Raw genomic sequence first — 72,089 nt, 5'->3', positions numbered from 1 at the left:
ATCTTTATGTATATAAAACCATCTGCAAAAGAAAGAGTGACTGTATCCAAAGGTGTAGCTTTGCTGTATACTTCAATTGCCCCTTTACTAAATCCCTTCATCTATACTCTAAGGAACCAGCAGGTGAAAGAAGTCTTCTGGGATGTATTACACAAGATTTTGTGTTTCTCAAAAAACAAAATTTAAGAACCTCATACAAATTAGAACCTTACCTTAAAAACGTGAAAAACAGTTTCATACTTTTGTCATGATCATGTTTTTCTACCTCATCAGTTACCTCATGAAGGAGATTCTCTTGAAAAGTCTTATCACTCTTGGACACCTTTCATTTTATTCTTTCACATAAAATATTCCTCTCTACTATGGTAACTTCCTTCAATCTTTCAATCCAAGTTGTAAAGAACATCTTCTTATAAACTATTAGATTCCCAAAACATGACTTTGAACTTCACATAAGTGTAACTTGATGGATATTATTCTTTAATTAATTCAACATATTGTATAGTTATCTTGTTCCAGACATTGGGTAGAGTAAAATCCTTAGTGTTAAGAAGTTTTCATTACCTAAATGTCACATACATATAAACCAAATATTGCTACAAAGTGTGTAATTAGTGTTATAATAAAAGTTTACAAAAATATTATGGCATAGATAAGATTACTTCTGTGGAATTCAAAAGATAAGGAATCATGTCCAGAAGAAAGTAAAATCTCTGCTGAAAATAAAAATATGTGGAAGGAAAGAAGACTGAGGTATGAGTATGTGTAAATTACACAGGGATTTAGATAACTATATGCATTTGGAGACATTAAGACTAATGGTTAAAATAGAGTTTTGAGATATTTTAAGTTGGTTTAGTAAAAGTTTACCAAACACTCTCTAGAATGCTGCATAAATCATGCAAACTTTTCTTGACTTAGTTTTTCCATATGTAATGTAGGAGAAGTAAAAACCATTACCTCTCAATCAGCAAATACATGCTATTGGAGCTGCTTATCACTCAGTGAAAGATAACACTTTAAGTTTGTGAAGAATTCAAGAATATGCTTTTGATATGCTGATGTAAGTAAAGGCGACAATAATTAAAGAGGTGTAAAGATTACAACATAAAAGGATCTATTAGCCAAAATACTCTTTTGGAATTATATCTAATGAATCATTAATTTACAAATATTTTTATAGTGATTACCTAGATAGATTCAAATTGTAATTTCTTTTTTGTTTTCAAATGATGCATAAAATTTAAATACAATTATGGTGTACTCTCTGATATTCAATACATATACACACAATAATACTCAAATCAGGATGTTTACTAACCCATGTCTTCATACATTTCTCAGTTCTTAATGGTGTATCAGGTTTTTATTCCTAGGGCTACTGGGTAAAAATATCAGCTGTAGTCAATACATCCTTTATTTAATAAGCATTTCATACTATTTTGAAGTCATAGACTTTCTTGAAACTTCCAACTAAACTCATTGAAAGAGTATGTAAGATGGAAATTTCAATATCCACCATTTTTATTTTAGGGAGTTTGCCTTTGGAATTGAAAATGAGCATGGGATGTCTTAGAATCAGGAGACAATTGAGGGACCATTGTTTTAACCTGTTTATAAATTTTGAGATTTAGTGGTGAACCCAACCTAATTCCATTTTAAGATTGAGAGCCATATCATCACAAAGTCATGAAAAGTTAATTTCTGTTTTAGTATAAATTATTGCGATTTCTAAACCTGTTTGGAATTCCTGCCTGTACCTTGAACTCACCCATGCCTGGCTTTCCCTGACCAGATAACAACCCTCTCTGAAACCTCAGGAGCGCCTCATAAATTCTGATGTTGGGATCTGAATTTACTCCCTACCTTGAAATATTATGCCATGTAGATCATTAACCTACTATCTGCCTTTGTATTATGCTTGTCAAAATCCTGTTATCTGTAAGTTCTCAAAACATGCCCCCCCTTTACAACTTTTTGTGCTATAAAACCATGTCCCTGGAAGGCTGGGGACTGATCTCTAGCTTGGGATTTGGGGTGAGACAGTCGCTGGCCAACATTTGTGTACACAAATACAAGTTTGCTTTAATTTGATTTAAAATTGAAGTCATTGGTCTTTTCTCTGCATCAGGAGTTCAACATTAGTATATAAATGGATGGGTCTAGAATACAGGTAATAAAGAGAGAAACAATTATATACATTTGGTTATTTTCACAAATTAAAAGTTTAATTGTCTTTATATTTTTTCCTAAAAAGACTTAATTAAACTTTTAGTGAAAATAATCAAATGGACATAGTTGGATTTAATTCACCATTTCCACCTCTAAAAATGTACACTAAATTATTTTAATAAAGTTGTTTATAATTATCTAATAAATCTTTTCAGGTACACGGAAGTTACCTAAATGAATAGTTATCCAAAGAACTGAAAAACTAGCCTCTACCTCAGAGCAAAGCCTGTCCAAGGAAGGGTGCCGCAGTCTGGCTGGGCACAATTCAGGAGCCACTTGTCAAAAGAAACGAACTTTATTTTTAGAACCACACACGCCAAACAAAACAGCTCCTCAGGAAAAAACCCTCAGAGCCCAACTGCCACCACCGGCTTCCCACAAGCCACACTCCCCAACAACCAACCTCTCCACCTCCCACAATCCTCCTGCTCTTGAGGCCGATTGGCTGGGTCAGTTGGGTGGAGCCAAAAAAGTCCCCCAATGAGCAGCTCCGTGGCCTGAAAGGGCAGGGAAACAGCTCAGTGAGCATCACCGCAGAGCAGCCAATCAGCTAGATGTTGCTGGGGCCGCTGTGAGCCAATCATTAGCTGGTAGTCTGAAAGGGCGGGGAAACAGCTCAATGAGCATCACCGCAGAGGAGCCAATAAGCTAGATGTTGCTGGGGCCGCTGTGAGCCAATCATCAGCTGGCAGTCTGAAAGTTTGCTGGGGCCCCTTTGACTGTGACTCTCAACAAAGGGGGCATGACCCTTGTCCTTGGAAAGACCCACAGAGTACTCCTAGGCACATACCCACCCTGCTGAGTTGTTTATCTACAAATAACAGGAGAGATCTGCTGCTCCAGGTGTCCCTGACTCAGTCAGCCTAGGTAAGGACCCATAGCAACCCCCTAGCAACCACCAATCAGCATGAGATAGGGAAAATACCTGGGATGCCAGATGACCCTCCCAGTAGTTTATGGTGGTTGATAACATGTTGGGAAACCATGTAATTCAGCACATACTCCCCTTGAGGCTTAAACCAATCAGTTCAAATGAATCCCCCTCTTGTACTAACCAATCACCCTTTACCCAACTTGTTCCCACCAGTGAATGTGCTAATCCTGTTTTAGAATTGTTTTATGATTTTTCTGCGGTGTGTGATGATTTGCTAAGAGATGCTATGATGTATGTGAAGTCCCTGCCTTCCCCAAAGAGTGTATAAAACTGCTGCAAACCCTGGGCTCAGGGCCTCTCAGTCTCACTAGTTGCTGTGTGTGTGGAGGACTGACCTCACTCGAAATAAACACACACCTCTTTGCTGCTTACATTGATCTTGGTCTCTGGTGGTCTTTTGGGGTTCCCGAATTTGAGCATAACAGAACCAAATCCTTCAATCAAATAAAGACTCAAGTGAATCACTTGAAAAATGAACCAAGATAAAAAGATAGATATTTTAGTATACTTTACTATTGCTTTAATTATTTTCTGCTGCATTTCTGACTTGATAAATATTAAGTTATAGCATGGGTTCTAATAATTTATTTCTTTCTATTTTTCAGACCTTTAACTTATCCACTTAGCTCAAAGGGAAATGTTGTTAGACTATGTTTTCCCTCAAACTTCCACATTCCTTTTTCTTTCAGGTCTCCCAATCCCTTACTTAAGTAAAAGTTTCCCAGGGTCCTGATTTACTGTAATAAACAACAATGGAAGCCATCCTTTAGAAATATTTGCATAATTTTAAACACATCTATATATTTAAATATTTTCACCTGAATGTAAATGTCTCATAAAGCAAAAAACAAAAACATACCCAACAACTTTTAGCTGAGCTTTAGGAATTATGCTACATGTTTTTAAACATAACTAATTACAAAAGGTCTAGTTTATTTATTTGGAATATTTTATTAACTTATGTATATAATAAAATCACAGAGCTTCCTGTCCTAGTGATACCACTGGTTATCAGTGATGAGTTCTGCTTCCTCACATTTTTAAGTTTGAACATTAGAGAAGCACGCTGAGGCAAGCATATAAGTCAGGGTTTATTTAAAAATGGAAAACATAGTCTTCTCCTGGGAGGAAGCAGGGGATCATAACTGGTATCCTGGTATCTAAAGAAGCAAGGTGTTCTGCCCTTTTATGTGTCCTAGGCTTTCTTTGTTCTCCTGCCCTCTTCCTCTTATTTCTCTTCTTCCTCCACAGGTGACTGGGCCCAGGAATGCTCAGTGGGATGGCCAAAAAAATGGGAAACAGGTGGGCTGAAGGAGGAAGGGCAGGAGGGAGCAGCCAAGGACACATTAACAACCTTAGAGATCCCTGTAGGGAGGGGCAATTCCTGGAACAGGTTACCTTGGCAACAGGTTGGAGCTGGGACAGATTCTTGATAAGGGTGGAGGAAGGGCTCTAAAGGAATTAACATTTCAATCCCTCAGGGGACAAGCTTTGGTTTGGGGGAATTGGACTATTTCATTTAGCAAGAGAGTCTCCGGATCTATCCATTTACACCCAAATTCCCAGAACTTACTCAAAATTGGCCTGACTCATCTGACCTGACTCTATTTACCTATCTCTACTGACTGCCTGTCTAATTCTGGCTTCACTAGTATCCCTACACTTTTGAAGTTTCTCTCTACAGGACAGAATCCTCACTCTCAAATGAATCCTCACACTCAAATGAATGTGCTCACATATCAGGCCCTGGGGCATAACTCACATTCCCTGTAACTGTATCAAGGGATATTTCCAGGTAACTTGACTAGGAGATTTATATATCTGCATCCTTGGTAAATTTACTTCTGAAAGACCCCAGCCCAGAAACCCCAGGCCCCATTGTGAAACTATCAGGGCGTGTTGCTAACCCACGGAAACACCGGAGAGGTCTATCTGTTAATCAGTTAAGGGTAGTCTATTGTGAGAGGACAGGATGGTTGAGAAAGAACAGAAAAGCAGATCCCAAGGCATGCCTGAACAAACAGGAACTGATAATGATAAGCAGGAACAGAAAAACCAGAGTGTTAATATGTAACTGTCATGAGGTTTATCCAGGAACATAAAGTGAAAAACAACTTTGCCCTTTAGGTAATCTATATGTTGGGTTCAAAATAACCAATAAGAAACCTGTTACTTCCCGCGCTCGAAACCTGCCCCATTATCCTATAAAAGACCTGTACCCCAAAGCCAGGTGTGCCAGTTCACCAAAGCTCTGGCTGAGGTTTTGCTGAGCACCCGAAGGCGTCTGTGTATTAATAAATTGCCTCTTGTTTTTGCAGCCAGTGTCTCCTGCGTCTTTCTTGGACAGGGAATCGGATGGTCTTTCACTTCTTATTGTAATTTTCAATTATATCTCCCAGGAGTGCCTTCCCAGTGTGAAAGTAGAAATATATGTGAACTCAGATCAATCACTGTTTTTCTCAGTCACTTTATTCCATAGTATACAGCAATTCTGGCAATGACAATTTCATTTTGAATTATGACAATTTTTATCATGTCATGTCATCTAAAGAATTGATTTGCTTTCAAATTCTAATTTTATGTGAATCTCATCTCCATTTTCTGAAAGTTCAGTTTACATCTTTTTAAAATTGGGTCTTCTTAGTTATAAATGAGAGTAGACTGTATTTTGATAAAATTGTATAAAGATAGAATATATCTTATTCTAATTAAGACCCTATTCTTGTGTATGAGCACAGTGGTGGGATTCACTTAGGTATTTTAATATATGTATTTAGAAAAATTATGTTAGGTGTATTCTACTGTCTTTCCTATTCCTATCCCAACTCCTTCTTTCATTCCTCTTTGTCTAATCTACTGAACTTCTCTGCTTCCTTTCACCCATCTGTATTGTGTGTTAGCTTCCACACATCAGCAAAAACATTCAAGCTTTGACTTGGGGGAATTGGAATATTTCATTTAGCATGATAGTCTCCAGATCCATGCATTTACCAACAAAAGTCATAAAGTCATTCTTTACAACTGAATAATACTCCATTGTGTATGTATGTATGTATATATACCACATTTCCTTTTGAAAAACTGATGTGACTCCATTTTTGAAAACCCAGTTTCTAACTCAAGGCCTGTCCAAAGGGAAGGAGCATGACCCTTGTCCTTGGAAAAACCCACAGAGCACTCCTAGGCACATAGTTACCCTGATGAGTTGTTTGTCAGTAAATAACAGGAGAGATCTGAGGTGCCCGGTGTCCCTGACTGAGTTATGCTAGGTGAGGACCCATAGCAACCCCCTAGTAACCACCAATCAGCATGAGACAGGGAAAATACCTGAAATGCCAGGTGAACCTCCTCAGTAGTCTCAGTGGTTGATAATATTATGCTCAAGTTTGGGACCCCCAAAAGACCACCAGAAACCAAGATTGATGTAAGCAGCAAAGAGGTGTTTATTGGGAGCTAGCTCGGTCCTCCATGCGCAAACAGCAACTGGTGATGCTGAGAGACCCTGAGCCCAGGGTTTGCAACAGTTTTATACACTCTTTGGGGAAGGCAGGGACTTCACATACATCATAGCATCTCTTAGCAAATCATCACACACCGCAGAAAAATCATAAAACAATTCTAAAACAGGATTAGCACATTCACTGGCGGGAACAAGTTGGGTAAAGGGTGATTGGTTAGTACAAGAGGGGGATTCATTTGAACTGATTGGTTTAAGCCTCAAGGGGAGTATGTGCTGAATTACATGGTTTCCCAACATGTTATCAACCACCATAAACTACTGGGAGGGTCATCTGGCATCCCAGGTATTTTCCCTATCTCATGCTGATTGGTGGTTGCTAGGGGGTTGCTATGGGTCCTTACCTAGGCTGACTGAGTCAAGGACACCTGGAGCAGCAGATCTCTCCTGTTATTTGTAGATAAACAACTCAGCAGGGTGGGTATGTGCCTAGGAGTACTCTGTGGGTCTTTCCAAGGACAAGGGTCATGCCCCCTTCCTTGGACAGGCTTTGCTGTGAGGTAGAGGCTGGTTTCTCAAATAACATGTTAGTAAACCATGTAGTTTAGCACTTACACCCCTCATGGATTAAACCGATCAGTTCAAATGAATCCCCCTCTTGAATTAACCAATTACCTTTACCCAACTTGTTCCCACTAGTGAATGTGCTAATCAATGTTAAGAGTTGTTGTTTGACTTTCCCGCCGTATGAAATAATTTGCTGTGTGATATTGTTACACATAGAGTATCCCCAAAAACCTATGAAATTTCACTGAACAAAGGACCGGGGATCACTCCTCGGGACCACTGCATAGGAAATGGTTGTGAGTCAAGGCTGGAACTTACAATAAAGACTCTTATGTGATTGCAGCAGATTCGGCTCCTGGATGTCTATTGGGGTCCCACGAATCTGGCATTACACTTTATTCATTCATCTGTTGATGGGCATCTAGGTTGGTTCCACAGCTTAGCTATTATGAATTGTGCTGCTATAAACACTGATGTGGCTGTGTCATTATAGTAGGTCGATTTTAAATACTTTGGTTATATGCTATGAAGTGGATCAATGGTGGTTCCATTCCTAGTTTTTGGAAGAATCTCCATACTGCTTTCGAGAGGGGTTGCATCAATTTGCTTTCCCAAAAAAATTAATGAGTATTCCCTTGTTCTCACATCCTCACCAACATTTATTGTTACTTGTATCCTTGATAATTGCCATTCTCTCTGGAGTGACATGGAATCTCTGTAGTTTTCCTTTGCATTTTTCTAATTGATAGAGATGTAGATCATTTCTTCTTTGGAAAAGGGTATGCTTAGTTCTTTTGCCCATTTATTGATTGAGTTACTTGGGTTTTTTGTTGTTGTGTTGTTGTTGTTTTAAGTTTTTTGGTGTTGAGCTTTTTGAGTTCTTTGTATATCCTGGGAAATAATTAACTATGTGAGGAGTAGGTGGCAAAGATTTTCTCTCATTCTATAAGCTCTCTCTTCATGCTTTTGATTGTTTCCTTTGTTGTGAAGAGATTTTTTAGTTTGATGCCAATCCATGTATTGATTTTTCATTTATTGTGCTTTAGGACTCTTGTTAAGGAAGTCAGTTCTTGTGCCAATATGTTGAAGTGTTGGGCCTACATTTTCATTTAGTATGTACAGTGCTTCTGGTCTGATTCCTAGGTTCTTGATCCACTTAGAGATTATTTTGGGGTAGATTGAGAAATGGAAGTTAACTTTCATTCTGTGACTTTTGGATTTCCGGTTTTCTCAGCCATTTGTTGATGAGGCTATCTTTTCTCCAGTGTGTGTTTTTGGCACTTTTGTCTGATATGAGGTAACTGTATTTACACATTCCTAGTTTAAATTATAACATCATATGATTTTCAGTATGAAAACATTTTTTCATGTGTGCATCTTTCCTCTGGGTAACTTATGTCCCATGATCTCATACCTTTCTTCAGACCTTATATAAGTGTTAGGTCGCTTTTGAGGTTGGTGAGAAAGCACCAAGCAATCCGCCTGCGAAGAACCACCAATCAGGCACCAACACAACTACCTGTCAATCAGCAGGGTCTCCTGAACAATCCTGAATCTTAGCAAGTTCTCCTGACCAAGCCCAGTAGAACAAGAGGCTCTAAAAACCTCCCTTTCCTGTCCCAAACTCTCCCTTCCTTCCCTAAGCCCAATAAAAATTCCAGTCTGGTCCAGCCCTGAGCGAATCTCCCAGACCACCATGTTGGTCTGGAGAGTCTTCCCCAGGAGTGAAATCTCCTTCCTCAGCAGCCTTTTTAATCTGCCTCCTTTTGGTCCCTGTTGACTGACTTTACAATAAGTGTGCTTGTATTATTAGGGCCATCAACATATCTTCATTTTTATCATCATGTTTATCTTCTTCATTGTCATAATGACATTTGAAAGACGTGCATACAGGAACAAAACTGATCTGAGTTTTTATTGACACTCAAAGGTTTTCATCACCTCTCTATTCATTCTCTAATTTTATGCATTATGGACAATAGCAGAAAAATCCTCTTCTTGTTTACCATAGTACTTTATTAAGTTTGAATTTATGTTTAATGTTTTAATGCTCAGTTTTAATCTAAATTTTTAGCATATTATGAAACAATATTTATGATAAGTAGGCATACACTTGATGGCATTTAATAAATTAATTCTTGTAATTTCTTCTCAGTCATAGATTCAAATATACACCTTGAAAATTAAAGAAACTAGTAAAATTTAGTAGTAAACTTTCTAAAAATTCTGAGCATAATTTTTCTTTTATAACCAAATATTGATTTTGAGAAGAAATGGTCACTGTATAGTCTCATAATTGCTGGTAAGGAAAGAATTGGTGAAATCGGTAGCTCTGCCTTTGTTGATGCTACAGGTAGTTTAGTTTTAGATCAGATCCCTTGTACATGTTCAGACGAAACCTACTAGTTGAAAAAGAACCAAGTATAAAGGGGCTTTATATATATCATAACATTATATAGGTTTGAAAATGCTGTCCACAAGAAATAAAATCTAGTTTTTTATAAAGTTTTTTTTTTAAATCTTGGAACTATTAACATTTACAACATAATAAATTTTTGTTCTTTATGGGTGTCTTTAAACAAATAATAACTGAAAAGAATGGCTATCCACATGATCAATAACTCATACCATATATAAAATTTAAATAAGTCATTACTATAAAAATAGTTATAACTATAGTAAAAAACTTACAGAGAAATACAAAACAGAAAATACATATGATCTTGGGAAAATTGAAGTGTGAGTCATAAAGAAAAATAATTGATAAATATAAATAATCAATATTATGCTCCTCAAAACCCATTGTTTGTGAATGGAAATACAAACCACAACATGGGAAATATATATGAAAATTGCATATTTGAGAAAGAATTTTATCTACAATACATAATGAATGCCAAAATATAATAAGAATGATAAAAAATAAAATGGGCACCTATTTAAGCAATGATTTTATCAAAGGAATTATACAATGGCAGGTGAGCATAAAAAGGAGGATCAGCATCACTGGTCTTTGGAGAATTGAAATTATAATTACAATGAGATACATCTATATCCATTTTGGAATGGTTAAAGATAATATATATATTTGTCAAAACAACAGTTGTTAAGAATGTGGAACCACTGAAACCCTCACACACTGCTGATAGAATATAAAACTATACCACCATTTTAGAAGACAGTCTGGCACTTTATTAAAAAATCAAACATTTACCTAACATATAAACAAGCCATATAGTCCAAGATACTTTCTCTGGAAAAATGAAAGCTTATGACTCCATAAGATTTTGTAGTCAAATGTTCATAGTAGCTTTACTGTAACCAACAATAAGACACAATCCTAACACCCATCAACAGATGTAATGGTAATAAGTTGTGGTACAGCAATGAAATGGAATCCTGGTAAGCAATCAGAAATAAAGTTTTCTATATATGGAGCAGTGTAGATAAATATCAAAATAATTAGACTGTGTGAAAGAAACCTAGTTAAAAAAAATACTGTATTATTTTCTTCATACATTAGTCTAGAAATTGGAAAGCAATTTATAGAGACATAAAGTGGATAAACCATTCCAGAAGAATGCTGAGACATGGTAAGAGGGATTACATTATTGAATTAGGAATCTTTTGGTTTCAATGGCTATCTTCATTACCTTGATGTGGTAATAATTAATCTTTATATAATTCATAGAAAATATGAAATATTTTATACCATGAAGATTACCTTACACTTTAAGCATAAGTGTTTTACTGTGCAGTATACCTTGATAAAGCTTTTAAAAATGTACCAAACAGAATTGAACAATATGGTGAAAAAATACTGCATATAATTCTGTGGGTTTTGCCCATACAATCTAACCTGTTTTCTAAAATTGTATTAACAAAAAAAATCTAATGTTCTTTTGTATCAGGAGAGTTTCAATTAAAACCATTAGCAGATATAAGATTTTTTTCTCAAAAGACAGAGTCTTCTTCTCAGTCCTGGTTCTTTTCTGCCTAAAAAACCCCACTGTGTTAAATAATTCTAACCTGAGGATGTAACACAGAGATTCTTCTCAGGTAGCATGACTATAGGTCTGTACATTGAATATTTCAGCCAGATTCCAACCAGAAAGTATACTTTTTTTTTTTTTTTTTTTTTTTTTTTGGTACAGGTATTTTACCTATTAACTTGGTTTCTAACTTGGCTTTAGGAAGGTGATAAAACCACATAATTTGTTCAATCCACATTCTTTATTTGTTTATAAGGTTAATACTTCTACTTCTTTGATGACTATCTTTAGAATTAGATAAGCTATGCCCTGTATTTTGGACCCCTTTTAACATCTCTTGAGGAACATGAAATTCCGATTTAGTATTCAAATTTGTGATTTTTAATTTATTACTAAAATATGATTCACATTATTAGCAGTGAATGATTCTGGGAATCTCAGATTGCTAAATTTTGAATACCAGCCACCAACTCCTAGAGTTCTATTTAAAATTTCTTCTGAAAGGTTCATCTTTGGGTGTTTTGATTCCCTAAAAAAAAAAAAAAAAAAAAAAAAAAGATTATTGTGAAGATCATTTAAAAATAACACTGAGATGGTTCCATTTCATTCATTTATAAGTGTAAACTATTTAAATTATTGTCACTACAGAAAATATTACAGATGTCTATCTAGAGTTTATGAAGCCATAGAGCAAAGACAAGAATGGAGGAAGTGGGTCCCCTGTTTCCTGTGTCCTGACCAGGCAAGATTAGTAATTTCAGTAATTACTGAAATTCATTGCCATTTCCCATTTAAACTTCCTGTACCTTCTCTGCAGGCTCCAACCTGAAATCTTCGGTACTAATTTTCTCAACATTCTGTCATCAACAGTCACACTTTGGCTTTTGGCTCCCTCGGGTCTTCAAAAGCAAGTTGAGTCTTTGAGTCTATTGAATCTGTAATTCAAGATATCAAGTTTATTTTCAACTGATGGGGGCCCAGAAAGAGAGCAACAAAACATGGAATGTGTTCCTCTACAGATATCCTTCTTCTTTTCCTGGAGGGTTAATTTTTTAAGCTTCCCTGCCTAGATGATGGGAATTGAGGAGTGGAATCAGAAAGACATAAGGAGATAGTCCATTCTTATTAATTCCACTATGATAAATTTTATTTCAAAAAGACATATGGAAGGATAAAAACTTTCAGATTGGCATTTCAATTTACTCACTTTTCACACTAGTCAAAGAAATGATGCACTTTTGTGGATATATTCCTCAGACAATAAAATACCAAAGTATTGGAATAAGGGGGAAAAAACTGGCTATTTCCAAAGAGGAGACATGCTGCTAAATCACATCAGCATAAGGAAGAAGTTATGGATGCATGCAATAGCATAGGTGAATTTTTTATGCTGAACCTAAGAAGTCAGACATGAAATTCGAATGTGAAATTTCAGAATAGGCACTAATCTACACTGACAAAAGATCATCACTGCATCCTTTAATTCAATGGCTTATAGAGGTGTTTTTATATACATGCTTTAAATATATAAATATTTCCTCCAACCAAGATATAAATGAACTGTAGGTTGAATTTCTATCATGAATTAGTGTCACCTATAGTGTTCAGAAACTATCAAGTAAGAACCAAAGCTTGGAGTTAACTTATTTTTACCACAAATGACAACTATTTATATTACATATGACTTATTCTTAATTATTACAATTCCATACAAGCTGAAGTATAGATAGTAGTTAGAACACTAACCTTTAATAGTTTAACACAGATTTGTATACACTTATTTGGGTAAAACTTCTGCACTTTCATATTTAACTCATCATCCTGGTAAGCAGAAAACACTGATGGTCAGTTTTTCTCCCTAAGCACTTAATTCTACATAAAAATATGATCAATTTAAATGTCATTTTAGAAATATTATTTATGACTAATTTATTATCTGTTGTTAGAAAATTTATCAAATTACCTTCTCTTCTAAAATTTACCATACCCACTTCACTGGAGTGTTGGTAACCCTTGCTAAATGTGATGTGCAATAAAATATGAAAATTAACCATCTCTTGATACCACAAAGGATTTATATCTTTTGTCTTACAGGGAAAAAAAATCTAACAAGAACTAAGAATTCTCAGGATAAATGACATCTCAGAATATCATTTCCTAAGGGACTGCCAAATTGAATTATAGAAATTTTTCTACAAACACACACACAAACACACACACACACACACACACACACACACATTTCTACATGTTCTAACTATGCTTCCAAAGAATTCTGTGTATATTGCTCTACTAGTTGATTGCCACCACATACCCAGTCCCAGATACATAGTTAAGGTTTTAAAAGTAGAGAGAAAGAAGAATATTTTTTAGGTTGATAAAAAAATTGAGAATATAGGATGGAAAAATATAGCATCTTTTTTTTTTGCTCTTTCCGCCATTTATTTATTTTTATTTACAGTTTGTGTTCAATGCAAATCAATTCAATAACATGAGAAGTTACTATGAATCAAAGCATAAACACACAAACACAATATACAATCCAAATAGATATATAGCATCCAGGTATGAAGCAAAGAGACATATTCATTCACACACACAGTAGCTTTAGATCTGTTTGATCTGGTTGTTCCATGTAAGTTTCTAAAGATAAGAAAAAAATGATTTGGGTTATCAAGACTATGGTGGCCATGTTAGATACTGGAACGCATAAGCATCAGTGTGTGACCATGTGAACAAAGGATTTCATTGAGTGTGTATTTTTCAAAAGGTTTCTGTGTTTCAAGGCAGTTGTAAAAGATTTAGAGGATCAAGACTGCTTTTAAGCTTAGAATCAGGTTCTAACTACCTAAAAGTATTGACTGATAACAGAAAGTGTTCCAAATGTGGCTATTCTGATCCACAGTTTTTTTTTTTAAAAGTATTTACAGAAAAAATATAAAAGTTTTGTGAATTTAATATGCAAGCTAGCTTCCAGTCTTCACTTCCCAAATGCTGATTTATAAATTTGGCTTCTTCACATAGTTAGTTGCCTTTCTAATTTCAAGATTTGCCATTTTACCTTCAAAGCAGACCATTTTCAATTGTGAAAAGTATTCAACAAATGTAGAAATAAAAAGCAGCATTTTGAAATTGGTTGATGTTAATGCAATTCTACTCTTTGGAATCAGTTTAGCTAAAGGAATCTGGCACTCTTGTTGAATGAAAACATGAGATGGGAGATGCCTACCATTTGACTTTGAGAGGACAAGCAAGATTTACTCAGGATGCCTGGATTTGGGGTGAATTCCAATCTATCATTGCCTTGGCACATGTCAATTACTACATAAAAGTTCAAACATAATGTCAAATCCGAAACCACAGAGGAAAGAGTTCAGTTCCCAAAGAAACAGAAATATCTTAACAATGTGAAACTTTTTCTAGAATATATCAGCATTAAATTAGTATTGCTGAAACAATACATTGAGGATTTTAGAGTAACACCTGGAAGTTCCCTCTAGTGTACATATAAATAGAATCATGGAAGCTTTTTATATTACCTGTTTTATGGCCTTATAGATTTCATGAACCAAATGAAAACTGAAATCTCCATTCCACATTCCATCCTGTATCTCTAGACAAAATCTATTCTTGTTTTCAAACAGAGTTTTAAATGTCCATATTTTTTATGCCTCATTCAAAGAAATCATGTCTCAATTTTGGATGTTTTCTCTTTTTATCTTGTACATGAAACTCCAGCAGATTTAATATTGGCATTCATCACTTGTGAAACCCTTCACATGTCTTTCAAACCAATCAATTTGGAATTCTCAACATTTTCTGTGCCAATAAAATCAGGTGTGGAATTGGTAGATTTGATGCAGACCAGCTTCTTCCTTGACTTTACTGGACTTCTAGTCGCCATTCCGATTGGGGAAGTAGAAGATGGGAAAGTAGAGATGTTTCTTGGCCTGAGTCTCTAACAGTAGAAATGTAGAAGAGAGCGAGATCACAAGGAGACTGGCTGTTGAATGCAGGGCACTGCCACCTGTGCTGGGTGTAGCATTAGTTGAATTGGGAGCAGCAGAGGTACTCTGTGAGGAGTTACTTGAAAGTGTCACAACAGCTGTTTGGTTTGAATAAATCTGCGTGGGTAGGAGCAGTGCCAAAAGCAGCAGCCCCAGCCCCATCCTAGTTATGCAGTGTGTTTCCCTGGATGCTAGGTATGAGGAGATAGGACGTCTCCCGGAGGACACAGGCAAAGTGGAAAATATAGCATCTTATAGGCCAACTGACTTCAGGCTAAATGATTATACTACAAGCACTTTGTTTCCTTTTGATTTACTCACTAAACAACAACATCCTGTCAGAAACACACCACATCAACTCATGAAAATATTTCACATTTGTTAATGGCTGCATAATCCCTCTTTATAAGGATGTGTCATGGTTGATTTAATTGCTCTCATATTTTGGCTAAGAAATTGTTTCCAATTTTGACAATTTGAGTGCACCAATGAATAAAATTGTGCATATGTATATTTGTAAGTTTTTTAATACAATAAAAATTATAGAATATAGTATAAATTCCTGAACTTGAGATTTCTAAATCAATAGCAAACCCACTTTCAATTAGCAATGTTAAATTGTTTTCTATACAGTATTTCAGTTCCCATCAACAGTGTATTATTAGGGTTCTTGTTTCTCATCAACCTTAACAACAGGGTAGATTTTGATAGTTACAAAATGTTGGCTATCGTGAGGACTAGACACGGTAACTGAGAATCATGTTACTTTGAATTTCTGTAATTACATGTGGGATTAAATATTATTTCACAAATCAAGCAGCCATTTCCCATACAATTATAAATTGTCTATATACAGGTTTAGCTAATTTTCTCTATCAAGTTTTTATTTTCTTATACCTCTTAAGAGTTGTTTATATATCATTAATATCATTTTTTTCATCTTTGCTATATTATAAATATTTTCTCCTAGTTTCACCATGACTTGATTTTATTTATGAGGTTGTGTCTATGTAGGTGTACTAAAAAAAAAAAAAAAGTCTTTATTTTTGTGTCTTCAAATTTGTCAATCATATGTATTGTGCTTGTATTTGATTAACATCTAGAAACCTTTTCTTATATCAAAGATGAAAAGAAATTCACAGTATTGACTGTTTCAATGTTGTATAGCTTTTTGTTTAATATAATTCTATTCATTTTTTTTTCTTTTTTGCTTTTGTGTCCTGTGCTTTTGGGGTCTTGTCCAAAAATCCTTGCCTATTTTGATGACTTAAAAATTCCCCATCTATCTTCTTCCAGTAGTTTCATAATTTAACTTTTCACATTTAAGTATTTCCTTCTTTTTGAGCTAGTTTTTGGAATTAGTGGTGCCACATCCGGCTACGGGAGCTGAGTCCCGGCGAGGGACGGTGAGGTTAGGAAATACACAGGACACCAAGGTTCTTCATCCAGGAGGAAGCGTGCGCTTTTTTAATTGCCAAATTTGTTCCCCTTATATATCTTTTGAAACAGCTGGGGAAATGACTCAAAAGCGAGGAGGGAAGAGTAATAACTGCGTCCTTGGGTTACCGTCATGTCCCCTATCAGGAGGCTCCGAACAGGTCAAGATGTTCCCAAAGAGGCACATATGACTGAGGCAGATAAACGGGAAACCGCAAACCTGCGTCATGACCCTGTGAGCTGGCCACTTTGACATGCAGAGCAAGGAACTGGGGGCTGGGCCCCGGGGGCCAGGGCGGGCCTGCTACCAGCAGCATTGGATTCAGAATTTTTGTATTTTGTCAAGAATTTTGAATATGTATTTATCAAGAACATTAGCATATACCTTTCTGTGCTTGCTCTCTCTCTCTCTCTCTCTCTCTCTCTCTCTCTTGCTTGCTCTCTCTCTCTCTCTCTCTCTCTCTCTCTCTCTGACTCTCTCTGTATGTGTGTGTGTGTGTGTGTGTGTGTGTTCTTGTTTAACTTTGATATTAGACTAATAGTGACCTCAGAATCATTTTGTGAGAATATCATTTTCTTTATTTTTTGGAATAATTTAAGAATGATTGGCATTAGTTTTTCTTTAAATGTTTGGTGGAATTCAACAGTGAAACCATCCTGTCCTTGGCTTTTCTTTAATGAGAGATTTTTTCAAAGCTCACATGTGAGGTGGAATTAATATCCAGACTATATAAGGGACTCAAGGATCTCATTAGCCAAAGGAAAAAAAAATAAAGATAAAAACAAGCAAACAGAAAAATCTGATTTAAATATGGGCAATGAACCTAACAAGATATTTATGAAAATAAAAGACCTACACAAATATGAGAAAATCCACAGTGTGACTAGTTATCAGGGAATTGCAAATAAAAAAACACAGTATCACCTCACTCCAATAAAAGTGACTATCATCATAAAGACAAAAGACACCAAGTGGTAGTGCAGATGTGGAGAAAACATTACACTTGCACATGTTGATGGAAATGTGAATTAAAACCAACATGGAAAACGGTATGAAAGTTCCTCAAAAATTAGAAATAGAATTGTCATACCCTCCAGCAATCCCACTATAGTCACATATTCAGAGGAAATGAAATCAGTATATCAAAGGAACATCTGTACTCCTATGTTTATTGCAGACTATTCAAATCAGCCAAGAGATGAAAACAATCTAAGTGTTCATTAACTGATGGATGATAAAGAAAATGTGGTACAACCAGGCCTGGTGGCACATGCCTGTAATCCCAGCGGTTTAGGAGTTTGAGTCAGGAAGATCCAAAGTCCAAAGCCAACCTCAGAAACTTAGAGAGTTCATAAGCAACTCAGTGAGACCTTGTCTCTAAATAAAATACAAAAAGAAAAAAAGGCCTGGGGACATGGTTCAGTGGTTAAGTGCCCCTGAGTTCAATCCCTGGTACAAAAAAGGGAAGGAAAGAGGGAGGAGGGAAGGGGAGATGAGGTACAGTCTCACATCAGAATACTACACAACCTCATGGGGAAAAAATGAAATCTTGTCATTTGAAAAAGCATGGGTGGAATTGGAGATTATTATGTTAAGTGGAAAAAGCTAGGCAAGTACTACATGATATCACTCATACGGAATCTGAAAACGTTTGTTTCATGAAAACTAAGAGTAGAATGATAGTTAACAGAACAAGGCACAAGAAGGAAGAAGGAGAGATGGGGACTGTTTCATCATTGGGAATTAAGATACATTTAGATAGGAGTAAGAAGTTATTTGCTGATTCACAGTATGGTGAATACAGAAGACAAAAATGCACTGTATATTTCAAAAAACTGAAAGAAAGAATATTGAATGTTTTCATCATGAAGAAATGAAAAATATTTGAGGAGATATACGTTTACCCTTACTTAAATAATTCAAAATGTACACACCAAAACTTCACATCATATTCCATAAATATAATCTTAATGTTATATGTATCAGTTAAATATTCAAAAATAAATTCACCCACATTTTCTTTTAATACTGTTTATTTTCAATTTTTATATTTAGATCAATAAGTCATTTGCAGTCAATTTTTAGGTATGATTTAAGAAATGACCTATCTTTTTTATCTTCCAATTATGTAAAAATTTGCCCAGTAATACACATTTAAAAGTTCATATATTTCACATATAATATAGTCTATATCAATCTTTTCATTCTATTCCACTTTATGTAATTATTAATATTTCTACAACTTGATATTTTCATTAACTATTTAATGCCTGATTATTGTAGTTTCTTGTAGGTTTTATTTTCTTAACAAATTCTTTAGGCCATAGTTGCTTTATTATTTCTTCAAAAAAATGTATTCTACCTATATCCATAAGGAAAATCTTGTTGGTATTTTTATTGAACTTTTATTAAACTTTTAGTAAAATAAGTGAGAACCTTCATAATTTTATAAAGAATAATTCTATTGAATCACAAAGATTTGTTGTTTTTTCCCTACCTTCAGAGAATGTGTATAATTTTTTACTTTATCAAACAAGAGTTATTTTCTTCAAAGTACAAAATCACAAATCCTAGCCCAGTCAAATAAAAAATAAAAGGAGAGAAAATTAAAATTAATGAAATCAGAAATGAAAGAAGAAATATTATGACAAATGCTTCAAAAATAATAGAATCATAATAGACTACTATGAAAAATTCATGCCAAAAAAATTGAATAACCCAGAGTAAATGGACACATTCCTAGTAATATATACTTTACCAAGACTGAATAAAAAATAGCCTGAACAGACTAATTACAAATAAAACTGAAGTAGTGATCAAAATTTCCCCCCCCCCCAAAAGAAAGGCCCAAGATAAGACGGTTTTGAAGATAAATTCTACCAAAACTCAAGGAAGAATTAATACCAATTATTTAACTCTTTGAAAAAATAGAAGGACAGGGAATACTTGCAAGTTCATGTTCTCTGAGATATCTATCACTCTAATACAAAAGCCAGAATATTTCAAGTATTTGACCACAATAGAAATATCAATTCAGCTTTGAATAAATAATATTGTGAATGGAATGTAAAATTACCTTAATAAGTAAGTTAGTAAACAGAGAATTTGTTACTAAAAATTTCAAGTAATGGCCAACTTTAGAAAATGAATATAAATTTGTATGAGTATCTGAATATAGGAATTATGACATGTTTGGGAAAGAGAACAGTAAGGGTAAGTAATATAAAATTTAGAAAATTATCTTTTGGATTACCCAGAAAAAAATTTCAAAATTTTGTGTAGAGTTTATTTTATGTGTAAATAATAATGAGTTTTTAAAGGGTCTAATCATAGACCAATGCTAACATAATGTTAAATAACTTATTTATTGACTTAGTAAAATTATTGAAGAAATATTTCCATTAAAAAGTACAAATAAAATTATTTATTTAATGGATAAGGGAATTTGTATTACTATTTAACTGACCCAACTTTTAAGATATTTGTTTTGAGATAATAATGAACATTCTGACACTTTTTTTAGTTATGATATTATATATATGTATGTAAATTTTCTTATAAACTTTTATCTATATTTTCTTTTTTATTCATATATATATAATATATATATTTATTCATATATATAATCTATTCTAGCTATACATGAATACATTTTGACACATTATACTTAAATGGAGTATAACTTCTTGTTTTTCTGGTTGTACATGATACAGAATCACACTGGTCAGTGGTCATATATGCAATAGGGTAATAATATCTGGTTCATTCTACTGTCTTTTCTACCCAGCTACTCCCTCCCCTCCCTTCACTCCTCTATGCCTAATCCAAAGTACCTCTTTTTTACCATTTTCTTTTGAATAACAAATAAAGGTCTTTCACTTTAAATATTTTCTTTCAATTCAGAAAGGTTAGTTTGATGAGTGAATAAAACATGGCTGTATGCATAATCAAAATGGAAGTGTATAACTCTTAGAATCTATTTTGAAAGATGTTAATTCAAATAGTTAATTTTATGGGTAAATCAACTGGTAAATTAGAATGACTTTTGAGGGACAGGTGCCACTGAGATACTAAAAAATTATATATTAAACAAACTATGAATGAAGTAGCACAGAGGACTTAGTGATAACTCTACCTTGAAATGAAAAAACAGGTACTTAAGAAAAGTGATGTTTGAACTGGCTACTTAGAGGGCTCAGAAATGTTATTATATGAAGTATTTCAAAATAAATGACAGCTAGTCAAGCAGTTTAAACAGCATGATATTGCTTTAAGCAAATTGGTCCTCACTGATACATAACAGAATCAAAATTAGTGAATCTATTGATAGTACCTTAGGTTTTACTTTTATTACATTGCCACAAAATATTTACACATACGGGTGTATATACATGTACATATATGTGTGTGCGCACATATATAATTTGTGTGCTGTTAATATTTGTAAACATTAAATAATGCTCAAAGATCATTAGGTGTAAATTGGCAGGTTAGAAAAAAACATGTATACATAAATAAAAAGGAAGACTATAAACAATTTATAATCAATTGTTTAAATATTTTTGTCCTGAAATTATGTTTATAATCTATATATTTTCTACAATTCAACTCATTCTACAAATCTACAGAAACTTCTATAATTGTCTAATTATATATTATGTTTATTTTTCTCCCTGGTTTTTTTTTTTTTATACCATCCCTTTGGGTGCTATTTTCAAATATATTTTGTTCCAACCAATATACACAGTTTTAAAAACTGAAATGAAAAAAAGGACAATCTGATCTAATATACAATATTTTTAATATATGGGAAAAAATCATGAAATTGGATGCATACCTTTGAAAATACTATTATATTTGATTCATTAAAAATTTTGTTTATTGCACAAAATTTAAATTTCACAGACCTAATAAATTCAGCCCTAAACTAGGAATTTTCTAAGCTAGAACTTGAAGCTTCTACCATCTTAGTTTCACTGGCAGGAAGTATGTCTATATCAATCTGCATATCTGTACTATATACACCTAGATCTGACATATACGTCAAACAAATAATATTTGAAAACAAAAAGAATTAGCATTGTTCTTATTTCAAAATTATTCACAAATCATTTAGAATTTCATTTAAGTGTATCCCAACTTAAGCAGAGGAAGTTTGGGGAGTTTGAGAATTTCAAATAAGTGATACATTTCAATATTGATTTTCAAAACCAAATTAGTAAGATTATCACATTTTCTTTGATGAAAATCATTATAAATGTAACATCTTACATCTAAAAACTAAGGATTGTTACTTTACAGTATATGCACATATACATGAATATGTGTGAATATATATATACACAAATATCTAAAACATTTAAATATACACTTCAAAGATAAACAGTGCTCAAAGATGAACATCAAAAACTCTACTACAATTTTCTTTTAATTTATTCAATTACAGTATACATCAATTAATTGGAAGCATAAAAAATAAATATTACTTCTACATTGTTTTTAATAGGTCATATATCAAATGCAATTTCAAATGGAACAAAATTTTATAGTCTACATAACTGGCATTCTTAAAAGACAAAAGAGACATATTGAAAGTAGAAGCTTACTATTTTCACATGTTCATACAAAGAAAGCTAAGAGAACAGGGAAAACAAAGTCAAAAACAAAAGGGAGTTTTAATGGAGATTCAAAGCGAAGCTACCATTTCAGACCAAAGTTTTAAGAAAAAAATATTTTTTGAAAGACATAAAGATGAATATCAAAGCAATGAAATAAATAGAAAAGGGAGAAATGATTTCTTAGAAACTGCTGAAACTACCTGAGCCTCCTTTATTCATATCCTTTGAATAAGGAAGTAGAATATTCATTTCTTTGAAAAAGACACAATCCTATGTATCAAATTTAAAAAGGCTTTTTCACTTGTTGATTCCGTAAGGTATAGATGAAAGGGTTCAAAAGTGGAGCTACTGAGGTATTGAGGACAGCGATTCCCTTGGAAAAAGATATTCTTTGTTTGATTGAAGGTTTAAGATACATGAACATGCAGCTGCCATAGGAAAGGGATATCAGGATCATGTGAGAAGAACATGTGGAAAAAGCCTTTTTCCTCTGACTAGTTGAAGGGATTCTTAGAATGGTCAGGGCGATATAGGTGTAGGATATTATCACCATGACTAATGTAACCAAGAGTGTCACCAAAGCTGAGATGAATCCCATCATCTCCAGGAGCTGTGTGTCTGTGCAGGAGATCTGCATGAGGGGTGTAGTGTCACAGTAGAAATGATCAACAACATTGGAGGCACAGAAGTCAATATTTAGACCTAGGACCAGTGGTGGGAAGATGACAAAAAAGCCAGCAAGCCAACAACTGAGGACAAGCTGAATGCAGATTTTGCTGTTCATGATGGTCATGTAATGAAGGGGCTTACAGATGGCCACATAGCGGTCATAAGACATAGCTGCCAACAAGTAAAATTCTGATGCTCCAAGTAGGAAGGCAAAAAACACTTGAGTAACACAACCGGCATAGGAAATGGTCTTGTCCCCAGTTGCCATAAGAGCCAGCAATTTAGGGATGCATGTAGTAGTATAGGAAATTTCTAAGAAGGAGAAATTCCGAAGGAAAAAGTACATGGGGGTCTTCAGGTCTATATCTACCAGGGTAAGTGTGATGATGGTCAGATTGCCAGTGACGCTCAGCAAGTAGGTAAGAAGAAGGAAGACAAATAACACAACTTTCAATTCTGGGTCATCAGTCAAACCTGCCAGGATGAACACTGTCAGTCTTGTGTGGTTTCGCATTATGGTGCTCTGACATTTACCAGTTCTGGACAGAAAACAAATAATAATAATCTCTACAGAAAAATAACAGCAAAAACTAGTGTGGAGGTGACATTAACAGTGGTTTTTCATGGAGAGCAAAATAATCTTCATTGCTGTATTAAAGATGATTCTGTCAGGAAGAATAATAGTTTGTATTTTCAAATTGCAGGCCAAGAATGAATACATCAATTTGCAATTGTACTGAAGAATAATCCATATAAGGGTAGTAACTGTTCATTCTGTTTATGTGTTCACATAAAGGAAATTTTATAAAACAAAATTAAAAGAATTTAAAGAGAGAAAAATGTTTTTGCTTTCTTGAGAACACACAAGAGTTGGAATGACATCTCATTTTCCTGTTCAATTAAAGAAGTTCAGCTCAATAAAGTTCAAGAATTTTGCATAAAAAAATAAAGTTATGCCTACCAAATGAAATGCAAGAATACTCTTTTACTTAAGACAAACACAGAGACACAGACTCACACAGTCCTGTAGTTCCATCTACAGGACTAGGAGATGTTCACTATTACATTCAACCAAACAATCTTAAGTGCATAATTCTTTTCTCATTTACTTCCACAGTTGAGACCCAGGTTCAAAATGATGCACAGGAAATAATTCCATTTACTCTTAGTATTGGCATTGTCTCATTATCTGTGGTCTCCCCAACCTTCCTGCTCTGTACTCCAATACCAAATCAACAGGAACTCTCTGATAGTGTGTGTAGTAAGCCACTGCAGTTCTCCTCTGGGATTGTGGTTCTGGGAATGGACCAAGGAAAGTGAATAGTGAGACACCTGAATATACAGACAAAGAGCAATACATACATGTGGATTTAGGAAGTTCGGTGAACCAGGAGAAGTAAAAACAAAACTAAACTTAAACCTAGACACATAAGAAGGAGTTTTAGGAATAAGATAATAAGCTTAATTATCCTAAGACAATTAGTAAATATAATGGGGAAAAAATTTAAGATAGACATATATAAATTAGTAAATGAATATCATAAGGGAGACAGGTTCACTAATAAAATTTATCTCCATATGCTTCTAGTTATTTTAGTTACATTTTTGTTCTTTGTCTAAAACAGAGATTGAAAATATGAACAATTTTGAGTTCAGCCCTGGCCTAAAATTAAAGCAATAGTTGATAAATTCCAAAACATAAGGAATCACAAAACAGCACTGACACAAATTATAGGCAGGCATGCAATTTCCTGTCGTGAGAATATTCAAATGTCCAACTAACAGGCAACTAAGGAGATATTAATAAATAGTTATTTTCTACATCTAGCATATATTGAGAGAGTGAAATTAAGAAATAAAATTGTGTTTGTACAGCTAGTACATTGGATATCTAGTATTTAAGTTAATGATATCTCCAGGGAAAAGTTTCTTCCTGCATATCTTCATCATCACATGCATAAAATATTTACAGTTTCATGATAGGCATGGCATTATATGATAGTGCATGCAATTACTTGCAACCTGCAAAGCATACATTATGATTAGGAAAGCATATATACAAATAAAAATAGACATATAAGGGCAAATAAAACTGGTTTGTTATAATATCTAATGAAGTATACAGGAGGAATTTGAATTCTAAAGTAGGTCTTAAAGGGAGAAAAAGAAATGAGACAAAATATTCTTAGCAGAGAGGGTCAGCTGAACAGAAAGTAAAAGACACACTTGAATATATTAGAACAAGGAGTGGAATTCAGCCGCTAAAATTATGCATGTTAGAAAGGTTCACAAACAACTGAAAGAAATGACTGTTATGTTTATTAGAAATTTATTCACATTCATATGATTTTGAAACAATCTATTATAAAATTTTTCTTATTTATGCAGATTAATGACTTAATCAATGTCAAGAGTTGTCAAAATCCATACATCTAAAACACATAAATTAAAATTTCATCATATCAAATCATTTCATTGTTCAACTTCAACACTCATTCACAGATTATCCCTTAACATACACTATAAAGAGAAAATTCATATTCGAAGTCAGGCCTCTGAATGTAATTTTTTTTAGTTGTCTTAACTATCATGATAACAGATGAATTTAAAAACAGAAAGAGCTTTTCAACTAAATTATCATGGTATTCTATGGACTATATCCATTGTTTTTCCTATATCAAAATTTAAAGGATGGGGTTACAAAAAAGATTAATGACAATGATAAATAACTGAACAGAACCAAATGATTTAATGAGAAATACACTTCTAATTGGACATGTCATTTTTAACTCTTACAAATGTTAATTATTTTGATCTTTTGAAATCCTAAAGCAATGCCAAAAAAAAAAAATCTTTAAATGCAAACATCAAAATAAAACACAATTTTTTTTGGTGGTGGTTGGGGTGGGTACTGAAGATTGAACCCCAGGGTGTTTTACCACAGAGCTATATCTCTAGCCCTTTTTACATTTTGAGACAGGATCTCACTATGTTGCTGAAAGTCTCACTAAATTGCAGAGGCTGGTCTCAAATTTATAATCTTTCTGTCTCAGCCTCTGAAACTACTGGGATTACAGGCATGCAGCACCATACCCAGCTGAAACAAATGTATTTTAAGGCCATAAAGACACAAGTTTATTGAGATAAAATCATCTGAGCCTTGATATTTAACAATTTTACCATACTGAACTGAGCTTGCAAACATTCCACTTCTCTCTGCATGTTCTACCTTATCTGGGATAGTTTCTTCTCCTTTATCTGGGATAGTTTCTTCTCACCTGAAAACGGCACTTTTGCAGATGATTTAATTAGTTGTTTTATGGCATTACCACTAGTGTATTAAATCTCCCCTTCTGTGTAATTTATTTATTCGTGTACTGAATCCTTTTCTACACATCACCCATACTGCCATATAAAATAAATCAATCCTGATCCCTTGACTATTTATACTTTCCATGCCCTGAATGAAAATAGCTAGACTGAAGAATTCTCAAGATGATAAGCAATCCAAGAACCATTTCCCTAGAGGTTTTATATTATAAAAGCATTCTCCCCAAGCACTCTACATTTTTAAAAACAAAATTTATATGAAAAAGAGACTAAGATATATCTCCAGAGAATTCAGTATATATCGCTTTAATATGTGTTTGCCTATCTATTTATGGAAAGGAAACATTTATTTTTTTTCAGAAAGCCACCTAAATGCACATAATTATTCAGATTATAGCTTAGCCATGCCTCTGGCATCACTTCTCTAATGACTGGTATGCCTTGAAGTTCCTAATTCAGTATCTTGAATTTGGGGGGCGCTCAGTAAACGCAGTTGATTAAATCTATTTCTTCAAGCCTTTCATCATGTGCCATGGTCATCTCCAATTAATGACTGAGAATAGTATTGGGGAGGATATCTGTGCTGTTTGGCCTGGAGGGTGAGTGGGTTGGGGGAACATGTAGATGCTGGAGTAGCCCACCATTGTCTCTGTTATCCTAATAGAGCCTTCAGACTCAACACTTAAGTCTGACATCAGATTGTCCAACCCAACAATTAAATGTAAGTTTCTTAAAATAGTTTGATAGTTCTGCATGGGAAGTTTTCTTCTAGAGTAAGCCTCTACAAACAGTTCTTTTTTCTTTTCTTTTTCTTTTTTTTTTTTTTTTAACCTTTTCAAAATCCAGGAAAGGCCCTGTGACCTTAGGGGCCCGTGAAAAGAGAGAGAGTCATTGGAATTTGTTGAGAGCCACAACCGAGTCAAGATGGCACCTGGCATTTTGCCAGAAGGACTGGTTGAGAAGTAACACCAGTGAGCCATTAAGATGATGATAATTAAGTTAAGCTGTGTATAATTATTAAGATAATGACTTATTGCTGTAACTGGATGATGCTAAATTCAAGCTGTGCATTCAGTTGTGTATATAAACCTCTGCTGTCCGGCAATAAGGCGACTCCTGCTACCTTGGGTGCCCGCTACTTTTGAGTTCTCTCAGAGTTCCAGTTGAGTTCTGGTTGAGTTCCCGTGGAGTTTGGGCAATAAAGTAGTTCCTATTTGAACCTACAAGTGGCTCGTGACCTCCCGGTTATTTTTGTGCCCAGCCAGACTGCAGCAGGAATTCTTTATTCTTATATAGGGGACACACAAGGGAAGGTTCCATGGAACATTATGTCCCAAAAAGGGCAAAGGGGTAGGATTACAAAGGAACAGGTTAATGTAACTCAATCCCATCGGGTAATGCCAACTCCTGGTGCCACACCTCATTATCTAAGAAGAGGTACAGGGCGCAATAGTTGTTTAGTATCTCTTGCTCAGAACTTGAAGGTGTGTATTTCCAGAGCGGCTCCCTTCTTTCTTTGAAAAAGTAAGTGATGAGTCACTATCACAAGTTCCTGAATTCTTGTTCTGAAGGCATGACATCTGGCAGCTCAACAGAGCTATAAGCATCATAGCTGGAGGTCTTTCTTGCTGCTGGATCATCTGCTCAGCCTGCAGAGAGAGATTCTTCAACAGCTTCCATGAGGGTAGCTTCACCATTGGGTCTCTCTGGGCCATCTTCTTTCCCCTCATCCTTCCAAGGCTCCTCTTCTTGCTGGGAGTCAGGGCTAACATCTCTTGATTGATCCGCAGTTGTTTGAACCTTGGATTTAGATCATTGTCTTTTCAAAATCTGGGGATAGCTCTGAAGAAAAAAAATTGCAAGTACTTCTCCCCAAGACGTCTAATATCTAAATTATTTACTCCTCAAGTAGGAGTGATACCTGTCTTGGAGATGAGGAACACGTCCTTGTTCCCCAGTGTTGAAGATTAAACACTGAAGCAAGCCCAGAAAACAAGTTTAATGAAAAAAATTATAGACACAGACTTCTTTGAGGAAAAGGGGCCCCAAAGCTGGATGTCCATGGGAGGAGGTATATTTTTATAGACTCCTTTATCGTTCCTTTATAGACTCCAGAGCCACCCTTTTAATTATTCCCTTCTTTTTCTTCTCCCTGTATGTGTCTAAGGGCAGGAAGGAGCAGGAGATCAAAATTAATTGCTAGCACCCCAGAGTGCCCAGGAGCATGATGACAGAGGTTGACATCCATTGTCCTCTGTTGGGTAGCAGGTCCTCATTTTCTCTTTACCCCCATCAGTCATTATCTTCACTGACTTCCTGCCTTTGCCCCTGATTAGGCCAAGTGGGGCTGCAGGCAGATTGCTTTTTTGGCATCGCTGGTGGGGGATTGGTACAATTCCATTTTATAGAACTATTCTCTTAACCTCTTGTTTCCACCATCCTCATCTCTCTGTCCCCTTAAAACAGGTTTTACTCTATTTCCACTTCCAAAAAATGTGGGAGGTTGATTCCAGGTGTTAAAGTTATATCTTTTTATTTTGTTTATATGGTTTTTCCTCTGTCATACCTTTGGTAAATCAGAACTTTCATTTGGAAGGTAAATAAATGCCAAGGTCATGTTGATAAAAGTTAGCTAAAATAAAGTGTGAGTCCCTTAGACACTTCTCACAGTCTGGTTTTTTTTTGTTTGTTTGTTTGTTTTGTTTTTTTTTTTTGATGCTGTAACAGAGTATCTGAAGACTGAATAATTTTTAAAGGAAAGAGATTTATTTTGGCTCATGATTCTGGAGTGTAGGATGTCCAAGATCAAATAACTGCCAGAAGCGAGGAACTCATACTCATTAAACTCATGACAGAAAGCAGAAAAGCAAGTGGGCCAATCAGGAGAGAAGAAAGAGAATTAAGTGCCCACAATAAGAAGCCTATTTCTGTGATAAAGGGATTCAGCTATTCATGAGGTCTCTGACAATATGGCTCAAACCCCTCCCATCAGACCCAACCTTTCAACACTGCTAAATTGAGAAATTAAGGTTCCGACACTTGGGCTTTGCGGGAACACACTTAAAACAATAGTATCTACCTTGTGTCAAGATTACAACCTGAGGCTATGCTAACCAAATCCAACTGGGTTTGCTGTTAAGGCAAAGAAAAAAAATGCTTAATTCCCAGGAGTGATCACAGTGGAATCTTGACTTTGCAAAATCAGTCCATTTAACTTCCTACCTCTATTTCTTGACCATTACCCAGGAACTAATTGAGTGGAGATAATTCCTTTCTGGAGAAAGCTCTTTTCATTGACCAGATTGCCTTACCTGAGTGCATGGGTCAGAAAGAGATAACTGAGGTGGAGGCTAGTAGTCCTTTGCTGAGCAGCTTGTAGGCTAAAAGTTGTCAAACTTTAGATGTTCTGAACATGTGACTCAGCTGAATGCATGACTCAGATGACTTTCATTGACAAGTGTGCAGCTCCCCTCACCACGGCCTGGCAAACACTGACCTGTTTATTTTCACTACTACTTTGTCTTCAGATGATCTACTCTATTATAAAGACTTTCAGTTGAACATTTTACTCGATTTATTGTTTTTTATTTCCAAGATTTTTTTTCATCTTCCCACTTCCAATTTTCTTATTCATTTTTTAATTTGTTTTAATTAGTTATACATGACAGTAGAATGCATTTATGCACTTTGATATATCATATATCATATAGATGGGGTATATCTGATTGTACATGTTGTAGAATCACATCAGTCTTGCAGTTATATACGTGCGTAAGGTAATAATGTCTGTTTCATTCTACCTTCCTATTCCCATATCCCCTCGCCTCCTTTCACTTCCCTCTACCTAATCTAAGGTAACTCTATTCTTCCCTAGTGCCCCCAACCTTATTGTGAATTAGCACCCACACATCAGAGAATACATTCAGCCTTTCTGGGGGGAGGTTTGTCTTATTTTGCTTAGCATGATATTCTCCAACTTCAGCCATTTACTGGCAAATGCTTTTTGTTTGATTCTTTTTCAGTATCTCTATTTCCTTCTTTTTGAAAAAAAAATATTGTTAAGTGTTGACAGACCTTTATTTTATTCATTTATTTATATGCAGCACTGAGAATTGAAGCCAGTGCCTCACACATGTGAGGCAAGCACTCTACCATTGAGCCACAACCACAGTCCCATCTATCTCCTTCTTGATGTCTCATAAATATCCTGTACTGATTTCCTTAATTTGTTCAGTTGTTTTTCTGTGTTCTCTTGGAATTCATTGTTCATTTTTATAACCTTTATTTTGAATTCCTTATCTAATATTTAATTTACTTTAACATCTTTTGCTAGTGAATTATAAACTTTAGAAGGTGTTTGTTTTAACTTTTTTTCATATTCTCATTTCCTTGTGTTAGATTTTATGCATTTGTTTGCATGAATTTCTCTTCCATTGTGACCTTTTTAGGTCACAGCTTTCTCTTGCCAAAGACTCCTAGAGTGATCTAGAGTGATATCCCCTGTATGTGTGGCATTCACAGTCTTTATGTTAATTCTCTCTATTTATTTATTCATTTATTTATTGCTGTGGGAAATACCTAGACTGATTCTATAGTTGGCTATTGTAAGTTGTGCTGCTGCAAACATGGGTATGCATGTATCACTTCAGTATAATTTTGGAGGCCATCATCGAACGAGATTTGAGTTACCTCCCTGGCTGGGCGAGAGGCGCTTAGACACATCCTTGTGTCCAGAACTTTCCCCACCCTTCTCAGGTCCAAGGGCTTGTCCATGTGGAGGCATGTCTGGCCACTACCCGAAGAAGACTCAATCGTCACACCTGACCTTGGGACACTGCCCCCCTTAATCTTCATTGGATGGGATTTTTCCCAGAATTTTTTGTTCCCCAATAAAAGTCCACTCCCTGTTCTCTCTCTCTCTCTCTCTCTCTCTCTCTCTCTCTCTCTCTCTCTCTCTCTCTCTCTCTCTCCCCTCTTCAGTAAACCTCGCTACTCTAATAGGTAGCTGGAGGCTGGAGCTAGGAGAAGCTGTCCTGGAGCTGGTTTAAAGGTAATTAGAGCCTGTCTCTTTAATTCAAAACTCCCTTCGGGTTTCTCACGTAGATGAACCTTCATTTATGAAGCTTGTGCTGGCCGTGGTCTAAATATAATGACTTTAATTGAGGGAAATGAAAGTCAAAACCACCCTTGAGATTTTATGTCACCCCAGTTAAAATGGCACCCATGCATAATATCAATAATAATAAATGCTTGGTGAGGATATGGGTACAAAGGAACTATTTTAGTCAACTTTTACTCAGCTGTGACCAAAAGACCCGACCACAACAATTTTATAGGAGGAAATGTTTATTTTGCTCATAGTTTCATGTCTGACCGTAGACCTCCAAGTTCATTGCACTGTGCTCAAAGTGAGGCAGATCATGGTAGTAGGGTAAGGTGAAGGAAAGCAGCTCAGGACATGGCCATCAGGAAAAAGTGTGGGCCACATAACAATGGCAAGCTCCCAGTTACTCAAGTAGTCTCACCACACCTTACCTGCCCTTGTTTACCCAGTTAATCTGTTTAAGTGGATTAATGCACTGATTAGGCTAAGGCTCTCATAACACAATCATTTCACCCCAAAATTTTCTCACCTCATATGTAAATCATAACAGGAACATTTATACATTGTTGGTCGGACTGCAAATTAGAAAGTTTTTTATATAGAAATGAGGTAAATGAGTTAGAGACCAAAGCAAACAAGCTATTTAAGAGACAATTGATATACTTTGAGTATAGCTCTTCTTAACACTTATTCAATATATACAACTGGAAAACAAATGTTAGCTATAGCTTTCTCTTTCAGAAATGAGAGACAGTGTGCACAATAAGGATGTTAATATTTTTTAAAGTCTAGGATAGTTTGCACATCACAGTCTAAAATAACTCAGACTTATCTCTGGTGCTTATACAAATATTTATTCACAAATTCATAAGTTATTTAAAATTAAGTGGGGATTTTCTTCCACTAATCTTTTCTCATTGTAGATTAGGCCTATGATTTTTTTTTCTTTTGTATTCCAATTATCTCCTTACAGATAGTCTAGAAATGGAAAAAAAAAAAAACTTATGCATTCTAAGTAGTTATATACAGTAAATATATTCCTCAATTTCACAGTTATTGATAATTCTTTTCAGTATAAAGAAAAGGGGGAGAAATTACATTCTTTGATCTCTATGAAATTATTTCTGAATTTATTTTATATTAGACTTTTAGAAGAGCTAAGCATACTTAAAGCTTAAATATAAAAAATAAGTTTAATAAATAAGCAATATAATATTTTAGAATATAAAATAAATACTTGACATGATTACATTTGACAAAAAAATTAAGACACACACAAGAGTGTTCACAGGAAAATCTGAGATATTCTAGCATCAGAATTTTTGTCAGATGTGAAAGATTTTGAATAAAATTTTTTTTTGAATATAGATGTTATCTATAAGGTAGAAAATTTGGGGCACTTAAAATTCAGTTACTGATTGCAAACAAAGAGAAATAGTGACAACTGAAGGGTATTTCTTTAATAAATCATCTTCTATTTCAAATGAAATATCCTTAAAGCACTACAGTTTTATGGAAACCACCTGAACAAGCATGGCCTCTATTTTAAAAGTATACTTGAATATTCCCAATGCCCCCATGAATATTTATCTAGCTACAAAGATTTAAAAACTTTCAGTATTTTTTTTAAAATTCAGGTTCATTTACTTGCATGGAGATCTGACAAGTTACATTTCCTTTTAAATATTTTGGGACAGAATCTATTTAGCAATTTGTTAAGTCAAAAAAATCCAACCATTAAGAAATTTTCTGTAAGATCACTATTATCTTCTGTGAAAACTAAGACATAGACAAATATTTATAGAGCAAACTTATAAAACTCTTTTAGGGAAAATTCTTTTAATCAAACTGATATATGATAACACTCAAAGGAAAAGAGTAAAAACATTCGGTTTTACATGAATGTCTCTGGTCATTGTATTTAATTTTAATGTTCAATTCACTAGTTTGAAAAATAATATACTCTATTAGAGTCTTATGGACTTAATTTTATGTATGACATATTTTAAATCTATGGAGTATCTGAAAGGAGGTTACTGTTATTTTGCATACTAAGTGACATAAAGCCAGAGCGATTTCAATTTTATTTTGCTAACAATGCATGAGGTTTGTGAATAGTAAGAGACCATTTTTTGAATCAGTGTGTTTCTATTCATATACATTTTTTATTTTTTGTCATTTGCAGATTATCTAAGCCTTACATGCTATATATATTTTATGGATTCACATGCAAGACAATATCTGTCATACAAAGTCTGGAGATGAAACTTCTACATTTCAAAAAACATGAAAAACTATAAGTAATCCATAAGTGCTGTCTATAATTTTTATTGGATAACTGCCATAGCAGCGATGTTTTAATCTTTATAACAATTCTTTATCTGTTTCTGAAAATAAATAACCTCTTTAGGGATAGCTAAAATTTTGAACTGTTAAACTATGTAGCTAAAGAAATATTATTAATTGATTTCCTTCCAGTTTCTACTAAAACTGAATTTTAAAAAATTATATTTCATGTTCTATATCTACTATATATAGATCACTGGGTGATCAAATCTAGAAAGTGTATTAGACTCTATATAAAATATATAACAAATTAAATCCCTGAGTTCCAGCATATTGAGAAGAAATATGAAAAAAATGAATTCCTACTTGTCTCCCTCTGACAGAATTTTGAGAGGAAATAAATACAGCAACAAAATAAATAAAGGCAAATGATTTTAACCAAAAGCAAAAAGTATCTTTCTTATGTGATCTCAGCATGAAAAAAAAAATAGAAATAAGTGTTAGGCTTTGGAGATTAGGCAGACCACAACAAAAATTATCAGTCAAGAAAAAGTTCATGGGGTTTTGAATGTAGATATTGAACAGTTCTGTGACACACTCCACTCTTCTTAGTTTACTCATAACCTTAGGAAATCATTAAAATGGTTCACTTTAGTGAGAAAGCTTTAATGTTTTTGATCATGTGCTTAAAAGCATCTTTCACTTGTTTGTTTCTCAGTGTATAGATGAAGGGATTCAACATGGGGGCAATGGAAGTACTGAGCAGAGCTATACCTTTATTTAAGGACACTCTTTCCTTTGCAGAGGGTTTCACATACATGAAGATGCAGCTGCCATAAGAAATGGACACGACAACCATGTGAGAAGAACACGTAGAGAAGGCTTTCTTCCTCTGTTGAGAAGAAGGGATTCTCAGAATAGTCCTGATGATGTTTGTGTAGGAGAAAATTACCAACATCAGTGTAACCAGGAGTGTCAGAATGGCTGAGAAAAGCATCATTAATTCTATTTGATCTGTGTCTGTGCAAGAGAGCTGAAGTATAGGGGAGACATCACAGAAGAAATGATCTACAGCATTGGTTGCACAGAAATCAATCTGGAGACCCATGATGACTGGTGGAAAAATGATGAGGAAACCAGCTACCCACGAAGCAAATACCAGCAGGTTGCAGACTGAGCTTCTCATGATGGTCATGTAGTGCAGAGGCTTGCAGATAGCCACATAGCGGTCATAGGACATGGCAGCCAGAAGAAAAAATTCAGTCGCCCCCAAGAGAATAGTGAAAAACAGCTGTGCTGCACAGTCATTGTAAGAAATGGTCTTATCACCTGTTGCCATACTAACAAGAAATTTGGGGATACAGACAGTTGTGAACGAAATTTCTAAAAATGAGAAATTCCGGAGGAAGAAGTACATGGGTGTCTTGAGATGAGAATCCAATAGGGTGAGGGCAATGATGGTCAGGTTCCCTGTAACACTCAACATGTAAGTGAAAAAAAGGAGAAGAAAAACCACCACCTGTAATTGTGGATCGTCTGTTAGTCCAAGAAGAATAAAGGCTGTGACCATTGTGTGGTTTCTCATAGCTGATCTCTACCTTAAAAAACACATAAAGAATAAAAAAGTATAAATGATGAAGAGAATTCTGCATGAGATACATTTTTTCTTGAGATCTTTCATAAACATTTTGCTCCCCACACCCAACCTCCTTCAATATTATATCAGCTGTAGTAACCTAGAATATTTTGCTCATATAATTTTTACTCAAAATTTCACTAAATAAATGCAAGGTTCTGAGTTTGTTTTATTTTCTCAAAGTCCATAAATACAAACATTCCAAAGGGATAATATGTTGCATTATTAAAGTTATTTAAATGTAAAAACAAAGTAAATCAGAATATTATCACAGTATTTAAGCTTTTATCTTCTATACTATATTTCAAATTTTTTCCTGAACATATTTACTTTGCATTAAATTATTTTAATTCATCTGGCATCATGCTTCTTTGCTAAATGTTTTATAAGCAACATACAGTTGACTTCAACATCTCTAGCTCATAAACAATGAAGATTTAATATCGTTAACAAACTTGTGGAAACTCTCCAAGATTTACATCCTCATGAACACTTTTAGGTCTGCTTTCCTGTTTTTACTAAAGACTTGAATTTATTTTCTTTCTCTTTCTGAGTCTTCCTTGCATTTTTCCCATTTTTTCACCTTATAAATATTATCTTTTTTTGGTTTACTTTGATATTATTTTTGATTGACAAATCACAATTGTATACCTATCACTTACCCATACATCTCACTTACCCTGGTGGTTGTTCTCTTTCCTCTGTTACACACCTAAGCAGTTATAAAGCATATCCTCACATATGATGCTTGTGTTAATGATATAAGATAATTTACTGAATATTTACAGTGACAGAGGAAGGGTATACAAAACAAAATACAATGTTACATATAAAATATTAACTATGCATCCCTGATAGTTTTCCTAAGTGTCATTGTTCTGTGGGTTTCTCCATGTTGCCATTGCAACCTCTTCTGGATTTTAATGTTCCTGTTCAATTTTTTTTTTCTGGTTGAACATATAACAATTAAGAATTAGGCTAACATTTAATTTTTTTCTTTTTTTTCTTTTTCTAGATCATGCTTAGTTCCACATGTTTATCACCTGAAAAATCTATTACCATTATTAAAAATATTTTTTAGTTGTTGATGGACCTTTATTTAATTAATTTATTTATATGTGGTGTTGAGAATCGAACACAGTGCCTCACACGTGCTAGGTAAGCACTCTCCCACTGAACCACAACCTCTATTACTAATTTTCAATAAAAAATGACAATACTTTCCCTAAGAGGAACATTGGATCATAAATTTATTTAAACCTTATTGTGTGTTGTATATTCCACCTCTGATTTTAAAAATGTAAAGAAATTTCCAGCAAGTATAAATTATTATAAAATAACTAAGTTTTTGTCATAACCCCTCTTCATTACTTTTTCACTGTTTCCTTTCCTTTCTCATTGTTTTCAATTGGTAATTTTTCTAAAAATTTCAATGTATCTATATTCTGGTTATTTAAGCACAATTCATATGCAGTATTATTTTTTTTTTCAAATTCAAACTTACAGTCATTAGATTCATGATCTAAATTTAATAAGATTAAATTATATACTTTTTCCAAACCTTAATTTCTTCAGGAATTTCACTCTCAATTGTCTTCTTTTTATGTAAGTCCAGAACAGAGGCAATTTCTGAATGTTTCACAGCCAATGTGTCTTTATGTTACTTTAACCCATATTTCTATATCGATGTTGTCTCCAAAACTACATTAGTACCAACAAAATTCATTCTGAAAGTGTAAGTTTTAAGATTTTGTCACTTCTCATTTTTTATTAAAAGAGGCAATATTCTCCAACTTATGCTATATTAAATTTGAAGAATATTTTCTTGGGTGACACATTTTTTTTTTAAGTCCAGAAAGGTGGAGAACAGAGATTTAGGGCTTGTTGACTTTGAGATGTTTCTACCCTGTATGAGCTTGTTTTGTAGTTTTTAGAATGACAAAAATTGTGATCCTTTTGTACACAGGGCCACTTCTCTCAAGAGGATTAACTACCTTAAATTTTTTTTTTAAAGAAGAAATCAATTCCCTGAAGACTATAGTACTAGGATGTTAAGAACAGACTAAAATTATTATATTAACTGGAGAAAATGCTACAATCTATAAGCTTAATTTTAAAAACAAATTAAAAACTACTTTTTGTGGAGGCTATATACTATAAATCATACAGGGGTGGTGGTGGTAACAAAACCTAATTCAGCTCACAAATGCATAACAAATGCTCATTTCAAACAAGAAAATATAAAAATAACATCTATAGTGTAGAAATACTGAAGGGCATTATCCAAAATTTTAAATTTCAATTAATTCAATAAAGGGCTTATACTGCACTTCCCTCATAAAACCTCTGAAGCCACCCTCTTGAGTGCAAAATTTAACAGATTTAATCAGATTCAGGATCTGGAAAGAAAACAGGAAGTGCAATGACATTAACATTTAAGAGAATAACAGAGATTTGGATTCAAGGAAAATAGGACAACATTGTTTCTGAGGACAGGCACATGGAAGTCACCTGCATTTGCTCTGTCCTTTGCCTGTCCACATCCAATCCGTAGACAAACTTTGTTGGTTGTACATAATAATTATATTTCAAACACATTTGCCCATCTTCATTTCCACTGATAAGTACTTAACCACAAGGTGCTATAATAGATAAGTTTGAACATCACTGTGGCAATACACTTGAGACATTTAAAAAACAGTTTAATGAGGTATAGCACACAACAAAAAATGCAATTATCATAATTATGCATCTTGGTCTCTTTTCACAAACTGAATATACTTCAATGATCAGCAAACGAATAAACAGAAATTTGCCAGTAATCCAGAATCTTGCTCCTACTTTCTTCTGGTCATTAGCCCTTCAAGATTGACTACCATCCTTAAGTTCAATGAAACAAGTTATTTTTGCCAATTTTAACAAATTTGAATATATAAATCAATAGTTGGCAAATGAAGGAAAATAATGCAGAATCACCTGGGAGGTTTTTATTGCTAGATCTGGATATAATTCTCAAAATTTCCATTGACAAGAGCTCAGTTATATAGACAAACTAATGCAAAACGGTCAGCATATTTTGTCCAAATGGGTCCAGCAGGAAAGGTTCTGGGAATAAATTTCTGTGTCTAATATAATTAAATTCATTATAATGCAATCTATCTTAACCTACAACCTCAATTTAATAACCTGTCCTAGCCTTACTTTACTTTCTTCACAGATCCAATCCATTGTCTATAGAGAATTTAAAATTGTATTTTTAAAAATCTAATACATATTAGGCTACTTTTTTCCTGGTATTAGGTCATGAAACCTACTTGAAATGTGGGTTATTTGGTCAGCAAAACATTCCAACTGTTCCAACTACATGTCAGTATGTCTATAAACTCTTTATTTACTATGTTATCCCTTGTAGCAATGGCTTTCCACTGCTCCAACTCTTTGTTAGCTCTCTCCCTATCTTCATCCTCACTTTACCTTCAAATACCAGGTCTCAGATGATATAGCATTTCCACACAAAAAGAAATGTTTTATGGGGGAGAATACATTTGAGAACACACTCCTCTTCCTTAGATCTTTTATCTCAGAATTTTGTTTCTCTTTACACAATCAGTATTTATTTTACATGTCATTTTTTCACATTAAAAAAATCTGAATCTCCTACAAAATTCTCAGGACAGAGGCTATGCCTGTTTCATTATTCATCCCTACATTCTTAAGATCTGGAATAATCTCTGCATCAAGTGGGAAGTGAATGTGTATGTGTTTAAAGACAAAAAAAGAATTATTTGGATATTAGAAGAGTTGAAGGTAATTCTGAAATTCTGGACAAAATGAAACATAAATTAAAACAATGCCACTGACTATGAAAGCATAATAATAAGAAGCCTGGGAGTAATCATGGAGAACAATTGGAGAAGGTAGTAATGATGGGCTAATTTTTAAACATCCAATTCAGAATGTCATCTACATTAAAAAAGTCTTCCAATAAAGCTCTTCCAAATTTTCAAATAAAATAGCAAATACAAAAGGAGTATATCTAAGCGGTAGAGTGCTTGCCTGGTATGCTTGAAGTCTTGGATTTGATTAGAAATGCAAAACAAGATATAAAAATTACTAAATCAAACAGGAAACTCTATAAGCATTTGAAAATAACATTAAGGTAAAGTGTTTTAAAATAAGAATAATGGTTCAAATTTTATGTCAGAAATGCACTAATCTCGTCACCATTGAAAAAAATGATCCTCAATTGCTCCCTAGATTCTTTGCCCATCTTAGAGAAACTGAATGCATATTAACTAGGAAACTCCTCATTGTAACTCTAAAGAATTGTGTGTGAGCAAAGTGACTTAATTATTCCTTCCTAAATTATGATTTTACTGTTTATTATTATGTCAATAAGGCTTATTGTCATATTATGTTATTATGTTATTGAAGCTATAATGTATTCCAAGTTCAAATGTCAAAAATTCCTGAACTATTAATGAAAATTAGTGACTTTCTGCTCTGGACCTCCTCCATCATAAATTCTGCCACTCAGAGAATTAAACTGTTAATGGGTTTCTCCCCCTCTCAAATTTTCCACTTACAGATTAATTATTGGCATTTGAAAATGGAAGATGAGCATTTGATTTTATTATACCTCCAAGCCCTCCTATATACATTGTCTCTGTATTTTATTTTCTTTTTCATAATAATTTTTATTAAAATTATTAATAAAATTTGTACTCTATATTATTTTGACCGTACAAGTATTTCTAGCTGGGTTATATGTTTGCCTACATTGTTTTTTCATTTAAAATTTTTTGATATCATTAGACTTAATTTTCTCATCAAAATGATTCTACAGTTCTTTATATATTCTTCAGTTTTTCCCTCCCCCAAGCTAACCCCCAAAAGTACAGATATGTCCTCATTACATTCAAAGACATTAGATAAACTCTCACTTTCATTTTTTTAAAATTTGCCAGCACTGTCACAACTTGAATAATTTTTTCTCCAAGTCATCAGAATTAGTTGATTTCTACTCCTGGTACAAGAAATTTATGTTTCCTATAATTGTGGCGATTATGTTTCAAATAAAATAGCAAAAACAAAAGGAGCGTAGCTAAGTGGTAGAGTGTTTGCCTGGTATGCTTGATGCTGATTCAGGTGCTGTAGTGTACTTATATTTTCCAATATTAGATTATATTCTTTTCAAAAAGCAACTAAAACTTATCAATGCAAAAATTTTAAATACTAAATTAGTAAGAAAAATAAATTTTACTGAGAATAAAAATAATACAAATTGCAAATTTAGTTATTATAGTCATAAAAGAAATAAATTTTATGTACTGCCTATTATAATTTTATCTAACGTTTTTCCTTAAATTTGGACTGTATTGTTTGATGATTTGATGATGTTCTCATATTTTCTTCTTTTTAAATGACCACTTTAAATTGTACATTCTGCAGCATAGAGCACATTCCCAATGTTTGCAATCATGACCTACATTAAGTTCTCTCCTTCCATCAACCCCTGGAAAACACCAGTTATTCCAGCACCATTCTTGAAGACTGTTGTTGCTCCATTGTATTGCCTTTGCTCCTTTCTCAAAGATAAGTTGACTATTTTTATAGGGGCTTATTTCAGCTCTCTGTTCTGTTCCATTGCTCTGTGTCTCTATTCTGTCTCTGATACCTCACCAACTTGATTACTGTAGTTTTATAATAAGTCTTAGAGTAAAGTGAGTCTTCCAAATTAATTTTTCTCTTTTAAGATTTTGTTGGCTATTCTGGGTCCTTTGCCTCTCCATATAAATGTTATGATTAGTTTGTCAATGTCCTAGAAATAACTTGATGGGATTTTCTTGAGATCACGTAGACTCCATAGATCAATTTGGGAAGGACTAACACTCTAAAAATATTAAATGTACTCTATGTGTGTGAGAGAGTCCTCTCCATTTATTTGTTCTTTGATTTGTTCACCAGAGTTTTGTAGTTTTTCTCAGATCATTCTTGATAATTTCATCATTTATACCTAAATTGGTAGTTAAAAAAAAATACTGTTTATTCCTATTCAACCTTGCTTTTCAAGAATCCTCTGGTGATCTCAAATCTACAGCCATAATTAGATGGTCATTATCATTAAGTTTGCATATTTCCCAAACACCAAGTTATACAAGGTGGGTTCTGCTTGAAACATAAGTCATTTGAAACTTCACTCAGATGGAAGCTCCTACAGTGGTCACAGGTTCCTCAACTCAGAAGGCATCCAAGTGGAGAACTATAAATCATTTTCACCTTTTTACAACCATGAAAATTTTCAAAAATAATTCTCCTCGATGACCTCTCAATAGTTTTTTGTACTTATAACATCCCCATCTCCTTCTCATCCCTTTGTGGAAATGGGACATCTGCAAGTACCACAGTTCTGCCTGCTCTATGCCCTCCTCCCCTGTCTTCCTTGTCTAGAAGTAGTTTTATGTAAGTGACTGGAATTTTTCTACCTTTTTACTAAACTTAATTGTTCGTAGTTCATTTTTAGACTTATTTATAAGTTTTTCCTTTTTAAACATTTTCTAAACCAGTACATAACATTTTTTAAACTAGTACATATTTATGGGGTACAATGTGATGTTTTCATTCATGAATACATTGTATAATGGTTCAGTGAGTGTAAACTATCTGTCTCCTAAAATTTCTATATGGTGAAAATATCAAAATATTTTCTCACAACACATAGAACCTTGTTGTTATCTATGGTCACCCTGCTGTGCAGTGACACACCAGAACCTCATATTCTTATCTGTCTATAACTTAGTACTCACTAACCATCCTCTCCCTGACTATCTCCTTGATTCTTTCTAGCCCCTGTTATGATCACTGAAATGCTTCTTTTCTTAACCTTTGCCCCAGCTTAATTTGCTTAATAAGTGAAAAGCTTCACTCCACACCTATCACATATTTTAAACAACAGTTTCAGTGACCATAACATGAATTTCTATGATTTTTAAAGTAATACTTTAATATCTTATGAAAACATGCAAAAATTACAATAGGTTTTGTAATTTTTGAGATTTGTGGAAGTTCTAACAACTGGAGATTTCTGTTCTTAAAATTAATTTGGTTTTGGAAATGGTTATATCAAGTCATCTTAACTTGGAGAAACTGAATTCTGGGCACCTCTCAAAGAAATAGGTGCATATTTGGAAAACATCTGATTGGTGTCCATACTTCTTTGTTTTTTAAATTCCACATATACATACATCTTTTTCCTTCCATATGTTTTACAATAGGATATTTTTTGTGGGTTTTTTTTAGAACTTCCTTACATTCTTATAAGCCAATAGCCAGTATTGATTTACTTCTCATGATATGTGTAGAAATTATTCTTTAAACTTGTAAGTTAGTGTAAAACTGATTTGAAGTGAAAGTAATAAAATCTAACTCAAGTTTGGCAAAGAGATCTCTTTCAATTCTGTTCCTGGGAATTCAGTACCATTCTGGAATGCCAGAGGATTGAGGTTTGAGAAAATCCAGAAACTGTTTCTGGCCTGAGTATTGATTTCTTAATAATTTAATGGGAAATCAGCAAAGTTTCTGTAAATGGTTTGGCAGAACAATAATTATTTAAAAGTGAGAGCAACAATATAAGACATCAGATGCCCCAAATGACTGGCAGCTATTGGCCTGGTTGTGTGAGTGTGTGTGTGTGTGGGGTGTACCTGTATGGTACTCACTATGTATCTCAATAATAACTAGGAAAGAGCTTTGGAGATGATGAGGTTTTGCTATTATATAGGAAAAAACCAACAGAGCCTTCATTCATCCTTCACCCTAGGTAAGGACTATCCCATGTGCAATCATAAACACTCACATCATCCCAATAGGAGAGAGCACACATTCAAATTATTTAGTCAACACAGAAATAAATTTATATGCTCAGCTTCTCACTTAAGGGTTGTTTGGTCTCTGAGTTTAAAATCTACAAGTATATCCTTTCTAGTTGCAATTCCATTGATTTAAACTCCAGGTTCTGATAATCACTATCCTGAAAGTAAGGACCCAAGTGATAATTTGATTGAAATAATTTTAACAAGGCAATAACTCTGCATTCAGTACAGAAACAAAAAATAAAATGGAGAAAAATCTACCTTAATTTGAAAATAGATTAATAAGGAAAAACTTATAAATAGTACTATATTTTATCATAGACCTAAAAATACATTTGCATATACACATACCCCTATGTCTTTTTTTTTTAGAACTAGTGAATTATGTCTGCAAATGAAAGCAGCATGAAGCAAGCAGAGTCACACCAAAAAAAAGAGGCCATGTGGGATACCACCAACAAGGCCATAGAAATGGGGATGCCTAAGCCCTTTGAAGAACATATCTCACCATGATACCTCACCATGATATCTCACCATGGACATGTTTTCCCAGCTGGGTTTCAGTTCTATTTTGATCTCATTCCTTTTTTCCTCTGGCCCTATTCTCCCTTTTGGAAAGGGAATATTTAGTCTGTGTCAATGTCTATTGGATGTATATAACTCACTTTTGTTCTTTATAGGAGTTCACAGCCATGTGTTTTCCTTGAGTCTCAGATGAGACTTTGCACTTGTACTTCTGTGCAATAATGGAACAGTTAAGACTAGGGACTCCTGGAGATGCATTAAGTGCATTTTGCTTTGTGAGATAGACATGAGCTTTGGAAGGACAGGACAGAATGCTGTGGTTTGCATATGAGGTGTCTCCTGAAAAGCTTACATGTTAAGCAAGGCAGGAATATTCAGAGGTAATATTATTAGATTATGAGAGCTGTAACCTAATCAGTGGATTAATTCATTTGATGGATTGGTAATTTGAATGGATTATTGGGTGGCAACTAGGCAGGTAGGCCAGGGATGTAGGAAGTAGGTCATGGGAGTGTGGCTTTGAGGAATCATATGTTGTCCCTAGCTCCTCTCTCTGTCTGCTTTCCAGTTGCCATGAGCTGAGCAGCTTGCCTCTACCATACCATTCACCATGATGTTCCTCCTCACCTCAGACACAGAGCAATGAGTCAGTCAACCATGGACTGAGTCTCTGAAACCATGTGCCCAAAATAAACTTTTTCTCATCTAAGTTGTTCTTCTCAGCATTTTTTTTGTCATAACAACAAAAAGTTGATTAACACACTACTCAAGTCCTTCTAAGCAATAAAACTACACAGCCCAAAACAATAGGAGTAGGAAAAAACAAGAGGGGTTTGAATGTAATGTTACATGTGAGATACACACACACACACACACACACACACACATGCACACATATATACATACATACACAAAAATTATACATACATATTAAAAACAAATATATATATATATGTGTGTGTGTGTGTGTGTGTGTGTGTGTGTATAAGACAATTAGAATATTTAATCCTAAAAGCAAGATAAGTAGCTCTTATAAAGTACCAAAATATTCATAGTGGTGACTTTTCTAATGAAAAAATACTTTAAAATATCATTGTATATTTCATTACTTAGTCACAGCATTAAGTTGATACAATAGAGAAATAAATGAGTGACATTGACTAATCTATTCAGTTTAGTTAATGGGTCATGAGGGATTTTCACTCATAAATTTGAAAAATCAGCCACATTTAAACATGTTCTATGTGAATATGTTCTTACGACTTTGATTGACAGTCTTTCATCCATTGTTTAATTTTAAAAAATTACATTTGTATTTCAGAAGACCACTCAGAGCAAAATTATAGTTTTAGAAATCTAAAATAATTGTTGAAGATAAACTTGGGGTATAGTAAGATGGGATCAATACAAATGATTTATAATTTTCTCCTATAAAATTCCAGTGTGATATATAGTGCTAGGTCTGAATTTGGAAATTAAACTTCTATCCCCAGAGGCAGGAAAAGAAGTACAAAGATAAAATTTTATCCTATCCAATTATTTCTCACATACACCTATACTTCGTCCTTTTTTGACATCACACCTACAAGTAGACCAAATGCCTCTATAAACTTATAACATTTATTGACATAATCTTATATCCCTCAAACATTCTTATAATTTCAAGGTTCAATACTAGATCCTTTCCAGCTTTCACATGTCTGAATCTGTCCATGAAGGCATGGAAAGATGTTTGCTGCAGTCAGCCACAGAGCATTAATGTCAGGGCCAACACTCCTCAGGTTCAAAGTTTCAGCAATGATTCATGAGAATAGGTATATAGATTCCCCTACCCTCTAACCTTAGAAGTCAATAAGCTGTAGGATTCTGTTTTATATCATTTCCCCCACAAAATTAAATTCAGGGGCCATTTATAATACCTGACATCATAGTGGACACTTATTGGTTGTCTTCCCATTCTGATATCATTTTTCCACTTCTGAACCATTTCCAATGAAATTAATTGCACTTCCATGAAGGTTTTCATGTCAAAGGTTAGCTCTTGTGTTCATAAAATGTCACTGAACATTCAATATTTTTGTCACTTCTCTAAAGTTACCATAAGAAAGAAACATTTGTTTAAAAGTTATTTGTTTTAGTTTCTTTAAAAGTCTATTTCTTCATTAAGAGTCAAAAGAGGGGTAGCTAATGTGCTGAAATAGATGGACAGTGCCAAAAGAAAATTATATTCAAACCAATACATCTAAACAGGGTTCACAATATGGTACCATGAATGAATGTCACACAGATTGAAGTTTATCTAAAACATTATTCATATGAACAACAAAAAATAGATAGGTGAGTTCAAAGAAAAAAAAACTAGGTTTGAAAAAATAATAAATGTCTCTTCCTGGATATACTAGTTAAATATTTAAAGTCATGTATAGTCTATATCACTCAGTAGTATTTACCAACAGGTGATTATTTAAGATGTATTATTGTGAATATATGTGAAAAGCAGAGTAATTAAGGAAGCATACTCCATTTATGAACTTAAAGTCTATCAGTCTATTGTTTTGGTCAATTTTTTCATTGCTGTCACCAAAAGACCCAACTAAAACAATTTTTGGTGAAGGAAAACTTTGGGACTCACAGTTTCAGAGGTCTCAGTCGATAGACAGTCAACTCCATTGTTCTGTGCCCAAGGTATGACAAAACATCAGGGTGGGAGAGTGTGGTCAATGAAAATTTCTCAGAAAATGGCCACCAGGAAACAGAAAAAAAATATACTCACCAGGTATAAAATGTTGATATACCTCCTCCAGAAATCCTACCTGCATAGTTAGTTAGTTCCTATCAGAGGATTAATGCACTGATTACATCAAGGATCTCAGATCCCAATCATTTCACCTCTAAACTTTCTTCCTTTGTCTCACACATGAGCCTTTTGGCTCATATCTAAACCATAACACCTACATTCAATACTAAAAATGCATTAACTTGTGTTCATTTTTTTAAAAAATTTTCCTTGAATATGACATTTCATTTTCCTCTGTAAAATACTGTGAAACGTACTGACCTTCATCCTATACCCACAAGAGAAGAAGATGATAGCTACTACATAGGAGATACCCAGTAAATATAGGTGGATAAAGGCATGATTAAACAATTGAATGATTGCATTGCATTGAAAAGTATAAATCAAATTCAAGCATTGTATGGATATCAGATTAACAATGCCAAGATGCCAATATACGATGGCAGAGGAGTCACAAAGTATTAGGTAACTTCCTTGCACAGTAGTAAAAGATTCAGCCATGAAAGCTAGATTAGTCCACTTGCCTAAGAGGGTTCCTGTGTGTCACCCTTTGAAAGGCTTCCTTCACTTCCTTGTTTCTCAAAGTGTAGATAACAGGATTCAGAGCAGGTGTGACCACCGTGTACATGAGGGCAGTTGTCTTGTCTGTGTCTGGAGTGTGCGCACTCTTGGGTTGGAGATAAGTGAACAAGGCAGTGCCATAAAACAGAGAAACAACCAGAATGTGAGAGGAACACGTGGAGAAAGCTTTGCGTCTGCCAGTTGCTGAAGGGATTCTCAAGATGGTCCTAATAATGCGCAGATAGGAGCACAGAATGAGGAGACAAGGACTCATAATAAAGAGCACAGAAATTGCAAATATCACAATCTCATTGTGGGAGGTATCAACACAAGCCAGCTTCACAACAGGCATGATGTCACAAAAAAAGTGCTGAATCTCTCCTGTTCCACAGAAGGGCAGAGTGAAGATCCAGGTGATCTGAGCTGACTCCACCACCACCCCAGTGATCCAAGACACTGCAGCCAATTTCAAACAGACAGGAGGGCTCATCAGGAGAGTGTAATGTAGTGGGTGACAAATAGCCACAAAGCGGTCATAAGCCATGGCTGCTAGCAGACAGCATTCTGTCAGTCCCAAGATGGCAAATACATACATCTGGGCTGCGCAGCCTCCCACACTTATGGTCTTGGTCTCCACCAGCAGGTGCACCAGCATCTGAGGCACCACGCTGGTGATATAGCACATCTCCAAAATGGAGAGATTCACCAGGAAGAAATACATGGGGGTGTGCAGGAAAGGGGTGACCCAGATCAGGCAGATGATGAGGAGGTTTCCACACATGGTAAATAAGTAGACAACTAGGAACACAACAAAGAGGACAGGTTGTAACTCTGCTAGAGAGGAAAAAGCCACAAATGTGAATTTAGTGCAGAGAGACTGGTTTCCACTCATTGTGGGCTCAGAGCCAGACATCTGTGAAAACAAAGAAGGCAGATAGTACTTAGGACTCCAATCATGTAACAGTCATCTACCAAACCTCAGCAAAGAGCTCTCTGGAATCAGTGGCCTGAGAACATACACACCTGGGTTCCCTTTGGTAAATCTATCTAAATTACTGACCTATTGAAAGGGATGCATATTCCCTCCAAATATGAATCAGAAAATTATGCTATTTCACAGAAATTTAGAGGAAAAAAACACCTTTAAGTTGTATATTCTGATTTTTTGTGTTTATCTTATTAATATCTTAATTATATTTAAAACTGTTTTGTAATTAAACATGGAGACATAATGGTAAAACAGTCCAATAAATCATACATGTGAAAGAAAATATCAAAGTGTTATATTCTCATCTGAATTCTACAAACTTCCTCAAAGCTAAACTTAAAAGCTTGAAAGAGAGTATATTTTCAGTCACTTATTTATACTTTCACGTACCTATTTTCACTTTCTTGATTTGAACTGAATAAGCCAAACCTAGGTATCTACGGTCAAAATAAAACCAAAACCACAGAATCTGTTTCTCAAAAGCTTAATATTCTTTTACAGGAAATTTTGAGTAGGAGGACATACCTAGAACCACAGGTAATCTTTCCTCTCCTTGTTGGATTTCTAGATCCTCTGTGATTCCAAGTCATAGCATGATAATGACATAGGCAGTATTTTTATTCTTACTAGAGACCTTAGGGATTATATGTACTGATTGGCTTAATTATGTTAGTCTCAAGGGGAATATGTTTAAAACAATTAATGCTCAATGTCAATTTTGTTTTCTCTTTGAAACTATTTCTTTTATTACTGACAGTTATATAAGCTGCTTTTTTTTTTTTTTTGGTTTTTGTTGCTGTTGTTTGTTAAGCAACTATTTTCCCCCATTTATTCATGTTTTAATTGGCGCCTCATAAATATAAATAATGGTGGGATTTTTGTTACATATGTATACATGCACACATTAGAACAATGTAATTTGGTCAAAAAAAATCCGCAGTACTTCTCATTTCCCTCCCCTTCTCTCTCTCTCTGGTCAATGTCCTCTAATCTACTCATCCTCCAACCTTTCTTTTCCTTTTTCCTCTCTAGCTTCCACATGTGACAAAAAATATGACTCTTGACCATTGACTTTGGCTTAGTTTGCTTAACATAAAGGATTCAGGGGCTGGGGATGTGGCTCAAGTGGTAGCACGCTCTCCTGGCATGTGTGTGGCCCGGGTTCGATTCTCAGCACCACATACAAACAAAGATGTTGTGTCCGCCGATAACTAAAAAATAAATATTAAAAAAATTCTATCTCTCTCTCTCCTCTCTCACTCTCTCTTTAAAAAAAAAAAAAAAAAGGATTCAGATTCTGTTCATTTTCCTGCAAATGACATCATTTCATTTTTCTTTATGATGGAATGAAACTCCATTGTGTATATAAATACTATGCTTTCTTTATCCACTTATTTATTAATGGACACTCAGGCTGGTGCCATAGTTTGGCTATTGTTAATGTGCTGCTAAAAAAAAAAAAAAACGGGTATGCATGTTCCACTAGAGTATGATGACTTCAGTTCTTCAGAATAAATATCAAGGAATAGTCTAAGTGGGTCATAGGATGGATCTATATCTAGCCTTGGGAGGAGACCTCCTACTGATTGCCATAGTGGCTGTACTAATTTACAATCCTGCCAGCAGTATAAAATGTTCATTTTTCTCCACATTCTTGCCAGAATTTACACTTATTTGTATTCTATCTTGATAGCTGCCATTCTAACTGGAATTAGATGAAATTTCACAGTAGTTTTGATATTCGTTTCCCTAATTGTTAATGATGTTGTTCATGTTTTCATTTATCTGTTGACCATTTGTATTTATTCTTTTGAGAACTGTTCAGTTCATCTCTGCTCATTTGGTGATTGGTTGGTTTATTTGTATTTTTTTTTTTGGTTGTTGTTGTTTTTTGGGGTTGTTGAGGGCCACAACTAAGTTAAGATGGCGCCTGGCAGTGTGCCAGGAGGAGTGGTTTGTGAGCCAACACCAGCGAGCCATTAAGATGATAAGGATTCCTTAATGACTGACTGCTGTATCTAGATGATGTTAATTAAGTTAAGCTGTGTGTAATTAGTTGGGTATATATAACTCTACTGTCCAGTAATAAAGGGCTCCCGCTGTTTCAACCTTCACAAGTTGCTTGTCACCCCCGGGGTTATTTTGCCCAGCCAGACTGTGGCAGATTCTTGATGTTCATCTTCTCTCAGAGGCAGCCACTGCACAGTGATAAGGTCCATGACATTCTCACTCCCCTTTACACTTTCTCCTAGTTTCATGTTTAATGAATTGTATATTCTCAAGATTCTTATTTTCATATCTTCTATTTCTCACTTGTTGGAATTAACCTTGTGTATTCTCCTCCACAAAGACAAGGTTTCTGAAGTTCTCATGATGCCTCAGGCATGAGGCATGTGTTTGTTGGAGCACTGTTCTCTAGTTGACATGAAAACTCTGCACCAATGAATGTGTCAAACTCAGAATGTAAAGAAGAAGGAAAGGCACCCTGCCCCATGGCCCAGCAGCTCAGAAACATGGCAACAAAAGAAAACATCATGCATAATCAGTGACATTTTACAAAACTTACCTGTTAAAATTGTGATCTTAAATGTCCACCAAAAGATCAAGTGTTAAAGACTTGGTCACCAGCTAATGGCACTAGAAGGATGTGGTGGAAACTTAGGGGTAGGGCCTCAATGGAGGAACTAGGTCATTAGGAAGCATTCCCTTAAGGGTTACATTGGAACCCTAGCCCCTTCCTTTTTCTCCCTTTGCTTCCCAACTGCCATGAAGAAAGCAGCTTTGCTCTACCACCTATCCCCTGCCTTGCTATAGGCCCAAAGCCATGGGGCCAACCAACTATGGACTGGAACAGCTGAAACTGGGAGCCAAAATAAACTTTTTCTCCTTTGGTTTTTCTCAGGTATTTTGTCCCAGCAATGGAAGGCTGACCAACACACCTCCTCCTAAAGATCTTGGACCTTTAAAGCTTTATTTCTTTGATATATTTTTATAGCAAAATATTGAGAAAATTAAAAAAGATATGAGATTGTTCTGCCTGATCCCCACCTGAATCCTATGTTGTGTTTATTTCTTAATGTGGTTCTGAAATCAAAGGAGTACAGTATGTTAAGAAAAAATAATATGGAATATGATGGGATAGGAGAGAAAAGAGATATGAGAGAAAAGTCAAAAGTTCTTTCATGGTGCTTCAGATCTTTTTTGAGCTGAGTAACTGGATAAGAGACAATTATGCATTATACTCAGAATTTTCTTGTGAGATGAGAAAATTCATAATTTTGCTGAAAAGAAATAAAATGGTAATTATCTTGCTTAATATCATATAACAAGGGAGTGAATATTAGTGTATCAATGGATATTATAGGCATTTGTATTTGTACTTTCTCTTGTATTCCTTTAATTACCTTTCCTGCCTGCTGATAGTTAAATCCTGATGTTAAATTTTATTGATTTGCTAAGAATCAGCATTATTGAATAAAAGTCCACTCATGATTTTAAAAGAAGGAAAGCATTTATTTTATGTTAATCTGTTTAAGTGGATTAATGCACTGATTAGGCTAAGGCTCTCATAACACAATCATTTCACCCCCAAATTTTCTCAGCTTATATGTAAATCATAACAGGAACATTTATACATTGTTGGTGGGACTGCAAATTAGAAAGTTTTTTTTAATAGAAATGAGGTAAATGAGTTGGAGATCAAAGCAAACAAGCTATTTGATATACTTTGAGTATAGCTCTTGTTAACACTTATTCAATATATACAACTGGAAAATAAATTTTAGCTATAGCTTTCTCTTTCATTTCCAGAGAGAAAGGAATATCAGAAATGGGAGACATTGTGCACAAAAAGGATTTTAATATTTTTAAAAGTCTAGGATAATTTGCACATCACAGTCTCAACCCAGTCTCATCTCTGGTGCTTATACAAATTCATAATTTACAATTCATAAATTCATACAATTCACAAATTTACAATTCATAAATTCATACAATTCATAAAATTCATAAATTCATAATTTATTTAAAATTAAGTGGGGATTTTCTTCCACTAATTATTTCTCATTGTAGCTTAGGCCTATAATTTTTTTTCCTTTGGATTCCAATTATCTCCTTACAGATAGTCTAGAAATGGAAAAAAAACTTATGCATTCTAAGTAGTTAAATATAGTAAATATATTCCTGAATTTCACAGTTATTGATAATTCTTTTCAGTATGAAGAAAAAGGGGAAAAATTACATTCTTTGATCTCTATGAAATGATTCCTGAATTTACTTTTATATCAGACTTTAAGAAGAGCTAAACATACTTAAAGCTTAAATATAAAAAATAAGTTTAGTAAATAAGCAATATAGGATTTCAGAATATAAAATGAATATTCGACATTATTACATTTGACAAAAAAATTAAGACAGGCAAGAGTATTCACAGGAAAATCTGAGATATTATAGCATCAGAATTTTTGTCAGATGTCAAAGATTTTGAATAAAATTTCTTTTGAATATAGATGTTATCTATAAGGTAGAAAATTTGGGGCATTTAAAATTTAGTTCCTGATTGCAAACAAAGCCAAATAGTAACAACTGAATGGTATTTCTTTAATAAATCATCTTCTATTTCAAATGAAATATTCTTAAAGCTCTACAGTTTTATAAAAACCACTTGAACAAGCATGGCCTCTATTTTAAAAGTATATTTGAATATTCCCAATGCCTCCATGAATATTTATCTAGATACATAGATTTAAATTTTTTCACTATTTTTTTTAATTCAGGTTCATTTACTTGCATGGAGATCTGACAAGTTTCATTTTCTTTTAATTATTTGGGACAAAACCTACTTAGCAATGTGTTAAGTCAAATAAATCCAACCATTAAGAAATTTTCTGTAAGATCACCAGTTATCTTCTGTGAAAACTAAGACATAGGCAAATATTCATAGAGCAAACTTATAAAACTCTTTTAGGGAAAATTTTTTTTCATCAAACTGACATATGATACCACTCAAAGGAAAAGAGTCAAAACATTCGGTTTTACATGAATGTCTCTGGTCATTGTATCTAATTTTAATGTTCAATTCACTTAGTTTGAAAAATAATATACTCTATTAGAGCCATATGGACTTACTTTTATATATGACATCTTTTAAATCTATGGAGTACTCTGAAAGGATGTTACTGCAATTTTGCATCATAAGTGACATAAAGCCAGAGAGATTTCAACTTTATTTTGTTAACAATGCATGAGGTTTGTGAATAGTAACAGACCATTTTTTGAATCAGTGTGTTTCTATACATATACATTTTTTTTAATTTTTTGTCATTTGTGTATTATCTAAGCCTTACATGCTGTATATATTTTATGGATTCACATGCATGACAATATCTGTCATACAAAGTCTTGAGGATGAAACTACTGCATTTCACAAAACATGACCGACTATAAGTAATCCATAAGTGTTGGCTATAATTTTTATCCGATAACTGCCATAGAAGCGTTGTTTTAATCTTTATAACATTTCTTAATCTGTTTCTGAAAATAAATAATCCCTCTAGGGATGGTTAAAAATTTGAAATTGTCAAACTATGTAGTTAAAGAAACATTGTTAAATTGATTTCTTCAAGTTTGTACTAAACACTGAATTTTTAAAAATTAGATTTCACTTTCTACATCTACTAATTATAAGCGCATTGGGTGATCAAATCTAGAAAGTGTATTAGACTCCATATAAAATATATAACAAATTCAATCCCTGAGTTCCAGCATATTGAGAATAAATATGGAATAACTGAATTCTTACTGTCTCCCTCTGACAGAATTTTGAGAGGAAATAAATACAGCAACAAAATAAATAAAGGCAAATGATTTTAACCAAAACCAAAAGGTATCTTTCTTATGTGCTCTCAGCATGAAGAAAAAAATAGAAATAAGTGTTAGGTTTTGGAGATTAGGCAGACCACAACAAAAATTATCAGTCAAGAAAAAGGTCATGAGGTTTTGAATGTAGATATTGAACAGTTCTGTGACACACTCCACTCTTCTTAGTTTACTCATAACCTTAGGAAATCATTAAAATGGTTCACTTCAGTAAGAAAGCTTTATGTTTTTGATCATGTGCTTAAAAGCATCTTTCACTTGTTTGTTTCTCAGTGTATAGATGAAGGGATTCAACATGGGGGCAACGGAAGTACTGAGCAGAGCTATACCTTTATTTAAGGACACTCTTTCCTTTGCAGAGGGTTTCACATACATAAAGATGCAGCTGCCATAAGAGATGGACACGACAACCATGTGAGAAGAACACGTAGAGAAGGCTTTCTTCCTCTGTTGAGAAGAAGGGATTCTCAGAATAGTCCTGATGATGTTTGTGTAGGAGAGAATTACCAACATCAGTGTAACCAGGAGTGTCAGAATGGCTGAGAAAAGCATCATTAATTCTATTTGATCTGTGTCTGTGCAAGAGAGCTGAAGTATAGGGGAGACATCACAGAAAAAATGATCTACAGCATTGGTTGCACAGAAATCAAGCTGGAGACCCATGATGAGTGGTGGAAAAATGATGAGGAAACCAGCCACCCACGAAGCAAACACCAGCAGGTTGCAGACTGAGCTTCTCATGATGGTCATGTAGTGCAGAGGCTTGCAGATAGCCACATAGCGGTCATAGGACATGGCAGCCAGAAGAAAAAATTCAGTCGCCCCCAAGAGAATAGTGAAAAACAGCTGTGCTGCACAGTCATTGTAAGAAATGGTCTTATCACCTGTTGCCATACTAACAAGAAATTTGGGGATACAGACAGTTGTGAACGAAATTTCTAAAAATGAGAAATTCCGGAGGAAGAAGTACATGGGTGTCTTGAGATGAGAATCCAATAGGGTGAGGGCAATGATGGTCAGGTTCCCTGTAACACTCAACATGTAAGTGAAAAAAAGGAGAAGAAAAACCACCACCTGTAATTGTGGATCGTCTGTTAGTCCAAGAAGAATAAAGGCTGTGACCATTGTGTGGTTTCTCATAGCTGATCTCTACCTTAAAAAATACATAAAGAATAAAAAAATATATAAATGAAGAAGAGAATTCTACATGAGATACATTTTTTTCTTGAGATCCTTCATAAACATGTTGCTCCCCACACCCAACCTCCTTCAATATTATATCAGCTGTAGTAACCTAGAATATTTTGCTCATATAATTTTTACTCAAAATTTCACTAAATAAATGCAAGGTTCTGAGTTTGTTTTATTTTCTCAAAGTCCATAAATACAAACATTCCAAAGGGATAATATGTTGCATTATTAAAGTTATTTAAATGTAAAAACAAAGTAAATCAGAATATTATCACAGTATTTAAGCTTTTATCTTCTATACTATATTTCAAATTTTTTCCTGAACATATTTACTTTGCATTAAATTATTTTAATTCATCTGGCATCATGCTTCTTTGCTAAATGTTTTATAAGCAAAATACAGTTGACTTCAACATCTCTAGCTCATAAACAATGAAGATTTAATATTGTTAACAAACTTGTGGAAACTCTCCAAGATTTACATCCTCATGAACACTTTTAGGTCTGCTTTCCTGTTTTTACTGAAGACTTGAATTTATTTTCTTTCTCTTTCTGATTCTTCCTTGCATTTTCCCCATATTTTCACCTTATAAATATTATCTTTTGTTGGTTTACTTTGATATTATTTTTGATTGACAAATCACAATTGTATACCTATAACTTACCCATACATCTCACTTACCCTGATGGTTGTTCTCTTTCCTCTGTTACACACCTAAGCAGATATAAAGCATAACCTCACATATGATGCTTGTGTTAATGATATAAGATATTTTACTGAATACTTGCAGTGACAGAGGAGGGGTCTACCAAACAAAATACAATGTTACATATAAAATGTTAACTATGCATCCCTGATAATTTTCCCAAGTGTCATTGTTCTGTGGGTTTCTCCATGTTGCCATTGCAACTTCTTCTGGATCTTAACATTCCTGTTCAATTTTATTTCTGGTTGAACATAAAACAATTAAGAATTATTCTAACATTTACATTTTTTCCTTTTTTTTTCTTCTTCTAGATCATGTTTAGTTGCATATGCTTATCACTTGAAAAGTCTATTACCATTTATTAAAAATATGTCTTAGTTGTTGATGGACCTTTATTTAATAATTTAATTTATTTATATGCAGTGTTGAGAATCGAACAAGTGCCTCACACATACTAGGCAAGTGCTCTACCACTAAACCACAAGCTCTATCACCAATTTTCAACAAAAAATGACAATACTTTTCCTAAGAGGAACATTGGATCATAAATTTATTTAAACCTTATTGTGTGTTGTATATTCCAGATTTGATTTTAAAAAATGTTCAGAAATTTCCAGCAAATATAAATGATTATAAGATAACTAAGTTTTTGTCATAACCCATCTTCATTTCTTTTTCACTGTTTCCTTTCCTGTCTCTTGATTTCAACTGGTAATTTTTTCTAAAAATTTCCACATATCTGTATTCTGGTTATTTATACACAATTCATAGGCAGTATGATTTTTTTTTCAAATTCAAATTTAAAGTCATGGAAGGGGAAAAGAAATAATAAAACCTCAATTAACAGAAGGTGAATTATAGAGGATGCAAAAGTATAAAGTTAGAAGTAGATTCATATATGAATATTTTTAATCTAAGTTTAAATTACAGATTATATAAAACTATTTTTAAAAAAATTCTTGACCTGATTAGCTTGCTACTTAATCACATAATAAAATGTTCTCTAGATGATAGTAAAAGAGTCATGCATTTCTAATTATCATTATAATCCCAGAGCTAATTAGATAATTTATTAATGAGATAAGAGATTCCTTCAGATATGCAAGCAGAATCTTATGTAAAATTTTAAAATTATATTGAATTAAATATAACTTCTTAATAAATATGGGAGAAAGTCTTTCAACTGCAGGACAAATCCATCTTTTCAGTGTCAGATTAATAACTTCCAGATGTACAAGAGGCATAAGCAGTTATAAATATCAGGAGGAAAATTGCATTTATCTAATCAAGGCTCTATCATAACTGTATATCTGTTCAAAACTTCATTCTTACAAAATTAGTTTTCCAGATTTTCTTTTAGCACAATTGACTCCTTCTGTCTAGCTTCCAAAATGGTCAGCTTAATGTGTGCCTTATAAAAAAATTAGTTCTAAATTCATGCCATACTACTACAATGATTTCAAAAAAGAATAATTTTCTTTCTTTAGAATCATGCTATCTATTGAATAAGATTAAAATATATAATTTTTCCAAACCTTAATTTCTTCAGGAATTTCACTCTCAATTGTCTTCTTTTTATGTAAGTCCAGAACAGAGGCAATTTCTGAATGTTTCACAGCCAATGTATCTCTATGTTACTTTAACCCATATCTCTATCTTGATGTTGTCTCCAAAACTACATTAGTACCAACAATATTCACTCTGAATGTGTAAGTTTTAAGATTTTGTCACTTCTCATTTTTTATTAAAAGAGTCAATATTCTCCAACTTATGCTATATTAAATTTGAAGAATATTTTCTTGGGTTTCACATATTTTTTTAAGTCCAGAAAGGTGGAGAACAGAGATTTAGGGCTTGTTGACTTTGAGATGTTTCTACCCTGTATGAGCTTGCTTTGTGGTTTATAGGCTGGCAAAAATTGTGATCCTTTTGTACACAGGGCCACTTCTCTCAAGAGGATTAACTGACTTAAAAAAATTTTTTTAAAGAATAAATCAATTCCCTGAAGACTATAGTACTAGGATGTTAAGAACAGACTAAAATTATTTTACTGACTGAAGAAAATGCTACAATCTATAAGCTCAATTTTAAAAACAAAATAAAAACTACTTTTTGTGGTGGCTATATGCTATGAATCATACAGGTAACAAAACCTAATGCAGCTTACATATGCATAACAACTGCTCACTTCAAACAAGAAAAAATAAAAATAACATCTATAGTGTAAAAATACTGAAGGGCATTATCCAAAATTTTAAATTTCAATTAATTCCATAAAGGGTTTATATTGCACTTCCCTCATAAAGCCTCTGAAGCCACCCTCTTGAGTGCAAAATTTAACAGATTTAATCAGATTCAGGATCTGGAAAGAAAACAGGAAGTGCAATGATATTAACATTTAAGAGTTAGAATCACAGAGATTTGGATTCAAGGAAAATTAGGACAACATTGTTTCTTAGGTCAGGCACATGGAAGTCACCTGCATTTGCTCTGTCCTTTGCCTGTCCACATCCAATCCGTAGACAAACTTTGTTGGTTGTACATAATAATTATATTTCAAATACATTTGCCCATCTTCATTTCCACTGATAAGTACTTAACCACAAGGTGCTATAATAGATAGTTTGAAAATCACTGTGGCAATACACATGAGACATTTAAAAAACAGTTTAATGAGGTATAACACGCAACAGAAAATGCAATTATCATAATTATGCATCTTGGTCTTTTTTCACAAACTGAATATACCTCAATGATCAGCAAACGAATAAACAGAAATTTGCCAGTAATCCAGAATCTTCCTCCTACTTTCTTCTGGTCATTAGCCCTTCAAGATTGACTACCATCCTTAAGTTCAATGAAACAAGTTATTTTTGCCAATTTTAACAAATTTGAATATATCCATCAACAGTTGGCAAAAGAAGGAAAATAATGCAGAATCACCTGGGAGGTTTTTATTGCTAGACCTGGATATAATTCTCAAACTTTCCATTGACAAGAGCTCAGTTATAGACAAACTAATGCAAAATGGTCAGCATATTTTGTCCAAATGGGTCCAGCAGGAAAGGTTCTGGGAATAAATTTCTGTGTCTAATATAATTAAATTCATTATAATGCAATCTATCTTAACCTACAACCTCAATTTAATAACCTGTCGTAGCCTTACTTTACTTTCTTCACAGATCCAATCCATTGTCTATAGAGAATTTAAAATTATATTTTTAAAAATCTAATACATATTAGGCTACTTTTTTTTCTGGTATTAGGTCATGAAACCTACTTGAAATGTGGGTTATTTGGTCAGCAAAACATTCCAACTGTTCCAACTACATGTCAGCATGTCTATCAACTCTTCAGTTACTATGTTATCCCTTGTAGCAATGGCTTTCCACTGCTCCAACTCTTTGTTAGCTCTCTCCCTATCTTCATCCTCACTCTACCTTCAAATACCAGGTCTCAGATGATATAGCATTTCCACACAAAAAGAAATGTTTTATGGGGGAGAATACATTTGAGAATACACTCCTCTTCCTTAGATCTTTTATCTCAGAATTTTGTTTCTCTTTACACAATCAATATTTATTTACATGTCATTTTTTCACATTAAAAAATATGAATCTCCTACAAAATTCTCAGGACAGAGGCTATGCCTGTTTCATTATTCATCCCTACATACTTAAGATCTGGAATAATCTCTGCATCAAGTGGGAAGTGAATAAGTATGTTTTTAAAGACAAAAAAAGAATATTTGGATATGAGAACAGGTGAAGGTAATTCTGAAATTCTGGACAAAATGAAAATATTGTCCTAAAAACAATGCCACGGACTAACAAAGCGTAACAAGAAGAAGCCTGGGTCTGCAATGAGACCAGCGCTGGCTTCATGAAAGAAGGTTCGATTCATAAGTGAATACTAGGGAGTTTTAATTTAAACAGTCAAGACTCTTATTACCTTTAATACTAGCTCCAGGATGACTTCTCCTAGCTCCCGCCTCCAGCCACCTAATGTGGTGGGGAGGTTCACTGAAGAGACTAGGGAGAGAGCCAGAGAGGGAAAAGGAGAGAGAACACGCCAGGGAGTGGGCTTTTATTGGGGACAAAAAATTCCAGGGAAAATCCCATCCAATGAAGGTTAAGGAGGGCAGCATCCCAAGGTCAGGGGTGATGATTGAGTCTTCGAGGGCAGTGGCCAGGCACACCTCTGCACAGATAAGCCTTTGGACCTGGGAAAGGGTGGGGAAGGCTCTAACACTGTGTCTAAGCGCCTCTCACCCAGCCAGGGAGGTAACTCAAATCACGTGCGAGGATGGCCTCCCACATCTGGGAGTAATCATGGAGAACAATTGGAGGAGGTAGTAATGATGAGCTAATTTTGAAACATTCAGAAAGTCATCTATATAAAAAAAAGTCTTCCAATAAAGCTCTTCCAAATTTTCAAATAAGCAAATACAAAAGGAGTGTAGCTAAGTGGTAGAGTGCTTGCCTGGTATGCTATAAGTCCTGGATTTGATTAGAAATGCAAAACAAGATATAAAAATTCACCAGCACTAAAAATTACTAAATCAAACAGGCAACTCTAGAATCATTTGAAAATAACATTAAGGTGAAGTGTTTTAAAATAAGAATAATGCATCAAATTTTATGTTAGAAATGCACTAATCACTTCACCATTGAACAAAATGATCCTCAATTGCTCCCTAGTTTCTTTCCCCATCTTAGAGAAACTGAGTGCATATTAACCATAAAACTCCTCATTATAACTCTAAAGAACTGCGTGTGAGCAAAGTGACTTAATTACTCCTTCCTAAATTATGATTTTACTGTTTATTACTATGTCATTAAGATTTATTGTCATATTATGTTATGTTATTAAAGCTATAATATACTCCAAGTTCAATAAGTCAAAAATTCCTGAACTATTAATGAAAATTAGTGACTTTCTTGGGCTGAGGATGTGGCTCAAGCGGTAGCATACTCACCTGGCTATGCGTGCGGCCCAGGTTCGATTCTCAGCGCCACATACAAACAAAGATGTTGTGTCCGCCGAAAACTAAAAAACAAATATCAAAAATTCTCTCTCTCTCTCTCTCTCTTAAAAAAAAGAAAAGAAAATTAGTGACTTTCTGCTCTGGACCTCTCCCATCATAAATTCTACCACTCAGGGAATTTCACTGTTAATGGGTTTCTTCCCCTCTTAAGTTTTCCATTTACAGATTAGTTATTGCCTTTTGAATATGGAAGATGAGCATTTGATTTTGTTATATCTCCAAGCCCTCCTATATACATTGTCTCTGTATTTTATTTTCTTTTTCATAATAATTCTATAGAAATTATCAATAAAATTTGTACACAATTTTATTTTTACAGCACAAATATTCCTACCTGGGTTATATGCTTGCCTACATTGTTTTTTCATTTAACATTTTTTGTTACCATTAGACTTAATATTCTTATCAAAATGATTGTACAGTTCTTTATATACTCTTCAGTTTTTCCCTCCTCAAGCTAACCCCCAAAAATATAGATATGTCCTCATTACATTCAAAGACATTAGATAAATTCTCACTTTCATTTTTATTTTATTTCTCAGCACTATCACAACTGGGACAATTTTTCCTCCCAGCAATCAGAATTAGTTGATTTCTACTCCTGGTACAAGGAACTTATGTTTCTTATAATTGTGGGGATTATGTTTAGCTTTTCCTGTTTCATAATGTTGACTCAGGTACTGTAGTATACTTAAATTTTTCAATATTAGATTACATTATTTTCAAAAAGCAACTAAAACTTATCAATGCAAAAAATTTTAAATACTAAATTAGGAAGAAAAATAAATTTTACTGAGAAAAAAATGATAGTAAATTGCAAACTTAGTTATTATAGTTATAAAAGAAATAAATTTTATGTACTGCCTATTATAATTTTATCTAACATTTTTCCTTAAATTTTGGGCTATATTGTTTTAATGATGTTCTCATAGTTTCTTCTTTTTAACTGACCACTTTAAATTGTACATTCTGCAGCATAGTGTACATTCCCAGTGTTTGCAATCATGACATACATTAAGTTCTCTCCTTCCATCAACCCCTGGAAAACACCAGTTATTCCAGCACCATTCTTGAAGACTGTTGTTGCTCCATTGTATTGCCTTTGCTCCCTTCTCAAAGATGAGTTGACTATTTTTATAGGGGCTTATTTCAGGCCTCTGTTCTGTTGCATTGATCTGTGTCTCTATTCTTTCTCTGATACGTCACCAACTTGATTACTGTAGTTTTATAATAAGTCTTAGAATAAAATGAGTATTCCAAATTAATTTTTCTCTTTTAAGATTTTGTTGGCTATTCTGGGTCCTTTGCCTCTCCATATAAATGTTATGATTAGTTTGTCAATATCCTAGAAATAACTTGATGGGATTTTCTTGAGATCTCGTAGACTCCATAGATCAATTTGGGAAGGACTAACACTCTAAAAATATTAAATGTACTCTATGTGTGTGAGAGATTCCTCTCCATTTATTTGTTCTTTGATTTGTCCACCAGAGTTTTGTAGTTTTTCTCAGATCATTCTTGATAATTTCATCACATATACGTAAGTTGGTAGTTTAAAAAAAAAATACTGTCTACTTTATTCCAATCCAACCCTGCTTTTCAAGAATCCTCTGGTTCTTTCAAACTTACAGCCATAATTAGATGGTCATTATCATTAAGTTTGCATATTTCCCCAAATACCAAGGTATACAAGATGGGTTCTGCTTGAAACATTTGAAACTTCACTCAGATGGAAGCGCCTACAGTGGTCACAGGTTCCTTATCTCAGACAAAATCCAAGTGGAGAACTATAAATCATTTTCACCTTTTTACAACCATAAAAATCTTCAAAAATGATTCTCCTCGATGACCTCTCAATAGTTTTGTGTATTTATAACATTCCCATCTCCTTCTCATCCCTTTGTGGAAATGTGACATCTGCAAGTACCACAGTTCTGCCTGCTATGCCCTCCCCTGTCTTCCTTGTCTAGAAGTTTTATGTAGGTCACTAGAATTTTTCTAACTTTTTACTAAAATTAATTGTTAGTGGTTCATTTTCAGACTTGTTTAAAGTTTTTCCTTTTTAAACATTTTCTAAACCAGTACATAACATTTTTTAAACTAGTACATATTTATGGAGTGCCATGTGATGTTTTGATACATGAATACATTGTATACTGTTTCAGTGAGTTTAAACTATCCGTCTCCTAAAATTTCTCCATGGTGAAAATATTCAAAATATTTTCTCATAACACACAGAACCTTGTTGTTATCTATGGTCACACTGCTGTGCAGTGACACACCAGAACCTCATACTCTTATCTGACTACAACTTAGTACTGACTGACCATCCTCTCCCTGACTACTTCCTTGATTCGTTCTCGCCCCTGTTATGATCACTGAAATGTTTCTTTTCTTAACCTTTCCCCAGCTTAATTTGCTTAATAAGTGAAAAGCTTCACACCACACTTATCACATATTTTAAACAACAGTTTCAGTGAATATAACATGAATTTCTATGATTTTTAAAGTAATGCTTTAATATCTTATGAAAACATGCAAAAATTACAATAGGTTTTTGTAATTTTTGAGATTTGTGGAAGTTCTAACAACTGGAGATTTCTGTTCTTAAAATTAATTTGGTTTTGTAAATGGTTATATCAAGTCATCTTAACTTGGAGAAACTGAGTTCTGGGTACCTCTCAAAGAAATAGGTGAATATTTGGAAAACATCTCATTGGTGTCCATAACTTCTTTTTTTTAATTCCACATATGCATACATCTTTTTCCCCCCATATGTTTTACAATAGGATATTTATAAAAATGTAACTCAAGTTTGTCAAAGAGATCTCTTTCCAATTCTGTTCCTGGGAATTCAGTACTATTCTGGAATGCCAGAGGATTGAGGTTTGAGAAAATCCAGTGACTGTTTCTGGCATGATTATTGACTTCTTAATAATTTAATGGGAAATCAGCAAAGTTTCTGTAAATGGTTTTGCAAAGCAATAAGTATTTAAAAGTGAAAGCAAAACAATATAAGACATCAGATGCCCCAAATGACTGGCAGCTGTTGGCCTGGTTGTGTATGTGTGTAGGGGGAGTGCCTGTATGGTACTTACTATGTGTCTCAATAGCAACTATGAAAGAGCATTGGTTTGCTACAGAGCCTTCATTCATTTGACTACTCTGAACATTTCCTTCTCCCTAGGTAAGGACTATCCCATGTGCAATCATAAACACTCACATCATCCCAATAGGAGAGAGCACACATTCAAATTGTTTATTCAATCACAGAAAATACATTTATTTTTTCATCTTCTCACTTAAGGGTTGTTTGGTTTAAAATCTACAGGTATATCTTTTCTAGTTGTAATACCATTGATTAAAATTCTAGGTTCTGATTATCACTATCCTGAAAGCAAGGACCCAAGTGATACTTTGATTGAAATAACTTTAACAAGACTATATACTCTGAATTTAGTACAGAAGCAGAAAATAAAATGGAGAAAAAAATCAACCATAATTTGAAAATAGATTAATAAGGAAAAACTTATAAATAGTACTATATTTTATCATAGACTTAAAATTATGTTTATATATACCCCTATGTCTTTTTTTTTTTTTTTTGAGAATCAGTGAATGATGTCTCCAAGAAAGCAGCATGAAGCAAGCAGAGTCCTGCCAAAAAAGAGGCCATGTGGGATGCAACCAACAAGGCCATAGGAATGGGGTGCCTAAGCCCTTTGTAGGACACATCTCACCATGACATGCCCTGAATGCCAGGCACAGAACTACTGAACATGTTTGCCCAGTTGAGTTTCAGTTTTATTTTGATCTCATTCCTTTTATCTCTGGCCCTATTCTCCCTTTTGGAAAGGGAACATTTATTCTGTGTCAATGTCTGTTGGATATATGTAACTCACTTTTGTTCTTTACAGGGGCTCACAGCCATGTGTTTTCCTTGAGTCTCACATGAGATTTTGGACTTGAACTTCTGTGCAATAATGGAATAGCTAAGACTATAGGAATCCTGGAGATGGATTAAGTGCATTTTGCTTTGTGAGATAGACATGAGCTTTGTCATAACAACAAAAAGTTGATTAACACACTACTCAAGTCCTTCTAAGCAATAAAACTACACAGCCCAAAACAATAGGAGTAGAAGAAAACAAGAGGGGTTTGAATGTAATGTTACATTTGAGATACACACACACACACACACACACACACACACACACACACACATATACATACATACACAAAAATTATATATACATATTAAAAACAAAATATATGTGTGTGTGTGTGTATGTATGTGTGTGTATAAGACAATTAGAATATTTAATCCTAAAAGCAAAATAAGTAGCTCTTATAAAACACCAAAATATTTATAGTGGTGACTTTTCTAGCGAAAAAATACTTTAACATACCATTATATATTTCATTACTCAGTCACAGCACTGAGTTGATACAATAGAGAATAAATGAGTGACATTGACTAGTCTATTCAGTTTAGTTAATGGGTCATGAGGGATGTTTCACTCATAAGTTTGAAAAATTAGCCACGTTTAAACATGTTCTATGTGAATATGTTCTTATGACTTTCTTTGAGAGTCTTTCATCCATTGTTTATTTTTAAAATATTAGATTTGTATTTATGAAGGCTACTCAGAGCAAAATTATAGTTTTAGACATCTAAAATAATTTTTGAAGATAAACTTGGGGTATAATAAGATGGGATCGATATAGATGATTTATAATTTTCTCCTATAAAATGCCCGTGTGATATATAGTGCTCGGTCTAAACTTTTGAAATTAAACTTCTATCCCCAGAGGCAGGAAAAGAACTACAGATATATAATTGTATCCTACCAATTATTTATCATATATACCTATACTTCATCCTTTTTCAACATCACACATAAAAGTAGATCAAATACCTCTATAAACTCATAACATTTATTGACATAATTTTATATCCCTCAAACATTCTTATGATTTCAAGGTCCAATACTAAATCCTTTCCAGATTTCACATCTGAATCTGTCTATGAGGGCACTGCTGCAGTTAGCCACAGAGCGTTAGTGTTAGGGCCAACACTCCTCAGGATCAAAGTTTCAGCAATGATTCATGAGAATAGGTATATAGATTCCTCAACCCACTAACTTTAGAGGTCAATAAGCTGTAGGGTTGTGTTTTGTATCATTTCCCCCACAAAATTAAATTTAGGGGCCATTTATAATACCTGACACCACAGTGGACACTTATTGGTTGTCTTCCCATTCTGATATCATTTTTCCACTTCTGAACCCTTTCCAATGAAATTAATTGCACTTCCATGAAGGTTTTCATGTCAAAGGTTAGCTCTTATGTTTATAAAATGTCACTGAACATTCAATATTTTTGTCACTTCTCTAAAGTTACCATAAGAAGGAAATATTTGTTTAAAATTCTTTATTTTAGCTTGTTTTGAAAGTCTGTTTCTTCATTATTCTAAGAGTCAAAAATGGGGTAGTCAATGTGCTGGAATAGATTGACAATGCCACAAGAAAATTATATTTAACCCAATACAACTAAACAGGGTTCACAATATGGTACCATGAGTTAATGTCACACAGATTTAAGTTTATCTAAAATGTTATTCATATGAACAACAAAAAATAGATGGGTAAGTGCAAAGAAAAACACACTAGGTTTGGAAAAATAATAAATGTCTCTTCCTGGATATACTAGTTAAATATTTAAAGTCATGTATAGACTATACACAATTAAAATATTTAATCCTAAAAGCAAAATACGTAGCTTCTTTAAAACACCAAAATATTTATAGTGGTGACTTTTATAATGAAAAAAAAACTTAAAAATATCATAATATTTCATTACTCAGTCACAACACTAATTTTTGGTGAAGGAAAGTTTGTTTGGGACTCACAGTTTCAGAGGTCTCAGTTCATAGACGGACAAATCCATTGCTCTGTGCCCAAGATATGGCAGAACATCAATGTGGGAGAGAGTGGTCAATGAAAGTTTCTCAGAACATGGCCACCAGGAAGCAGAAAGAAACTGTACTCATCAGGTATAAAACATTGACGTACCGCCTTCAGACACATCCTACCTGCATAGTTAGTTAGTCCCTATCAGAGGGTTAATAGACTGATTACATCAAGGCTCTCAGAACCCAATCATTTCACATCTAAACTTTCTTCCTTTGTCTCACATGTGAGCCTTTTGGCTCATATCTAAACCATAACACCTACATTCAATACTAAAAATGCATTAATTTGTATTCATTTTTTAAAAAACTTTTCCTTGAATATGACATTTCATTTTCCTCTGTAAAATACTGTGAAATGTACTGACCTTCATCCTATACCCACCAGAGAAGAAAAAGATGATAGCTACTACATAGGAGATACCAGTAAATATAGTTGGGTAGAGGCATGATTAAACAATTGAATGATTGCACTGCATTGAAAAGTGTAAACCAAATTCAAGCATTGTATGGATATCAGATTAACAATGCCAAGATGCCAATGTACGATGGCAGAGGAGTCACAAAGTGTTGGGTAACTTCCTTGCACAGTAGTAAAAGATTCAGCCATGAAAGCTAGATTAGTCCACTTGCCTAAGAGGGTTCCTGTGTGTCACCCTTTGAAAGGCTTCCTTCACTTCCTTGTTTCTCAAAGTGTAGATAACAGGATTCAGAGCAGGTGTGACCACCGTGTACATGAGGGCAGTTGTCTTGTCTGTGTCTGGAGTGTGCGCACTCTTGGGCTGGAGATAAGTGAACAAGGCAGTGCCATAAAACAGAGAAACAACCAGGATGTGAGAGGAACACGTGGAGAAAGCTTTGCGTCTGCCAGTTGCTGAAGGGATTCTCAAGATAGTTCCAAGAATGCGCAGATAGGAGCACAGAATGAGGAGACAAGGACTCATAATAAAGAGCACAGAAATAGCAAACAACACAATTTCATTGTGGGAGGTATCAACACAAGCCAGCTTCACAACAGGCATGATGTCACAAAAAAAGTGCTGAATCTCTCCTGTTCCACAGAAGGGCAGAGTGAAGATCCAGGTGATCTGAGCTGACTCCACCACCACCCCAGTGATCCAAGACACTGCAGCCAATTTCAAACAGACAGGAGGGCTCATCAGGAGAGTGTAATGTAGTGGGTAACAAATAGCCACAAAGCGGTCATAAGCCATGGCTGCTAGCAGACAGCATTCTGTCAGTCCCAAGATGGCAAATACATACATCTGGGCTGCGCAGCCTCCCACACTTATGGTCTTGGTCTCCACCAGCAGGTGCACCAGCATCTGAGGCACCACACTGGTGATATAGCACATCTCCAAAATGGAGAGATTCACCAGGAAGAAATACATGGGGGTGTGCAGGAAAGGGGTGACCCAGATCAGGCAGATGATGAGGAGGTTTCCACACATGGTAAATAAGTAGACAACTAGGAACACAACAAAGAGGACAGGTTGTAACTCTGCTAGAGAGGAAAAAGCCACAAATGTGAATTCAGTGCAGAGAGACTGGTTTCCACTCATTGTGGGCTCAGAGCCAGACATCTGTGAAAACAAAGAAGGCAGATAGTACTTAGGACTCCAATCATGTAACAGTCATCTACCAAACCTCAGCAAAGAGCTCCGTGGAATCAGTGGCCTGAGAACATACACACCTGGGTTCCCTTTGGTAAATCTATCTAAATTACTGACCTATTAAAAGGGATGCATATTTCCTCCACATTTGAATGGGGAAGTTATGCTATTTTCACAGAAATTTAGAGGAAAAAAACACCTTTAAGTTGTATATTCTGATTTTTTGTGTTTATCTTATCAATATCTTAATTATATTTAAAACTGTTTTGTAATTAAACATGGAGACGTAATGGTAAAAGAGTCCAATAAAACGTACATGTGAAAGAAAATATCAAAGTGTTATATTCTCATCTGAATTCTACAAACTTCCTCAAAGCTAAACTTAAAAGCTTGAAAGGGAGTATATTTTCTGTCACTTATTTATACTTTCACGTACCTATTTTCACTTTCTTGATTTGAACTGAATAAGCCAAACCTAGGTATCTACGGTCAAAATAAAACCAAAACCACAGAATCTGTTTCTCAAAAGCTTAATATTCTTTTACAGGAAATTTTGAGTAGGAGGACATACCTAGAACCACAGGTAATCTTTCCTCTCCTTGTTGGATTTCTAGATCCTCTGTGATTCAAAGTCATAGCATGATAATGACATAGGCAGTATTTTTATTCTTACTAGAGACCTTAGGGATTATATGTTGAATAGCTTAATTATGTTAGTCTCAAGGGGAATATGTTTAAAACAATTAATGCTCAATGTCATTTTGTTTTCTCTTTGAGATTATTTCTTTTATTACTGACAGTTATATAAGTTGCTTCTTTGGTTTTTGTTGCTGTTGTTTTTTAAGAAACTATTTTCCCTCATTTTTTCATGTTTTAATTGGTGCCTATAGATATGAATAATGGTGGTATTTTTGTTACATATGCATACATGCACACATTAGAACAATATAATTTGGTCAATATAAATCCGCAGTACTTCTCATTTCCTTCCCCTTCTCTCTCTCTGGTCAATGTCCTCTAATCTACTCATCCTCCTACCTTTCTTTACTTTTTTCTCTCTAGCTTCCACATGAGACAAAATATATGACTCTTGACCTTTGACCTTGGCTTATTTTGCTTAACATAAAGGATTCAGATTCTGTTCATTTTCCTGCAAATGACATCATTTCATTTTTCTTTATGATGAAATGAAACTCCATTGTGTATATAAATACCATGTTTTCTTTATCCACTTATTTATTAATGGACACTCAGGCTGGTGCCATAGTTTGGCTATTGTGAATGTACTGCTAAAAAAATGGGTATGCATGTTCCACTTAGAGTATGATGACTTCAATTCTTCAGGCTAAATATCAAGGAATGGTCTAAGTGAGTCATAGGGTGGATCTATATCTAGCCTTGGGAGAGACCTACTTCTGATTGCCATAGTGGCTATACTAATTTACAATCCTGCCAACAGTATAAAGTGTTCATTTTTCTCCAGATTCTCACCAGTATTTACACTTATTTGTATTCTATCTTGATAGCTGCCATTCTAACTGGAATTAGATAAAATTTCATAGTAGCTTTGATTTTCTTTTCCCTAATTGCTAATGATGTTGTACATGTTTTCATATATTAGTTTTGACCACTAGTATTTATTCTTTTGAGAAGTGTTTGTTTAGTCCATCTCTGTCCATTTAGTAATTGGTTTGTTTTTTCGGTGTTGTTTTGAGTTCTTTAAATGTTTTAGATGTTAATCCTCTGAAAGAAGAATAGTTAGCAAAGATTTTATCCCAGTCTATAAGTTCTCTTTTTACCCTCTTCCTCTCTCTTGCCTTTGCTGTAAAAAAAGTTTCTTTTCTTTTCTTTTCTTTTTTTTTTTTAATTTGAGGCCATCCCATTTGTTAGTTCTTGACCTTATTTCCTGAGTTTCAGGGGTCCTATTGAGAAAGTCATTGCCTATGGCTCTATGTCGAAATGTTGGCCCTCTATTTTCTAGGAGGTGTATAGTTTCTTGTCTAATTCTGAGATCTGTGATTCATTTTGAGTTGATTTTTGAGAAGGGTGGGAGATCTAGTTAATTATTCTACATATGGCTGACCAGTTTTCCCAACACCATTTGTTTAAAATGGTGTCTTATCTCCAATGTATATTTTTAGCATCTTTCTCAAGTTTCAGATGACTGTATCTATGTGTGTCTTCTGTTCTATATCATTCTATATCTGTTTTATGCCAGTAGCACACAGATCTTGTTACTATATTCTGTAGAATAATTTGAAGTCAGGCATTGTGAAGCATTTAGCATTACTTTTTTGGCTTTTAATTGCTTTGGCTTTTCTAGGTCTTTTATTCTTCCACATGAATTTTAGAACTTTTTGTCCAGTCTCTGAAGAATGTCACTGGCATTTTGGGAGGATTGTATTGAATCTATATATTGCTTTTGGTAGCATGACAATTCTCACAATATTAATTCTGCCTGTCTGTTTTGCTTTACATATTGGGTTTCCCCCCAGAAAGACCATGTGTGAGAAAATGTAAGAACATTCAGAGGTGAAATGATTATGTTATGAGAGCCTTAATCTAGTCAGTGAATTAAACCCCTGATGGGTATTAACTGGGTGGTAACTAAAGATAGGTGAGGTGTGGCTGGAGGATGTGGGTGTGGTGGAGGGGTGCCTTTGGGGTATATATATTTTTTTAATGTGGTGAGTTTCTCTCTGCTTCTTGGTGTGATGTCTTGAGCTGTTTCCTCCACCAAACTCTTCTGCCATAATGTTCTGCCTCACCTCAAGCCTTGAGTAATGAAGCTGGCTGTCTATGGACTGAGGCCTTTGAAACTGTGAGCCCCCAAATACACGTTTCTTCATTAAAATTGTTTTCCAGGTCTTTTAGTCACAGCATATAAAAGCTGACTAAAATGCTGTTCATGAACATGGGATATGTTCTAGTGTCTTTTTTAGTTTCTTTCTTCAGTGTTCTATAATTTTCATTGTAAAGAACTTTCACCTCCTCAGCGAGATTTATTTCTACGTATTTTATTTTAATTTCAAAGCTATTGAGAATAGAATTGCGTTTTTGATTTATATCTTAATGGATTCACTTATAGAAAAACTATTGATTTTTGTATATTGATTGTATAAATTGCTACTTTACTTTTGTTTATTACTTTTAACAGTTTTTAGTGGAACTGTTTGGATCTTCTAGATATAGGATCATATCATTTGCAAACAGTAATAGATTGACTTCTTCTTTTGTGATTTTTATCCCTTTCCTTTCCTTCTCTTGCCTGATTGCTCTGGCTAGAATTTCTAGTACTATATTAAATAGCAGTGGTAAGAGTGGACAGCCTTGTCTTGGTCCAGATTTTAAAGAAAATGCTATCAGATTTTTCTTATTCATCATGATGCTGACTTTAGTTTTTTTAAACTAAAATTACCTAATCAAAATTTAAAAATAATAACTGACTAAGTTTAAATGCACTGATTTATTCTAAAAATAAAAAAGAAATTACTATTTTTTGAGTTGAGGATAGTACCAAAGATAATATCTGTAATTTCCCAAAAGTCTATCCAAATTCTCTTTCTTTTCCAAACTGCATATCTATGGGAGACATACTATATATTTCAACCAAAGTGGAATAGCAGGAACATTACAGAAGATTGAATAAGGAAACAGAATTGAATTTAAGA

The 72,089-nt window shown here is 34.2% G+C and overlaps 6 protein-coding genes across 6 annotated transcripts in view; 1 reads left to right on the top strand and 5 right to left on the bottom strand.

Moving 5' to 3' along the window:
- Positions 1-186, top strand: part of LOC143396939 (olfactory receptor 6C6-like) — a 948-nt gene extending 762 nt beyond the window's left edge. Inside the window, exon 1 of the mRNA XM_076852948.1 lies at positions 1-186. This exon is cut by the window's left edge and continues 762 nt beyond it. Coding sequence (XP_076709063.1) covers positions 1-186 — 186 coding nt within the window.
- Positions 187-22,528: 22,342 nt separating this feature from the next.
- LOC143396938 (olfactory receptor 6C74-like) lies at positions 22,529-23,428 on the bottom strand. The gene has a single exon (XM_076852947.1). The coding sequence runs from the start codon at positions 23,426-23,428 to the stop codon at positions 22,529-22,531; it is 900 nt and encodes a 299-aa protein (XP_076709062.1).
- Positions 23,429-34,280: 10,852 nt separating this feature from the next.
- LOC143396937 (olfactory receptor 6C74-like) lies at positions 34,281-35,219 on the bottom strand. The gene has a single exon (XM_076852946.1). The coding sequence runs from the start codon at positions 35,217-35,219 to the stop codon at positions 34,281-34,283; it is 939 nt and encodes a 312-aa protein (XP_076709061.1).
- An 11,755-nt stretch (positions 35,220-46,974) lies between these two features.
- LOC143396935 (olfactory receptor 10C1-like) lies at positions 46,975-47,937 on the bottom strand. The gene has a single exon (XM_076852945.1). The coding sequence runs from the start codon at positions 47,935-47,937 to the stop codon at positions 46,975-46,977; it is 963 nt and encodes a 320-aa protein (XP_076709060.1).
- Positions 47,938-54,096: 6,159 nt separating this feature from the next.
- LOC143396934 (olfactory receptor 6C74) lies at positions 54,097-55,029 on the bottom strand. Its single transcript, XM_076852944.1, has one exon. The coding sequence runs from the start codon at positions 55,027-55,029 to the stop codon at positions 54,097-54,099; it is 933 nt and encodes a 310-aa protein (XP_076709059.1).
- Positions 55,030-67,425: 12,396 nt separating this feature from the next.
- LOC143396933 (olfactory receptor 10C1-like) lies at positions 67,426-68,388 on the bottom strand. Its single transcript, XM_076852943.1, has one exon. The coding sequence runs from the start codon at positions 68,386-68,388 to the stop codon at positions 67,426-67,428; it is 963 nt and encodes a 320-aa protein (XP_076709058.1).
- Between the last annotated feature and the right edge of the window lie 3,701 nt (positions 68,389-72,089).

This window comes from Callospermophilus lateralis, chromosome 4 (genome assembly GCF_048772815.1).
Source record: "Callospermophilus lateralis isolate mCalLat2 chromosome 4, mCalLat2.hap1, whole genome shotgun sequence".
In the NCBI taxonomy this organism is placed as follows: Eukaryota; Metazoa; Chordata; class Mammalia; order Rodentia; family Sciuridae; genus Callospermophilus; species Callospermophilus lateralis.
Note: the sequence above shows the minus strand (reverse complement) of the source record. Positions and strands in the feature narration are given on the sequence as shown.

Excerpts from the sequence above, each read along its gene's own strand:
- LOC143396937 (XM_076852946.1), bottom strand. The coding sequence starts at position 35,219 with ATGAGAAACCACACAATGGTCACAGCCTTTATTCTTCTTGGACTAACA.
- LOC143396934 (XM_076852944.1), bottom strand. The coding sequence starts at position 55,029 with ATGAGAAACCACACAATGGTCACAGCCTTTATTCTTCTTGGACTAACA.
- LOC143396933 (XM_076852943.1), bottom strand. The coding sequence starts at position 68,388 with ATGTCTGGCTCTGAGCCCACAATGAGTGGAAACCAGTCTCTCTGCACT.
- LOC143396938 (XM_076852947.1), bottom strand. The coding sequence starts at position 23,428 with ATGCGAAACCACACAAGACTGACAGTGTTCATCCTGGCAGGTTTGACT.
- LOC143396935 (XM_076852945.1), bottom strand. The coding sequence starts at position 47,937 with ATGTCTGGCTCTGAGCCCACAATGAGTGGAAACCAGTCTCTCTGCACT.